The 72,089-nt window shown below is 41.3% G+C and overlaps 1 pseudogene; it reads left to right on the forward strand.

Moving 5' to 3' along the window:
• The first annotated feature begins 32,295 nt into the window (after positions 1-32,295).
• LOC117363051 lies at positions 32,296-33,084 on the forward strand (annotated as a pseudogene).
• Positions 33,085-72,089: the final 39,005 nt, after the last annotated feature.

Below are 72,089 nucleotides of genomic sequence, written 5' to 3' on the forward strand. Positions count from 1 at the left end.
GGTTTAACTGCCTGTTGCCTATACCTGTATCTGTGAGGGGCCCATTGACTGTTGCTGTGCCTGAGCTAACACACTGGGAAAAGCCATTGGCTTTCCCTGGGGTTGAGTATCATGGAATCTTCTATCTTTTAGAACTGTTCCAGGTGCTTGCAACCTGGACTGCCAACTGTTGGAGATAGATTACTGGGCTAAATGAACTCTTGGTCTGGCCCAGTAGGACAACTCTTATGAATGAATTCTTGATATACTGTATATTATAAAAATCTTTAACACATCTTGGCTACTTAATCTCAGAGCATGAGGAATTTTAAGATTAACAGTAATACCAACTCTTTTGCAATCAATCGATGTAAACCAGAAATGACCATATTTCATCAGAGGCAAAAGTAGAAAGGAAAAATAAATTTGCAGGAATAGGTTGAAGGAGAATTGTGGAAGGACTTTTCTCTAGTGTAAACTGTTACACTAGAGAAAAGCTTGCTATCTGTTTTTCCTCTGATGCAGCCATATCGGGCACATGTTACATTAATTTTTTTTTTTTGCTCCACATACTTGTTTGGTTTGCTCTTTGTTCTACCCCTGAATCATCGCACATCATCTGCCTCTCTTATGTCCCTCATCCTGTAAACCAGACCTAAAACACTTAGGGCTCCTTTTACTAAGGTGCGCTAGCGTGCACTGCATTGCCGCGCATGCTAACCCCACGCTACGCGCCAAGAACTAATGCCAGCTCAATGCTGGCGTAAGTGTCTAGCGCACCTGCTAAAACTGCTAGCACAGCTTAGTAAAAGGAGCCCTTAAACTAGGTTCTGACTATAGTTGATGACAAGATGCTTGCTCAATACTGGAGGTGCTCAGCCCCCATAGACCTGGCTCCTATGGATCTATTTGGATAATTGAATTACATGATGTTAGCTTTACTATTGCATTTTATCTGAAATCATTGCCTCAGATTTGGTATAATGAATTTGACACCTAGTTCTTCTTATGCTGTTCAGACAATTGCCAGGATATTTAAAAATGCTTTAGGTTTTAAAGCCAGTCCATTGTTAAAAAAATTAAAAGAGAAAAGACTGAGATAAGGTTAAATTCTTGTTTGATGTGTAAAATGAAAGTCACTAAGTTAAATGTATGACTTCTTAATGTTCAAGCAGTACACTCTAAAGTGGCTTCAATTACCAATTTAATTGCAAAGAATTGTTTGGATAGTTTTTGCCGTTACAGAATCCTGGTTGAATGCTAATGACTGTAGCTTTAGCAGATTTGTGCTCAATACATAGATTATTCAGTTTTCTTCTGTCCCTGTTTGAAAGCAAAGGGGGGGGGGTTAAAATTTTAAATATTAGAGAGAATTTTGTACTGACCAAAGAGTAAATGAATAGTATAAGAATATAAGAATAGCATTACTGGGTCAGACGAATGGTCCGTCAAGACCATGCTACCTAGAATGTCTGCTGCGTGGCACACTAGTGTGCTACAAGAGGTGGCTAGTTGCACCATGAACTGTTGTAGATAAGTATTTTAGAAAAAAGGCTTGGAGAGGGTGCGAGAAAGAGGTGTTGCAAGACTCTAGGGAGCATGTGCAAGAGTGGCAGAGAGAAAAGTGAGATGAGGGTGCAAGAATGAGGGGGGCGAGCATGTGAAAGTCAAAAGGTGAACCAGTGGGCAGGAGTGTGGGGCGGCACGTGCTCCAGCATTGCCACTTGGCTCTGGGTCACCCTTTCTGCTGTGTTGCTGGGCCTAAGAGGGGACCATGCAATGCATGGCAGTCGTGCCCAAGAGCGGGAAGCTGGGCCCTCTTTCTCTCAGTCTCTCTGGGTCAGGGCACCTCACTGGGATGGTCACTCTGTGGTATGCTCTTTGCCTGTTTCCTGACTTTGCGTTTTTCCCAGTCACTGTTTTCTTCTTAGTCCTCTCTGATGGGACACACGTGTTATTTTTTTTCCTTTTTGTGAATGTTTCACTGTGAATGACTGAACTATACTTATGTGAATCAGAGTTTTCTTCTTCACTAACTAAATTAAATGAATTGAAAATGAAATAGCATTTTTGTCTCATATACATCCTAACATTTAGAAAATCACCAAAAAACATCAAGCTCATGTTTCACACAACCACACTTAAGTTATTTAAACAAGGTTATTAATAGCTTTCTGAAGTCTGTTACTTTTATTCATAGTTTAGTTCATATTTGTTTTTAATTTTGTAAACAAGCTTGGGAAATTCTATAAATGACACCTACTGATAGGACTACAGAGAACTACGCAGTGGTGTCCAACCTGTGGCCCCGTGAAGTATTCTGTGTGGCCCCGGTCGAGGGCGATGCAGTGTTTTCTTTTGCTGCCCCCAGGTGTTTACCATCTTGCAGGCTCCCTCCTCTGTCTTGCTGCAGCATTTGTGCGGCCCCAGAATCATTTTTTTCGGCCAATATGGCCCAGGGAAGCAAAAAGGTTAGACACTTCTGAACTATAGGTTGGTAAGTCTGACTTCTATGGTAAACAAATTTAATGGAAACTTTTTTAAACAGAGAATAGTGATGTTTCCAGATTCCGGTGGATTACAGGACCCAAGTAACATGGATTCACTAGAGGCACGTCTTATAAATTTATTTGACTGGATGACCAGAGAATTGGATAGAGGGAGTGTGCTAGATGTGGTGTATTTAGATTTTAGCAAAGTCTTTGACAGTTTTCCGTACAGGTGTCTAATAAACTGAGTGTTCTTGGAATGGGCCCCAAAATGACAAAATGGGTCAGGAACTGGTTGAGTGGAAGGCAAAAGAGGATGGTTGTCAATGGAAATTTCTAAGAGGAAAGAGATGTTACCAGTGGTATACCTCAAGGTTCTGTTCTTGGGCCTGTTCTTTTTAACATTTTTATTAGTGATATTGCTGAAGGGCTGTCAGGTAAGATTTGCCTCTTTGCGGATGATACCAAAATCTGCAATAGAGTAGACATCTTTGATAGTGTGAATAACATGAAGAAAGACCTAGAGAAGCTTGAAGAATGGTCTGAAATTTGGAGCTAAAATTTAATGCTAAGATCATGCATTTGGGCTGCAAAAACCTGAAGGAACGGTACAATTTAGGGGTAAAGAACATTTATGCATGAAAGAAGAGCGGGACTTGGGTATGATTGTATGTGATGACCTTAAGGTGGCCAAACAGGTTGAAAAAGTAACAGCAAAAGGTAGAAGGATGATTGGGTACATAGGGAGGTAAATTGTAAGTAGGAAAAAGGAGGTATTGATGCCCTTGTAAAAGACTCTGGTGATACCTCATTTAGAATACTGTGTACAGTTCTGGAGACCACACTTTCAAAAAGATATAAACAGGATGGATTTGGTCCAGAGGAAGGCAACTAAAACAGTTGATGGTATATGTCATAAGGCATATGTGGACAGACTTAAAGTTCTCAATATGTATACTTTGAAGGAAAGATGGGAGAGGAGAGATATGATAGAGACATTTAAATACCTATGTGATATAAATACACATAAGGCAAATCTCTTTCATTTGAAAGGAAGCTCTGGAATGAGAGGGCATAGGATGAAGTTAAAAGGTGATAGGATCAAAAGTAATCTAAGGAAATGCATTTTTACAGAAAGGGTGGTACAGTAGTTGCATGGAATATTCTTCTGGTAGAGGTGGTGAAGTCAAAGACTGTGTCTAAATTCAAGAAATTGTGAGACAAGAACATGTAATCTCTTAGAGAGAGGAGAAGATAGTGGATGCTGAGGATGGACAAACTGGATGGGTCATTTGATTTTTATCTGACATCATGTTTCTATGTTTATGTAATGCTGGCCAATTAATATCGGGCAAAGGTAGGCCTGCTATTTATGCAACCTGATTTCCTGCTAAACCTAGCTGGTCAGCACTCAATATTGCTGGTTATTGTACAGAAAGGGTGGTAGATACATGGAACAGTCTCCAAGAAGAGGTGGTGGAGACAGAGCTTGTTTCTGAATTCAAAAGGGCCTGAGATAGGCATGTGGGATCTCTCGGAGAGAGAAAGAAATAATGGTTATTGCGGATGGGCAGACTAGATGGGCCATTTGGCCTTTATCTGCCATCATGTTTCTATTCTTAGAGAGAGAAGGAAATAGTGGATGCTATGGATGGGCATATTGGATGGGTCATTTGATTTTTATCTGACATCATGTTTCTATGTTTATGTAATGCTGGCCAATTAATATCGGGCAAAGGTAGGCCTGCTATTTATGCAACCTGATTTTCCTGCTAAACCTAGCTGGTCAGCACTCAATATTGCTGGTTATTGTACAGAAAGGGTGGTAGATACATGGAACAGTCTCCAAGAAGAGGTGGTGGAGACAGCTTGTTTCTGAATTCAAAAGGGCCTGAGATAGGCATGTGGGATCTCTCGGAGAGAGAAAGAAATAATGGTTACTGCGGATGGGCAGACTAGATGGGCCATTTGGCCTTTATCTGCCATCATGTTTCTATTAAATTTTCTGTGCTGTCTGCATATATTTAGCAGAGATAACCAGTTATCTTGTGCTGAATATTTGCAGTTAGGCATCTAAATGCTATTTAACCAGTCAATGGCTATTTCTGACCTGTTAAAAAACTTTGAATATTGGGGGCACAGTGACAACATGGTTATATACAAATATTCAATGCCACTAATTATTAATTATACAGTAAATTCAACCGACCCTTTAGGGACAGTAGCACTGAATATACATATTAAGTAAAGCATAGGCACTAGCATTTAATACCATGGCACTGATGGGTGATAATATACTTCTTTAGCTTCAGATAATAAAGGTCATTTGCTATTATGAAGGGTGAAAGATTTTCCTCTGCTGTTTGCTTGCAAATTCAATGTAATGAGTTAGTAGCAAAAAGCTACCTATGCTGTCTCATTTGACATTCGCTTCATTGTAGTCTAGAAAACCTCTGCAATTCTTAAGCTAGATAAAAAAGTTAAGCCATGTTTTATAGATATCTGTGAAGTTAAAACGTGATACTATTCAAAAGGTGAAATAGCTGCCCTACTCTTTTATTTCAAATGTGGATTCCTCCCATCTTCCCCTGGGCTATCTTTCACTAGGAAGGAGCGTGTGTGTGTGTGTGTATGAGGGGTAGGATCAATACAAACTCTTATTTCTTTGAAAAAAAAAAGAGAGTACCGTATTTTCGCGGATATAACGCGCGCGTTATACGTGATTTTACGTACCGCGCATACCCCTCGCGCGTTATATGCCTGAGCGCGGTATAGAAAAGTTTTTAAACATAGTTCCCACCCCGCCCGACGCCCGATTCACCCCCCCAGCAGGACCGCTCGCGCTCCCACCCCGAACGACCGCTCGCACGCGCTCCCACCCGCACCCGCATCCACGATCGGAGCAAGAGGGAGCCCAAGCCCTCTTGCCCGGCCGACTCCCCGACGTCCGATACATCCCCCCCCCGGCAGGACCACTCGCACCCCCCCCCCGAAGGACCGCCGACTTCCCGACAATATCGGGCCAGGAGGGAGCCCAAACCCTCCTGGCCACGGCGACCCCCTAACCCCACCCCGCACTACATTACGGGCAGGAGGGATCCCAGGCCCTCCTGCCCTCGACGCAAACCCCCCTCCCTCCAACGACCGCCCCCCCCAAGAACCTCCGCCCGTCCCCCAGCCGACCCGCGACCCCCCTGGCCGACCCCCACGACCCCCCCACCCCCCTTCCCCGTACCTTTGGTAGTTGGCCGGACAGACGGGAGCCAAACCCGCCTGTCCGGCAGGCAGCCAACGAAGAAATGAGGCCGGATTGGCCCATCCGTCCTAAAGCTCCGCCTACTGGTGGGGCCTAAGGCGCGTGGGCCAATCAGAATAGGCCCTGGAGCCTTAGGTCCCACCTGGGGGCGCGGCCTGAGACACATGGTCGGGTTTGGCCCATGTGCCTCAGGCCGCGCCCCCAGGTGGGACCTAAGGCTCCAGGGCCTATTCTGATTGGCCCACGCGCCTTAGGCCCCACCAGTAGGCGGAGCTTTAGGACGGATGGGCCAATCCGGCCTCATTTCTTCGTTGGCTGCCTGCCGGACAGGCGGGTTTGGCTCCCGTCTGTCCGGCCAACTTCCAAAGGTACGGGGAAGGGGGGTGGGGGGGTCGTGGGGGTCGGCCAGGGGGGTCGCGGGTCGGCTGGGGGACGGGCGGAGGTTCTTGGGGGGGGCGGTCGTTGGAGGGAGGGGGGTTTGCGTCGAGGGCAGGAGGGCCTGGGATCCCTCCTGCCCGTAATGTAGTGCGGGGTGGGGTTAGGGGGTCGCCGTGGCCAGGAGGGTTTGGGCTCCCTTCTGGCCCAACTACACAAAGGTACGGGGAAGGCGGGTGGGGGTGTCGTGGGGGTCGGCCAGGGGGGTCGCGGGTCGGCTGGGGGACGGGCGGAGGTTCTTGGGGGGGGCGGTCGTTGGAGGGAGGGGGGTTTGCGTCGAGGGCAGGAGGGCCTGGGATCCCTCCTGCCCGTAATGTAGTGCGGGGTGGGGTTAGGGGGTCGCCGTGGCCAGGAGGGTTTGGGCTCCCTCCTGGCCCGATATTGTTGGGGAGTCGGCGGTCCTTCGGGGTGAGGGTGCGAGTGGTCCTGCCGGGGGGGGGGGATGTATCGGACGTCGGGGGGGGGCATCAGGCTTTCAGGATGGGGACAGACCTTCAAGGGGGGACAGGACTTCAAGGGGGGACAGTGCACGGAAAGTCAGGGGGGGTGAACGGAGAGTCGGGACAGCGCACGGAAAGTCAGGGCAGTGCACGGAAGTCAGGGGGGGTGAACGGAGAGTCGGGACAGCGCACGGAAAGTCAGGGCGGGCGAAAGGAGCGTCGGGCATCATGCGCGTTATATGCCTGAGCGCGGTATAGAAAAGTTTTGGTACATATCATCGTGATTTCTGCGCGCTATACCCCTGTGCGCGTTTTACACAGGTGCGCGTTATATCCGCGAAAATACGGTAGTTTGTGAGGTTTCCCTTGCCCTCCATTGAGCTATACTTCAAAGTATTACAAACCATTAATGCCATTTGAGATGGAGAAACCTGCAAGTACTGCACATCTGAGATTAAATCTGAACCATATTGTCTGGTTACTTAAAATTCTGTAGTCCCATTAAGTGCATTTTTTCCCCTGCCAATTCCAGAATAAACACAATATGCCAAATATCTGAATATAAGTGCAGAGTAGAAAAAAACACAAAGCTGTCATGGCTATGTTCTAAACACATCAACAGTTTAATTAGAAAGACATTAAAAAAACAAATGCAAGGTAATAATGCAATATTCATCTTTTAAATTTTTAAAATTCCCATTGAATCAGCTCTACATACAGCTCATAATGAGCTAGCATGCATCCCCCTAAGGGTTGCCCTTGGAATTCTTGTGCCAAGAACTCACTGCTAGTTACTCTGGGCTCAGAGGTCCTAAGGAAAGGATCCTTTCTGCCTCAGGGTGAGTTCAGTTGCTTCATCAGTCACGGTCCATCCCACTTGGACCTTTGGTAATTTCCTTTAATTTTATACTCTTGATCAAAATCAGCATGTAGTCCTACCACTTCTGTAAGGGTATTTCCAAGCATATTGGCTCATATGCAAATGAATGCAAATTAGACCTTTCCCCTTGACTTCCTGGGAAAGCCTATACATATTGTTATTCTTTAAGTCAGGGGTAGGGAACTCCAGTCCTCGAGAGCTGTATTCCAGTTGGGTTTTCAGGATTTCCCCAATGAATATACATGAGATCTATTTGCATGCACTGCTTTCAATGCATATTCATTGGGGAAATCCTGAAAACCCAACTGGAATACGGCTCTCAAGGACCAGAGTTCCCTACCCCTGCTTTAGGCTTATGCTTTCCAGGGGATTATGGGTGTAACGTCTTACAACTATATACAAAGTTCTGGGTTTTTACAAGATTTAGAACAGGGCAAGACTGGCCTCTTGTTTTACTAAGGTGCACTATGCATTTTAGCACGTATTTAGTGTGCACTAAATGTATGAGCTTGCTAAACAGTAACGCGTTCATAAACTAACATGCATGCATTAGCGTTTAGTGCATGATTAACGCATGCTAAAATGCTTAGCACACCTTAGTAAAAGGAGCCCTGAATTTGGAAAACTTCTGCGCCCTGTGCTACAGAAGGGATCTATCTCATAGATCTCTATAAGTGTCTAAACATTAGTAGATGAGTGAGTTTGGGCTATTTGAAGACTTGGGATTTTTATTTATTTATAGTATTTATGCACTGCTTATAGCCTAAGCAGTTTATATTCCAGTACTCAAGTATTTCTCCCTCTCTGTCCTGATGGGCTCACAATCTGACTAATGTACTTGGGGCAATGAAGTGTTAAGTAACTTGCCCAGGTTCACAAGGAGCAATGCAGGGCTTGAACCTACATTCTCAGGGTGCTGAGGCTGCAACCCTTACCACAAGGCCACTCCTCCACTTCATTAGAGAGGACAGACTAGAAAGTTATTTGGCAATGAGTACAAACTTTGGGGATGGCTACTGCTATTGTGGAAAATGGGTACAAAGTGTTGTTCCAATGGTATTACACCCCTGTGAGACTGCAGCATATGCAAAGAGGAGTGACTGTAGATTATTGGAGGGGATATGGAGAATGGGGAACCTATCTTTATTTGTGAGTTGGTGGTTTTGGAAGGGTATATTTAATGTTATGCCAGTCATCCTTGGGAAATGGGTAGAGCCCATGATAGGTGTGGAATTATTGAATATTCCCATTGCAGATTTGGATGAAGGGAAAGGGAATTTGCTATACCGTCTTTTTGTGGTTTTGGCATTCAAAGCTGTGGGCAGTAGAGGACTGAATAACTTGCCTAGGGTCACAAGGAACAGCACTGGGATTTGATCTCACAATCTCAGCTCCTGATTGGAAGTTGGTAATTGAAAAATTGGAAGCTTGGTATGAGATGTATAAGATAAATGCCAAAAATCCCTAAAAAATAGATATAAATAAGAGGGTACCAATTTTTAGGCTTGAAGACCTCAAGGGTTCACAGCTATCTGGGTTTGGAGATATACCTACCCAGATAGCCCAACATGAACTATCACTGGTCTTAATTGCCTTTATTTTGTTTTAAATACTCTTTTTATATTTTTAATTTTTAAACTTTTGTTTTATCAAACTTCACCTAATACCCTACAGTGATGAAAATCAGACAGCTTGCTCACAAGACAGTGCTGTTAGCTATTTATCCAGGCTTACTTATCCAATAAAAGAGTGTTTAAAACAAAATTAAGGCAATTAAGACCAGTGATAGTTCACATTGGGCTTTCTAGGTAGGTATATCTCCAAACCCAATAGCTGTGAACCCTTGAGGTCTTCGAGCCTAAAAATTGGTACCCTCTTATTTATATCTATTTTATAGAGATTTTTGTCATAGACTTGGAATACGGAAGATTAGTAAGATAAATGCCATACAATGTCATTGTATAAGATCATTTAATAGTACATGGTGGCCCTTCCAAGACTGGAGACACTAATGTAACCGCTGGGTGATGGATGTTGTGATCTCCCCATTGTGGCGAGCTAAAAGGGAAGGGTGAGGTAGGAGTAGTACAGTATTTACTATTTTGCTATCTGTTCCATTATGGTGGGCACATGTACTGAAGAAATTCTTGCACTTGCCATGTTGACAATATATTGTTGTGTCTTTGGCATTTTTCTGTTGTTAATTGCTAATATTTTCAATAAAAAAATAAGTTAAAAAATATCTGCGACATAAATGCACATGAGGCAAGTCTCTTTCAATTGACATGAAGCTCTGGAATGAAGGAGCATAGAATGAAGGGAAAGGGGTATATTCAGAAGTAACCTCAGAAAATAATTTTTGGAGACAAAGGGCCTTTTCTATCAAACTGTGCTAGCAGTTTGTAGTGCAGTGAGCCACGCAGAATGGCCTGCGATGCTCCCGATGCTCATAGAGTTCCTATGAGCGTAGAGAGCAGCATGGGCCATTCAGCGCTGCTCTCTGTGCTAAAAACTGCTAGCGCAGTTTGATAGAAAAGACCCTAAGTATGTATCTGAATTTAAGAAAATTTGGAACAAGTTTATTGGACCTCAAAGGGAGAAGGGGGTAGTGGTTGGACAGATTAGATAGGCCATATGGTCTTTGTCTTCATTTTTCTACCTTTCTATGGTTCTATGAAATCATATTTATTTGGTATACATTATTCTCCAAAATAAATTACATGCAAAAAGAAAAAGCATAACATAACAAAATAGTAAGTGAACTGCCTAAGCAAAAATAGAGCTTTTATATCAGTCATTGTACTGAGGGAATTTTTCTGGTTGACTCCTCTTCACAAGCTTTAGTGAGACTCCTTTTCTTCTTCACTACCCAGACTCCTCAAGCCAATTTTTTCAAACAGTTTCACCAAAGAGTTCTCAAAAATCTGCTTGGCACTCTAGATGGATACTGCTATTGTTAGTGCTTTTGGATTCTCATCGGAAAAAATCCCCAAACTGTCTCTTCTGGGAAACATAATATTTAGGAAATGGTGGATTATGGCACCTACAAACCTCTGAGTAAACTTGAGTGGAATCTATTTTGCTTCCATAATTTCCTTTGAGAATGGATTCCTCTACCCTGAAGATGTTTTCATATCTTGTAGCAGACTTTTTCTTATATCATACTTTGAATAATATTCATACTGTACCATATAATATGAACTTCACGCAGACAATTCCATCCAAATGTTACACTTGTCCACAGTCAATGGATTAGGGATCATCTTTCAGAAGGAAAGCTTTAACAAGGTTCATGAGAAGTAGAACTTTAAAACCTGCCTCAGCATCATGGCAAAATAAACAAGGAAGGCTACAGTTGAAATAAGATCTACGAAAATAAACCAGGCTGTAGATTCAGTCAAGCAAGAAAGGAACATACATCACCCCATGCAGGAAAAAAAGAACAGAGGAAGAGCAATTGAAACTGTAAACAGGTACTGCAGTTCACCTAGGGAGACATAAACAGAACTGGGTCAGAAGTGCCCCATGACACTCAGATTTATTCTGCTCCTGCTGAAGATAGAAGAAATCCCCAGAAGGCAAGAATATACAGCATATTAAGCTGAGGAATTTTCTAGCAAATAAATATAATAATGCAGGGGAATAGATGTGTGGCTACTTATCATAAGGCAGTTTAGGAAGTATATTAGAGGCTATATTTTGAGAATTAGTAGGAAAAGTTAGAGATCAAGGGGTTCTTTTAATAACCTGCAGAAGGCACTAATGTGTGTGCTTACCACAGCTTAAAAGGACTTACCATAGGGTGTGCTGAGGCGTCCCGTGGTAAGTTTGAAATGTATGTGTGTTCCCCGAACTCATGGAACATCTCCCAGATTGGCTACATCTAGAATGGAAAATTATATCCCCTATGCAACTATCTCATGTATTAAGTATCAGACTACCTAGGTATGCTAAGGACAATAAAATTATTTTGGATACATGGAAAAAAATTAAATTTATTGATAAACTAACAGATGTTCCTATAATGAAATCTATTTTGCAATCCTTATGGTTAAACTCTAAGATTCAATAGGCGGTGCTGGGATCGCCTGAAAGAATTGGATGCAGGCAGGTATTCGGACATTGGATGATGTTAAATCTAATGAGAAACTGCTTGATTTTTCATGGCTGCAATAATCATTTGGTATTCTAAAGTCTCAACAGTATAGGTGGTTGCAGTTGAAGCAGGCCATTCAGAGTGGGTTTCCTGAATGGAAAAAACGTAAAAACTTGTTACAGCTTGCAGATCCTTTGCTACCAGACAGATTTAGTAGGACATCAGGCTGCCCAGTGGTATAAATTAATTTCTGAATTTTTGAATAAGAAACCCAAAAATAGTCTCAGAGATATTTGGAGCATCGAGATTAAACAGTATATTTCTGTATCTCGTTGGCCACAAATTTAGACTTGGAGGTTGAAATGTACAGCGTATCTATGAGACAAACATGGTTATTTTTACTACATAGGACTTTTTGGATCCCAGTTCATTTGCAAAATTTAGATAGTTCTAAATCTAATAGATGCTGGCATTGTCATGTTGATATAGGGACTTTAGGGCTCCTTTTATCAAGGCACGCTACGGGGGTTATCGCGTCAGACATTTTTTATAAATGACCTTGAAGAGGAAACAACATGCAATATAATCAAGTTTGCAGATGACACAAAAATATGTCGGGGGGTTGGCTCTCCAAGGGACTGCGAGGATCTTCAGATAGATCTGGACCAGCTGGAAAAATGGGCGATAAAGTGGCAAATGAATTTCAATATAGACAAATGCAAGGTGATGCATCTGGGAAAGAAAAATAAAGAACATGAATATAGATTATTGGGTGTGACATTAGCCAAATGCGAACAAGAAAGGGACTTGGGGGTCCTGATAGACAGAACCCTAAAACCATCGGTACAATGTGCGGCGGCAGCAAAGAAAGCAAACAGGATGTTGGGCATGATTAAAAAGGGGATCATGAGTAGGTCGGAGGACGTCATAATGCCACTTTACAGAACGATGGTCAGACCACACTTGGAATACTGTGTCCAACATTGGTCTCCATACCTCAAGAAGGATATAACTCTGCTGGAGAAGGTGCAGAGGCGAGCCACTAAACTAGTCAAAGGTATGGAGAATTTGAGCTACCAAGAACGCCTCCGAAAACTTTCAATGTTCAACCTCGAAAAGAGAAGATTGAGGGGGGATTTGATAGAGACTTTTAAAATATTAAAAGGATTTGACATAATAGAGCAGGAAGAAGCATTACTGACATTTTCAGATGTGACACGGACAAGAGGTCATAGCCTGAAACTGTGTGGCAGCAGGTTCAGGACAAATGTCAGGAAGTTCTGCTTAACACAGCGAGTGGTGAGCGCTTGGAATGCTCTCCAAGAGGAGCTTGTGGCAGAGACTAGTGTTCAGGGTTTCAAGTGCAAGTTGGATGCACACCTTCTTGCAAATCATATCGAGGGATATGGGAGATCCGGGTCTCCAACAGGGAGCACCTAACTGGGCCTCCACGTGTGCGGATCGCTGGACTAGATGGACCTAGGTCTGATCCGGTGAAGGCGTTTCTTATGTTCTTATGTTCATCATATGCTAACCCCTGTGGGAAGCCATAAAACTAATGCCTCATCAATGGAGGTGTTAGCGACTAGTGCAGCAGGTGGTTTAACGCACGGTATTCCACGCATTAAACCCCTACCGCGCCTTGATAAAAGGACCCCTTACATCATCTGTTATTTTTTTGTCCACTGATACTTGGTTTCTGGAAGTCAATTTGGGGACAAATAAATCTTGTTCTAGAATCAGATATTCCCTTGACATATGAAGCCATAATTTGTGATACTATGCTACACATTAAGTCTTTCCTGGATAAATATAAAAGCCGTCTTTTCCTGGTCATGACGGGAATAGCCATTCAATATATCACGCAAAATTGGAAGAGCTATGATAAAATCAACTACACATTTTGGTGGGCAAATGTATGTACCACATACAAATACGAGAGAATGAATGCAGAATATTTGGGGGTCCAGTGATTCATTTAACAGTGTGGAGTCCATTGACTTTATTTGCTTCCTCGCATTGTATTTTGGAAAATTGATATTACTTCTTTATAACAATGTAATCATTAAATGTGTCTTATTATATTAATAATTGAGGGGAGGGTGGATGGGTGAAATTGATGATAGTCTATATTATTTGTATAAAAAGTAGTGCGATTTCTGTATTATTTCATGTTCAATCAAATGCACTGCACTGTTTTCAGTTTGAAAAATAAAATTTTATATATATAAAAAAGAAATGTATGTGTTATCCACATGCTAAAAAATATTTTACATTTTTTGTCTCAGGGGGATGTCTGGGGGCATAGAATTAGTGTATCAGCATTGCTGCATGCTAATTGTTTAGCACAATTAGTGCATGAGCCGTTAGGGAAGAAAATTCTATATACCCCATTTTATATTGTAAATCGCCTAGAATCCAGGATAGGCAATTAATCAAATTTTTATTAAATTTGAAACTTGTAAACATGCAATTCCCTGCCTAACTGAATTCCATGCACAACTTAGGGGTCATTTTACTAAGATGCGGAAGCTGTTTTAGCGTGAGCTAAATGTTAAGGCATGCTAACACATTTTAAGGCGACCATAGGATATAATGGACATGTTAGCATGCATTAGCACACCTTAATATTTAGCACATGCTAAAACAGCTACTGCACCTTAATAAAAGGACTAGTTAATTTTAAAAAACTAATTTAATTGGTATTTTAATTGAAAAAGTCATTAAAACCTAATAGAATAAGCATTAAAGTTTGCACATCAATATCGGCACAGCACCTACAGGTAGCCTACGTCAAGGTGCCTACTGGTGCCTAAAGTTACCCACCTGAAAAGTAGAGTGTTAAGTGTAATTCTATAAAAGTTAAATGTACTGTAAAGAATTATTTTTACTGCCACCTTAGGTGGCACTAGGCATCCTAGCTTTAGCTGCACAATATTTATGTCAGTTTTCTTCACCTACATACATGTGCCTAAGTTAGGCGCCTAACTCAAAACCATGCCCATGATCCACCCCCTAAGCATGCCCACTTTTAGGTAGGTGCTTAGAGTGAGATTCTATAGAGGCACCTAAAGATAGGCACCTAACTTGATTAGTATTTTGACTTCAATTATGATTTTTAATAAGCTCATAATTGAAAAAAAAAAATTATCTTCTTAGGTACAATTCTACATCATAGGTAAATCCTTGGTAAAAAAATCCTTGGTAAAAAAATGCTTTTTCAGCCTTCACATGCTGAGGAAAGTTAGATCCTGCTTCCATCAAAAACATTTTACCCTCCTTGTCTAATCCATCATCCTCTTCAGATTGGACTATTGCAACTCTATCTACTTAAGCCTAACTAAGAAAAACCTCCACAGATTCCAACGGATTCAGAATGCCACGGCCAAGCTCATCTTCGCTAAAAGTAAATTTGACCATGTCTCCCCGCTCCTGGCCAAGCTCCACTGGCTTCCGATAATCGCCAGGGTCCACTATAAATGCGCCTGTTTAACTTTCAAAATCCTATATGGTATTCCCCCCTCCCTTTATCCCTCTTTCTTGGAATTCCTCAAACCCTAATACCACCAGATCCTCCCACAAATTAAAACTATCCTTCCCCTCACTAAAAGGCCTTTCCCACACAGGAAAGCTAGGGACCTCCCTCCACTTCAAAATCACTGAGCTTTGGAACAACCTTACCTCCCCTCTTCGGAACTTGAGCTCTCTCCAAGTTTTCCGCAAACATCTGAAAACCTGGCTTTTCTCAAAAAATGTAAGTCTCCCTCCAACTTAGGAATCCGGAAACTCTTATATCTTGGCATCCCAAGTCCTCTAAATTTTCTTCACACTTCTACCTCTAACCCTCTGTTGTAGTTCCTTCCTATTTCTCCTACTGTAAACCGCGTCGAGCTCTACGAACGTGAAGATGATGCGGTATACAAACCTAAGGATTAGATTAGATTAGATAGACATAAGAACATAAGAATAGCCTTCCTGGGTCAGACCAATGTTCCATCAAGCCCAGTAGCCCGTTCTCATAGTGGCCAATCCAGGTTACTGGTACCTAACCAAAACCCAAAGAGTAGCAACATTCCATGCTACGTTTCAGGGCCAGCAGTGGCTTCCCCATGTCTTTCTCAATAACAGACTATGGACTTTTCCTCCAGGAAATTGTCTAAACTTTTCTTAAAACCAGCTATGGTATCCGCTCTTACCACAATCTCTGCCAATGCGTTCCAGAGCTTAACTATTCTCTGAGTGAAAAAAAAAATTCCTCCTATTGGTTTTAAAACTATTAAAAGTAGTCAAAAGCCTCTGGGAGATATTACAAGTCTGATCTCTGGTGATGTGAGTGCAGGTTGACTAGATGTCTCCTACCATTTGGGCTTAGTTTACATGCTTTAGGACTAGTGCTTAAGAGCAACAAAATAAACCAGACAGCTTTTCTCCAAACACTGGACCGTCAAAAGAATTTATACTTCCTTGGTAATCAGGAGACATCAGATCAAACAAACCCAATTATAACAACAGGAAAATATAGCAGACTCAAACATTCAAGCAAGCAGGACACAACTAGTCATATAGCTGGGCAAAATGATTTTCCTCTTCTTTTTCTCTGCCCTTCTCTTATAGAGATAATGCCTGAAGAATCAGAATAATTTTTTTGTACTATCCATATTGTTCCACTGAAAATTTTGAATGTGGAACCTTATACATTTCAGACTAGATTCAGTAAATTGTGAACAATTTTGGGTGCTGAAAACAAAAAAAATTGCTGAGTGCTATTCTATAAATGTTGCTCCAAGTTGGACAGCTTTTATAGACTAGTGTTTAGTGTTGGGATCAACACCAAATTTCCGGAGCAAGGATTTGTGCTAACTAAAATCCCCTGAATTCCATAATTTTGCAAACATCTTTAGTGAATGCCCCTGACCCACCCATGCCCATCCCAGGACTACACACATTTCATTTACACCTTCATCAGGGTCAAGACTCTATAGCTCTATAGGTACAAATGAAACGTGCATGTGGGGAGAGGCAGTACAAATCAATTAGTATAAAGATAAGTGCAATATTTATTAAGATGCAATATATAAAAATAAAAATGATTCAGTGACGAGATTGGCTCATGCTAGAAACACAATTCAGTGCATGGATACAGAGTCTGCTGAGGATCAGTGTATGTTAGATAGATAGGTTAGATAGATTGTGAGCCTGCTGGGACACAAAGGGAAAAACTGCTTGAGTACCATAATAAATGCATGAAAACCATTCTGAGCTCCCCTGGGAGAACGGTATAGAAAACTGAATAAATAAATAAATAAATAAAATAAATGAGTTATCGTTCGAGGGAGAAACTCCTGGATGATTGTATGAGATATTTAATGCCTTCATGCGAATAGTGGAAAGATATTAGTCCTGCGAAGTAACAAGAATCGGGCTTTGACTTAATAAAGAGTTATTTATTTGTGCATCTTCCACTATTGTGTCTGGCTATTGTTGCATAGACTTAACCCAACCTTTGCTTACACTATTACAGACACCTAAATATTTGTTACTGAAAAGGATGGTGCTTAGTGTGATTCTATAAAATACTTCTGGTTATGTGCAATTTACAGAATTATGCTTAGCGCTGGTACTTTGACTAAAATTTAGGCACACCCATTTAGATCAATGAAAAAACAGGCTGAAATACTTGATTCTAAGTTGCATGCATGCTTTATAACAGTGCGTCTCATTTTTAAGAACATCTATGACCCGTCCATGCTCTATCAACCATTTTAGTAGCCTTCCTCTGGAACAACTCCATACTGTTTATATCTTTTTTGAAGGTGCTGTCTCCATACACTTAAAATGTTATACAATATTCTAGATGAGGTCTCACTTGAGTCTTATACAGGAGCATCATTGCCTTTTTTTCCTATTGCCATTCCTCTCCTTATATATCCAAACATCTTCTATCTTTCACCATCACCTTTTCTACCTATTTGATCACCTTAAAATCATCAGGTATGATCTAGAGAGTTGCGCGGGGACAGAAATCCCACCCGTCCCCGCCAAAGTCCCACCTGTCCCCACCCGTCCCCGTGAGGACTCCCACCCGTCCCCACGAGGAATCCCTCCGCCCCACCCGTCCCCGTGAGGAATCCCCTCCGTCCCCGCCCATCCCCGTGAGGAATCCCCTACGTCCCCGCGAGGAATCCTCTACATCCCCGCCCGTCCCTATAAACTACAGAAATAGTTATTTCATTTAATTATGCTACTGAATTAAAGGCTCTGGTAGAAACCCATTTAAAAATAAGCAAAAAGACTTTATTAATTTGGAAATATTAATTGGGAAGAATACATACTTTGTAAACGGGTTTCTACCAGAGCTTCTAATGTTTATAAATTTTTATCAACACAACTAATATACTACTTTATCCTTAAGCAAAAAAAAAAAAGAAAATAATTTTTTTCCTACCTTTGTTGCCTGGTTTCTGCTTTCTTCATGTTCTCATTCAATTCCTTCCACCCACTGCCTCTCTTCTCTCTGTGTCTTCCATTTGCTCTGTTACTGTGCCTCTCCCTTTCTGCCCCCTCCCAAATTGGTCTGCCACCCATCTTTTTCCCTCCGCTCCCCCCATAGTCTGGCACCTCTGTCTTCTTCCCTGCCAGCGTCTTCTCCCCATTCCCTCTTCCCCATTTCCTTTCAGTGTCCTTCTCCCCCACCATCTTCCCCATGTCCTGTCAGGCAGCATCCTTCTCCCCCCTCTGCCTTCCCCATGTCCTTTCAGCATCCTTCTCCCCCCTCTGTCTTCCCCATGTCCTTTCAGCGGCCTTCTCCCCCCCTGTTTTCTCCATGTCCTTTCAGCGGCCTTCTCCACCCCTATTTTCCCCATGTCCTTTCAGTGGCTTTCTCCACCCCTTTGTCTTCCCCAGTGCTTTCAGGGTCCTTCTCCCCCCTCTGTCTTCCCCATGTGCTTTCAGCATCCTTCCCCCCCTCCTCCCGTTTACCCCATGTCCTTTCAGCGTTCTTCTCCACCCCTTTGTCTTCCCCAGTGCTTTCAGCGGCCTTCTCCCCACTTAAGCGTCTTTTCTTCTCCACTCCACCTTTCCTCCCTCCCTGCCCCTTACCTTTGTGGCGCTTTAGCACCCGACTGACAACAGAACAGGCCCGGTCGGACAAATCTCCCTGTCCTGTAGCCGCGAATCTAAATTACCTTCTTACAGCAGCTGGAGTAGTGAAGCTGCTGTAAGAGGTAATTTAGATTCGCGGCTACAGGGCAGGGAGATTTGTCGGCCGGGCCTGTTGTCGATCGATCGGGGGACCTGACCGGCTGTGCACATTCTCCGGGGTGGACCGCCCCCTCCCCCCTCTTTCGTACGCTATTGCCTTCTTCCTACCTGCCCTGCCGCACACAACCGACCGGAAGTCTTCCTGATATCAGCGCTGACGTCGAAGGAAGGGAGGGCTTTGCTTAAGCCCTCCCTCCGACGTCAGCGCTGACATCGGGAATACTTCCGTTCGGCTGTGTGCTGCGACAGGGCAGGTAAGGAGGAGGAGACTATCCTCGCGGCTCGAGTGCACTGGTATCCAACCCCGCAGGAACCCCGCGACCCTCGGAGGCGTCCCCACGGGATCCCCGCGACCCTAGGGGGCATCCCCACAGGATCCCCGTGACCCTAGGGGGTGTCCCCACAGGATCCCCATGACCCAAAAGGGGAACCCGTGGGATCCCCGCGGGTCCCGCGGGATTCCCGTCATCCCCGTTCCCGTGCAGCTCTCTAGTATAATCATCCCCAAAATCCTGCTCCCATTTTGTACATCTGTACAATACATGCTATGTATGATATATGCATATTTACAGAATAGTGCTTAGGTGGGTTTTGGCATTTATATGCACATGTGCACACAAATGCTTGTGTATGCCATTATTCTAAACATTTGTGCACATTGCCACTGCATAAATATTAGCACTATTTTATATAATTACCCCATCAATGATTTGTGGAAGGATACTATTCAAGTTATTAATAAGAAAAGTCAAGATATGTCACAGTCTGAGTGAGGGTTTGTTTGGGGTTTTTTTTTTTGCTAAGCAGTTGAGAAAAATGTTCCTTTCAACAGTGGCCCAAGGGTTATCTGCTTTTAAACTAGCAAATAAATACTTTGATATCTTTTTCTTATAAAAAGAAATTGTGTCTTTATAACTCGTGTATCTATACAACATATTACTATGATTAATGGATTCATGAATCATTCTTCTCTTAGTAAAGAATCAGCAAGTTAATCTCAAAAGTCCTTCAGTAAGAAGCATGGGTTCAATCAGCTATCCTATGGGTACTATTTCTTGGTTAACTTTTCCAAAACAAAGCTATGCACTAAATAAACAATTTGAAATTAAACAATGATTATTTATTAATTTGATTACATTCAAAATTTGCAAACATTTTTTCTGTGCAACAAAAAAGTTTATGCAAAGTGACAAAGATATTGAAAATAGGGGTCCTTCTACTAAACTTCATTAGGATCATAACAAGTGCCAGATTTACCTATAAGCTAAATAAGCTACAGCTTAGGGTCTTTCAATCTACAGGGGCCTCAAAAATTCATAAAGTTATTCAAATTGCTAATATTTTAAACTGTTTGTATTTTTTCCTATATTGTATGCATTCAACTTGCCAAATCTTAGATGATTTGTATTGCATGTATTACGCTTGATTGCTGTGAACAGCCTAGAACTTCCGGGTATGGCGGTATATAAAAATAAACTATTATTATTATTATTATAATAGATATATATACCCTAGAAACAATGCATAAATTGAATTTTTAAAATAATTTTAGCATACTATAGGTATATTTATTTTAATTTTAAAAATTCTAACCTCTTAAACCTATATCAGACACACAAACATTTCTGATAATAACGTAATCCAACTAATATTCATCACTACCATTAATATGATCTCACCATTTAAGTTTCTTCAAGCACAAATACCTTCAATATCTTCTTAATTCTCTGAACATCAGAGAGTAATCAAATAATCTTTTCAAATTATTTAATAGAATAATGACACCTGATTCAGCTAACATTCATCATTACTAGCAAAATAATCCAATCATTTAAAAGCTTCTATAAAACAGAGTTGTTTTCAGCACCTTCTTGAATCTCTTGATAATATATATACAGTGTGAGGTACATAATCAAAACAGAAATATGTCTAAAAACCCACCCAAATCGGCACTTGGACAACTTGTCTTTTAGGTTGTCCAAGTGCCGATAATCAAAATGGATTTTTAGACATATCTAAAGGCATTTTAGGCCTCTGATTGCAGCTTTGTGTCCAGAGCAAAAAGGGGCATTTTTTTGAGAAGTAGTTAGGGCAGGAGATAGATGGGATGTGGGCCGACCAAACTTAGTCGTCCTGCAGCGATAATCGAAAGCTTGACAAGACTGCTTAAACAGAAGTTATATGGTATGACTTAGGCGATCTAAAAACAGGTATAAGTGCCCAAAAGGTATCCAAAGTGACCAGATAACTACTGTAGACACAAAGTACACATTCCCAAGGGGGGGGGGGGGTAAGGTTAGTGAACCATAGAGAGGAGGACCCAGGCCCATATGCCACTCTAACCATTGCATTCATGGTGGAAAATATGAGCCCCCCCCAAACATCCCCCAACCCTATTGTACTATCATATAGGTGGCACCTGCAACCATAAGTGCTATTGGGATTGAAGACAGGTGGGTATAGTAGGTTTTGGGGGTGTTTTGGGGGGATCACTATGACCTGCAAGGGAGTTAGGGTGAGATGTTTATGTGGCACCCTTTTTGTGAAGTTCACAGTAGTGCCCCGTAAGGTGCTCCACTACTCTGTTGCCATGTCTGGATGGCTAGTCCATAACTTTGCTGGACACTTCCATGTCCAAAAGGTCTTTTTCTAGGTGTTTGGGACTTAGATGATTTTTTTGGATGAGAATGGGGTATTAAGATAGACGACTTGGCAGTCTCTGGATGATCAAATGGCTGGACATTGAAGTAGACAATTCTGAAAAAAAATATTTTGGACATATTTTTTGAGAATGGACTATAGACGCTGCCAACTTTGGGTGACTAGCACCCTAGGCCCAAAATGGACTTAGACATTTTATTTTATTATGCCCCTCTACACACACAAACACAACACATATATGTGTATGTATATATATATATATATATATATATATATATGCTAAAATTATTTTAAAAATTCAGTTTTACATGAAATAGATAATTTGAGTATAGCCGCTGAGGTCATTATTGAAGGATATTATGAAATCTGCAAGATCTGAATAAGTAACAAAGTTTTTTTATTGAAGTGCATTTGAATTTCTAAACAAACTTGAAAAAAGACTTTGTAGAATTTATTGAGGGAGTGTTGCCATTCTTTTGAACTGAGTTATTTGCTTCACTCATAAATCGTCAAATTGATACACTGCGTTTTAATATTTGGAGAACACATACATAAGCATGGATTAATAAGAGAAAGCCAAAATGGATTTAGTCAAGGGAGATCTTGCCTCACCAATCTACTGCATTTCTTTGAATAGGTGAACAAACATATGGATAAAGGTAATCCTGTTGATATAGTATACTGTATTTGGATTTTCAAAAGGCATTTGACAAAGTACCTCATAAAGGACTTCTGAAGAAATTAGAAAGTCATGGGATAGGAGGTTATGTCCTATTATGGATTAAGAATTGGTTGAAGGACAGAAAAATTTCGCCAGAAGGCTGCTTTAGGGATAGGGTGGGATGACTTTTAATGTCGGCAAGGTAGTGAGCAGGTTTTCAGCTACAGTAAGGAAGCTTACATTCAAAGCAGTGGGCATTGAAGGATTAAGTGACTTGCCCACAAAGAGCAACAGTGAGATTTAATCTTACAACCTCAGGGTGCAGAGGTAAAAGCTCTACCAGTGATCCACACCTTCCCCTATAGTGGCAAAGTAATGCTCAGAATTTAGAAAGTTGGTTGGGTGAGCTGAGAACTTTTCAGCAACCCCTCGTAAAATCTCTTTACAGTGGGAGATACTACACAGAAAATTCTTAAAGTTAACAAAGAAGAATACATCACTGGAATCATAAAAGTTTTCTCTCAAGCAGGTTTTGTATATTCTGTGGCTTTTGCCAGTCTTGCTGTTTATGCCAAGAAAACATCTTCTAAATCAGAGCCTTCAGCCCTAAACCAAGAGAGAGATGCTTTATTGCAGACCTTTCTTAGATGAAGAGTAATTATAGGAGGAGGAGGAAGGATAGTTTTCAGATTTATGTTCTTAAAGAATGAGGTTTCAGGGAAGGTATCCCCCGAGGAGCTCAGATTTATACAGTGAACACTAGTTTATAGAGTTAAAATAATTATATAGCTAAATCTATAAAACAAAAGTTAAAATTTACTAAAAGAACTTGAAATAGCAGTGTCCAATTCAATACAAACCTGATTCATCCAAATTCTGGGCCTTTAAAAATTTATGGTCAACTCTATTCAAAGATTGATGAATAAAAATGATTGTATACTATATTTTAAAAATGTATCACAGAGACCCTGCATATTCCAGAAACATTGTACAAACTGCATTTACAGTTTGATTAGTATGATAAAATCATCAACTTTGTTTTAATATTATGAAGCCTTAACATCACAAGCAACAAAACATTATTTAAGTAAACACGTGGAGGAGCATAATTAAAAAAAGTCTAAGTCCCCTTTTGGCCTAGGACCTAAACGTTGAAAGTAGAAGCAGGGAAAATGTCCATTCTAAAAAAAAAAAACGTCCAAAATGAGTTTTTTTTTGAGAATGGCCTACCTCTACATTCAGCTGTTTAAATGCCCAGACCACCACTACATCTACACTTACAACACATAATCAACCCCAAAACAACCTAAGTCCCAAACGCCCAAAACCAGACCTTTTGAGCAAAGGAGGGGCCAGTCCTTCACCTAAAAGCTATATTCTGTAACCGGTGTCTGTCAAAAACAACACCGGATACAGAATCCACCCCCCCTCCCCAGAATCTACCCCCTCTAACAATCGCGGCAGGAGAGCTAAATTCTGTAACCGGTGTCTGTCAAAAACAACACCGGTTACAGAATCCACCCCCCTCCCCAGAATCTACCCCCCTAACAATCGCGGCAGGAGAGATGGCTCATCTCCCCTGCCGTGATGGTGATCGGCCCACCTCCAAACTGCCATGACCTGCTGCAGGAGAGATGCACAATCTTACCTGTCACGGTTTGTGGCAGTTCGGGTAGAGGGGTGATTGCTATCGTGGCAGGAGAGATAGCCAATGTCTCCTGCCGTGATCCACCCCACCCCCCCCCGAATCGATACCCCTCTACCCGAACTGCCCGTATTGGTTCAGGAGGGGGTGGATCTCTCCTGCCATGATTGCATCCCCTACCCCCCGAACTGTGGCACTTTGGGATGAGGATTGTGGCAGGGGAGATGCTTCATCTCTCCTGCTGCGATCCTCACCCCAAAGTGCCGGGTTTCAGGGGGTGGGTGATCACCATTGCAGCAGGGGAGATGAGCAATGTCTCCTGCCGCGATCTTTGTAGTGGGGGGTGGGCAGGTTGCCGGGGTCGCTGAGCTGATCACGGCAGCCACGATCAGCTCAGTGGCTCCTATTCGGCACTTATACCTGTTTTGACTTGTTCTAAGTCAAAACGTATAAATCCCGACTAGGCAACCTGTCAAAAGTTTCGGTTATACCTACTGTGCGTCTAAGGGTAGGCCAGCCTACCTCTCGCCCACCTCTCACCTACCACCCTTTCCCCTCCTCTAAAAATGCCTCTTTTCACTCTATGCGTTTAGAGGCAGGGGAAATGCCTAAGCTAATTTTAGAAACGTCTAAAACCAGCTTTGATTATCGGTACTTGGATGATCTGGATTTTCGATTGTCTAAGTACCAATTTAGGCCACTTTTTAAGCATTTTTTTTTTTTTTTATGAGCCCCATATCAAATAGTTTTATTAAGAATTTTCTGAGGAGCACATTCATATCTATTGTAAACTATACTCTAAACATTTTCTGGGACTCTACAGACAACTGTGTCATTTTTTGACAGGAAGAACCAGTGGGTTAGTAAGAGGGGGAGGGGTGGTCCACCCTGGGCACTGTTTTGGTGAGGGCGCAGTCTTCCTCTCTATACCCCCTCCACTTCCACATGTGCCCACCACTTCCCTGCCCCCGTACCTCTGTAACATTCCTGGCATGAGCAGAAACACCCAACCTGCTGTTGTGCCAGCATTGGATCTTCCTCTGACATCACTTCCTGGACCCGTACCTAAGAAGTGACATCAGAGGAAGAGCTAACGTTGGTACGACAGCAGCTTGGGGGTTGCTGCTCATGCCAGGAACGTTACAGAGGTATGGGGAAGGGAAGCTGTGTGTGTGCAGCAGGAGGGGAAGGGAAAGAAGCATGTGTAGGTAGGGGGCAGGGGAGGGGCATCACCACCCCAGGTGCCTCTTGCCCTCACTACACCATTGGGAAGAGCCATTGTGTTTCCATTTACCACATGGTTGATGTAAAAATTACAATACAATTAGAACAAAGACTGCAGTAAATACATGGATTCTGGTTGCCATCAGCCCTGCACTTACCCCTCAGGGCAGCAAGTTATCCCAGAAGCACTACGTTATATATAATGACTGATAGAATGGGAACACTTCTGCTGTCAAGCAACATATGTAATGTGGTGCCAGCCCAGATGATAAATAACGCTGGCACAAGCAGTAGCAGAACACCCTACCTTCTGCAACACATTCTTCCTCTTTCTTATATAGCACCTTGTAATAGTTTTCCATTGAAATAGGCCATTTAAATTGATTTCTACTAAATCTTTCTGTTTGTGTAAAGGCAGTCTTTAAGTTCTCATACTTCAACATAAGATTAGTAAAAAAAAATAAATCACTGGAGGTTAGAGATTAGCTTAAAGATTCTTCACTTGATGTTACCCTAGCCATCAAAACATGGTTAACTGCTCAGAAAGGTCTTCTTTCAGAGATATTACGCCTCTTTAATTACATTTTTGAACATTTATTATTATTGGAAAATAGGGAAAGGGAGACTGGCAGTGATTTATATGAAAACTATTTCTTTTTTATTTGTGTGCTACACTTCCTTCAAGGGAAGGGATTGCTTATTAGTTGGCTTTGAAAGCTCGTCTGATTTGGGTTTTCTGATTATTTATTGTCCTTGAAGGGGTACTTTGTCAGATTTAGATGGGTTAATTAACTTACCCCTCCCCCCCCCTTTTACAAAGCCACACTAGTGGTTGCTTCTGTGGTAACTGCCCCAAATCCCATAGGGATTTATTTATTTATTTATTCATTCATTCAATTTTCTATAGTATAATCCCAGGGAAGCTCAGAACAGTTTACATGGATTTGTTCAGGCATTTTTCCCTGTTTGTTCCAGCAGGCTCACAATTGATCTGGGGCAATGGGGGGGATTAGGTAACTTGCCCAAGCATGGATTGAACCCGCAATCTCAGGGTGCTCAGGGTCACAAGGAAAAGCATGACTTTGAACCCACAACCTCAGGGTGCTCAGGGTCAAAAGGAAGAGCATGACTTTGAACCCACAACCTCAGAGTGCTCAGGGTCACAAGGAAAAGCATGATTTTGAACCCACAACCTCAGGGTGCTCAGGGTCACAAGGAAGAGCATGACTTTGAACCCACAACCTCAGGGTGCTGAGGCTGCAGCTTTAACCACTGTGTCTCGCTTTGGGGCTTTTGTTGTTGGCAGCCACTAGTGTGGCTTTGTAAAAGAGGGGGTTGTTTTGCTCAGGTCATAATTGGGGATTTTAACAACCATTTTGTAGATAGACAGCTTTTTTCTTACCTGCTCTTATTCTCTTGGGTTGGAACAGTTAAAATTTGCATCTTCCCATGCAGTAGGTTACTTTTTAAACCTCTTATACAGTATATTCATTTCATTCTGATGATTTATTTATTAAAAAATATTTATAGCCCACATTATCCCACTGTTCTAAGTGGGGCACAAATTATTAATACATACAAAATAAAACAACACACAAGACAAAACATACACAAATTATCCAAAAATTACATACTGCTTTAAATTGCTAATACAACCATAACTGACATGTAGCAGTGCAATAATGATGGGGTCCTCTTACTAAGGCACACTAGCCGATTTAGCACATGCTAAATGCTAATGCATCCACTATATTGACTATTATATTGACTAAGAGTTTCATTTCATTTCTATAACCTTGTTAAGGTTTATTGTTTATTCCCTCCCTATTGTTTTTTTTTACCATAATTGTCTTCTTTTCTATCAGCAATTTGTATTTATCTATCCATCCTTTCCTCTCGTTTTTACATGTTTGTAATATTAGTCTTTAACTCGTTACTTATGTTTAGATTTTGCTTGTTTTGCTCCCCCTTAATTGTATGTAATTTTAATGATATGTTCATCGCTTAGAAATTTGAGTAAACGATTAATCAAATATACAATAAACTTGAAACTTGCATTTAGCATGCGCTAAATTGGCTAGCACGTCTTAGTAAATGAGAACATGATTAGAAGCATAAAATGACCAGACAATAAAAGCAAAAAGCAAAAATGTTTCAGTTTAGTGATTTGAATATGTTGATTTCTAGAATTTACACCTGCTATATTTGGGCTCCTTTTATGAAACCTCGGGCTGGTAAGGTAAATGAGCATTGTAGCATTTATCTTGCAGGCTCATGGTAGAAGCCTCTACCACAGCTTTGTAAAAGCCAGCTTTCATATTTTGCACAGAGGTAATTGTAGCTCCTGATTTTCCTGTGTTGTACTGCTTGCAGATTGTGGTTTCTTGGGGTTCCGTTTATTTTTTTTTGTATATATAATTCTATTTTTAATTTGTAGTCACTTGTTCTGTAATCTATGAGGGTCTGTCTATGTGTTAGGTGTGTTATTATGTTAGCATAGAGATGCTTTATAGGGATGTCTAATAGACTTACTTGTTTAATTTTCCCAGTAGGTGTATTGGGTTCTTCTTTGAAATGAAGTCACTAACTCCTAGTAGCAGTCTTGCAGTTCTATCTGTTGAGGGTTCAAGCAGTATATAAAGGCTTTTAAAATTTTTTATATGGCAGCTTGAAACCTCTAGGAAACAGAAACAGTCTACTCTGCGCAAATCCAAGGAGTCCAAACAGAAGAAGCCTAGTCATCAAACAAACCACACTTTAATAACAACCAGTATGGCACAGTGGTTAGAGCTACAGCCTCAGCACCCTGAGTTTGTGGGTTTAAACCCCACACTGCTCCTTGTGACCCTGGGCAAGTCACTTAATCCCCCATTGCCCCAGGTACATTAGATAGAGTGGGAGTCCACCAGAACAGATAGGGAAAAATGCTTGAGTACCTGAATATAAAAACCACTTAGTCTATAAGTGATATATAAATATTTAACAAATAAATATACTGAAATCATGCATGATTTCAACAATTATGCCTGCATCAACAGTCCAGGTATGAGTCAATTGGGATTACTCAACGCCCATGGATATTGTAGCAAAACATACATAATAATTTCTGAAGATAAAGCAGACTTCAATCCAAAAGTAAAAGTCCCATGCATGATTTATGTATATAATACACTGGTTGCTATTAAAGTGTGGTTTATTTGAATGACCCAGGGACAAATTTGTTCCCATCCCCACGAGTTTTGTTGCTGTCCCTGTCCCATTCCTGTAAGCTCTGTCTTAACTGTACAAGCCTCAAACACATGATATTAAAGTGTTTTCTGTTATGGGCCCACAATGGTGGAACTCTCTGCCACAACATATTAAAAATGAAAAAGATCTTCTTTCTTTTAAAAAATCCTTAAAAACGCACCTTTTTAAAGATGCTTTTAATACTCAATATTAATATTTTTACTTTTTAATTTTTTATCCACCCCCGTTTCCTTCTGTTTTTTCCATATATGTTTTTCTCGATATAACAGATGTAACCTTTGCCCTTCTTCCCTCCCCAGTTCAAGTCTGTCTTGTCATAAAGTTGATGTTAACGAATTTTAATTTGTATCTTTATAATCTTATCCTTCTTTTACTTGTGTACATCGCTTTGTAAACAGATTCAGTGATACATCAAATATTAATAAACCTTGAACCTTGCAATTGAGGACAGAGCTTGCAGGAATGGGGCAGGGACAGGAAAAGAACTCGCGGGGACGGGACAAGAAAATGAGTCCCTGCAAAGACAAGGAAACATGTGTCCCCTTGTCATTCTCTAGTTTGGACAGCTTGAAACTTCTAATAGCACAATTTTGAGGAAAAGGCAGTCAGTACAGGAGTGAGCGAGGATCGACTGTGCCTCCATCACTCCCAGAATCCTTTGGGTAAGTTGGGGTAATAGAAGCATGCTGGTTGGCTAGAAGTTGTTAGTGCTATTGCTGAAGCAAGAGTTGACTCAGGATACTAAAATCCCTTGATATGGCCCTGGGTTTTGAAAATGTTAATATCATTATAGTTAATCACAAAAGACCAATTCAGACTATAGAATGATCTGTTTCTTCCAGATAACAGAGCTATATGAATTGGAAAAAGTAACCCCCTCTTTTACAAAGGTGCGCTATGCTTTTTAGCACGCGGTAAATATCGCACACTAAATACGCACTAAACGCTAACGTATGCATGTTATCCTATGGATGCATTAGCAGTTAGTGCACTAAATCCATGCTAAAACGCTTAGCGCGCCTTTGTAAAAGAGGCCCTAAATTTGAGTGATCTACTGTACATGAACTAGAAAAAGTGAATTGGAATGATCCAGTAAGTCTATCTGATCTCTTTTTAGCACATAGATACCATCTTTGCAGGGAGCATAAGTCATCAAAGAAATTTTGAACCAGACTTCATCTTATTAGGCAGTCACAATATAATTATTGACTTCACTATAAATGTAAAGCAAAACAACTGAATTTAAGCATGCTGCCTATTGGAATGCAGCTTACAACTGTCTCGGGGCTGCTGTAACTTGTGCACTCTGTTCATTCAATTTAATAACCCCTTTTCAATAGTAAATAAGAAATGTGGCGATAACCTTTAGAATGAATTCTGAGAAGGGTGCTGCATTTTCTAGACTGATAACTCAGAAAATCAACTGTGAGCTACAAAATGTGTGTAGCCCATGTGTCAGCATATTAATCAGGATTGTTCGTACGTACAGTAATTGCTCAGAACATTCTTGTAAACAGGTCCACAAATTTATGGAGACAAGAGGCATGCATGGTTTAATTTACTACTATTGTCTTCTTTATTCCTTTCTACAATCTACTGTTATTTATTTAAATAAATATGAACTCCTAATTCTATTACATACACAAAGGCTGTTAAACAGTAATTTTTTCCCATCAAAATACAGGAAAAAGTTCTGCTGTTTTTCTATTGTAGAATCTTATATGGCAATTGTGTAGTTGCAAAGTTGTATTAAAATTTCATTAAGAAGAATAATCCATACAGTTACTGTATAATACAATGACTTTTTTCTCTTCCATTTGTTCCCAGACTCACTTATGTCTGTGTGGACAAAGACATTTATTATAATCTAGAAATTTATATTCCACTAATCCATAGATCATGCCCATACCAGCTTCAGTAACAAGACAGCGTAGAATACAGTACTAATCATATTGAACAAATCAAGCAACAAATCCAATTAAACAGCTCACCAACAAAAGGGCTAAAGCAATTTGATAAAACACTATTGCGGATACTGAGAGATGGTATTATGAAGAATAATAATACATATTGTGAACGGTGTTGAAAATCGTAGTGAGAATACGCAGTGTGGATTCTTCATGAAGCAAAAGCTGTTCTATTATGAACACCTACCCCTAGCTCATTTCTATACTTATAGTCTTAATTTATTGTCAATTATTCTAATTAGAACAACAGGAGAACTCTTTACATGTCATTACCTGTAAAGAATCAGACAATAGCATATAATATAACCCTATGTCTTTCTAAGAAACAAACACTAAATAAAGCATATTATAAAATCCCAAGGCTCTCTATACTAGTCTAATATATTCCTAGTAGCTTAATAAGGCTAATAATTAATTAGCTCAGTAACAAGATGCAAACAGTTGTCCAGCAGCAAGAGGGTTGCTATCCAGTCTTTTGCACTGAGGGCCTCTTCTATCTAACTGCGCTAGCAGTTTTTAGCACAGAGAGCTTTGCTGAATGGCCCATGCTGTTCCCAATGCTCATATGAACTCTATGAGTGTTGGGAGTAGCACGGGCCATTCAGCGTGGCTCTCTGTGCTAAAAACTGCTAGCACAGTTTGATAGAAGAGGCCATGTCACATTGTCACATGCATGATTTTCTCCTGGTTGGCAATAAGTTGTGTGTGTGTGCTCGCTGCAAAGAGCTCCTAGCTCTCAGAGAAGGTGTACATTCCCTTGAAGCTAGAGTAGCAGACTTGGAGGAGCTGAGGGAGACAGAGAAGTACATAGAGGAAACCTACAGGGATCTTGTAGAGAAGTCCCACCTCCAGCATGGTAGCCCCTGTGCTGCCTTGGAGGAGAGAGGTCTCCTAGAAGGAGAGCAACACCCTTATGAAGTAGGAAGTAATCCTGTAGCTAGGACCTGCCCATCAGGGGATGTAATATCCTCTCACACTGAGGATGTGTCTCCAGAGGCTTCTGCCCAGGAAGGAAAATTTAGGAGAGCAGTTGTAGTTGGTGATTCAATCATTAGGCATGTAGATAGCTGGGTGGCTGGTGAGCATGAGGATTGCCTGGTCACTTGCCTGCCTAGTGAGAAGGTGGCGGACCTCATGTGTCACATAGATAGGATTTTAGATAGTGCTGGGGAGGAGCCAGCTGCCTTTGTACAGGTATATACCAATGACATAGGAAAATATGAGAGGGAGGTTCTGGAAACCAAAATTAGGCTTTTGGGTAGAAAACTGAAATCCAGATCTTCTAGGGTAGCATTTTCAGAAATGCTCCCAGTTCCATGTGTAGGACCCAAGAAGCAGGTAGAGCTCCAAAGTCTCAATGCATGGTTGAGACAATGGTGCACAGATGAGGGATTTAGATTTGTTAAGAATTGGGCAACCTTCTGGGAAAAGAGGAGCTTGTTCTGAAAGGAAGGACACATTAACCGGGATGGAACCAGACTGCTGGCGTTAACATTTAAAAAGGAGATAGAGCAGCTTTTAAACTGAGATATGGGGGAAAGCTGAAAGTCACCCAGGAGCAGATGGTTCAGTGTGAGTTATTCTTGGAGGATACTATTGAAACAGGATATTTAGAAAGTCCAAGTAGAGAGGTTCCAATAATGGTGAAAGAAAGCCAGGAGGCAGAGTAAAGACTCAAATTTTCCCTGTCTTATCAGCAGCCTGTAGTTGCAAAGAAAACCCACAATTTGAAGTGTCTGTACAGTATACAAATGCTAGATGCCTAAAAAATAAAATAGGAGAGTTAGAATATATAGCACTGAATGATGAGATAGATATAATAGGCATCTCAGAGACCTGGTGGAAGGAGGACAATCAATGGGACAATGTGCTACCTGGTTACAAATTATATTACAAGGATAGAGTAGATCAAATTGGAGGGGGTGGGAGTGCATGATATGTTAAAGAGAAAATTGAATCAAATAAAATAAACATTCTGCATGACATAGATAGCAGTGTGGAATCCATATGGATAGAAATTCCATGTGTGCTCTTTTACCCTATCAGCACCAAGATGGTGGTTGGTAAGAATAAGAGGTTGACCAAAGGAGGCAAGAAAGGCACCAAGAAGAAAGTGGTTGACCTTTGCTAAAAAAGATTGATATGTCAAGGCACCAGCAATGTTTAACATTCAAAATCTTGGAAAGACCTTGTCACTAGAACTCAGGGCACAAAAATTGCCTCAGATGGTCTCAAGGGTCGTGTGTTTGAGGTGAGTCTGGCTGATTTGCAGAATGATGATGTTGCCTTCCAGAAATTCGAGCTCATTATCGAGTATGTACAAGGCAAGAACTGTCTGACAAACTTCCATGGAATGGAACTCACCTGGAACAAAATGTGCTCAATAGTCAAGAAATGGCAGACCATGAGTGAAGCTCATGTAGATGTGAAGACTACTGATGGTTACTTGCTCTGTCTCTTCTGTGTTGGGTTCACCAAGAAGCGCAACAACCAGATCCGCAAGACCTCCTATGCTCAGCACCAGAAAGTCCGTCAGATATGCAAGAAAATGATGGAAATCATGACATGAGAAGTACAGACAAATGACTTGAAAGAAGTAGTGAATAAGCTGATTCCAGACAGCATTGGCAAGGATATTGAGATGGCCTGCTAGTCCATATATCCTCTTTATGATGTGTTTGTGCACAAGGTGAAGATGTTGAAGAAGCTCAAGATTGAACTGGGAAAACTGATGGAATTGCATGGAGAAGGTGGAGGTACCAGAAAACCCACTGGAGAGGATACTGGTGTTAAGGTGGAACGTGCTGATGGATGCGAACCTCCAGTACAAGAACCTGTCTAATGTCAAATCCTGTCCATACAATATCTAGCTCAGAAATAAATAGAAAAAAAAAAGAAATTTCATGTGTGAAGGTAAGGAATATAAAGGTAGGATTATACTACTATCCCCCTGGGACAAAATGTTTTCAGAGATTAGGAAATCTGGAGAATTGTGTGACAGTATAATAATGGGGGATTTCAATTACACAAAATTAACTAAGGAAAGGACACATAAACAATCACACTGAGCTAAAACTATGTCCTATAAGAAAACCTTAGAGGGATCCCTTTTAATACTGTAAGGCCAACCACACCACACATTCACACACGCTGTTACACACAACTCACAAAAAAAGTAAATAAAAAGCCTCAGTTAAGCATCATATGGCAAAAAACTCCACTTAGCAAAGAAAAAGAGATGAAAACACTTTCAAAGATATGGCTGATTTCAACAGTGGAACAGCCCTTAAGGCAGGGGTGTCCAATGTCGGTCCTCGAAGGCCGCAGTCCAGTCGGGTTTTCAAGATTTCCCCAATGAATATTCATGAGATCTATTTGCATGCACTGCTTTCATTGTATGCTAATAGATCTCATGCATATTCATTGGGGAAATCCTGAAAACCCAACTGGATTGCGGCCCTCGAGGACCGACATTGGACACCCCTGCCTTAAGGGAATTATCCTTATCCAAAAAAAGAAGAAATTAGCATGCCAAAAAAATAAAGAAATGTATGTGTAAATAACTGCTCATTGGTCAACCAGCCTATATACCGAGACCCTCCAAAGTCCCAGCAAATCCCACAACAACTTCTCTCAGCCACACACAGAATGGATACAAGCACACCCAAACTCATCCTTGCTATACTACTACTATCCCTCTTCATAGACAAATGGAAAACAGCAGGATACCACACACAGCCAATCCCAATCATTACAGTACCACACAAATCCGTTCTACAAACCAGGAAACTCCAAACCCCTAGAACCTTGATCCTCTGCTCACCATCCAACCAAGCAAGCATACCCACAATCTGGGGAAAAAGACATACAACAATAGCCAAGATAAGCTCTCAAAGACCTCAGACATCACAAAAAATACAATCAAATATAGCTCCTACCCCCTTCCCACTCACAAAAATCTCACAAATAGCATGTTCATACTTAAATATATGATCGGTAGGTCCAAAAACAGAACTAATCAAAGACTGGCTAATCAAAGACAACCTAGGATGCCTCTTCCTTACTGAAACCTGGCTCATATCCGACACAGACCCTCACATTACTGAAATCTGTCCCAAAGGATACAAAATTGAACTAGTATGCCGAGCTAACAGAAGAGGAGGAGGGCTAGCAATTATAGCAAAAAACAACTTCAACATCAAAGTCCTAGCCAAGCACTCCACCCCCCATTTAGACCTTCGAGCCTGCCAACTCTCTTGACACCACCCTTACAGGAAATCTAAACTGCCTTCTATGCTACATCACCCCAGGAAAATGAAACAACACTAAACACGAGCTAGAAGAGTTCATCCTCCAGAACTCTCTTTCCTCTACAAACAATCTGATCCTTGGTGATTTAAACCTCCATCTAGAAGACCACACCTCCAAACAAGTAGTAGATATTATATCATACCTCAGTACCCTATCGTACCAGATCCTCAACCCGGAACCAACACATGAAAAAGGTCATCAACTCGATATTGCAGCATACTCATCCCCAAACCTCAACTCACAAAACATCCAAATCACCAACGGCACCTGGCAACCCACCCTATGGTCGGACCATTATAAATACAACTTCACTATCAACTGGGAACATAACAAAAATAAACCCACTCCCCTCAAAACAAGCTCTATGACCAGACAGAAAATCGAACCGAACACATTCTGGAACGCAGTGGACCCAGAAATAGACTCCAGCAACCCTAGTGAATTCATAAACACCTGGCGTTCTCTCAGCGAATCGACCTTGAACAAACTAGCACCACTAAAAGAAAAAAACAAAATACACAGACAATCAGATAAATGGTTTGACACTGAACTCCTACAACTAAAAAGGAAATGTAGACAACTAGAAAGGGCATGGATAAAACAAAAACAAGAAATTACTAAAACAGAATGGAAAACCCAAATCAAACAATACAAAATCAAATTGAAGGAAAAACGCAAAGACTATTACTCCAACCTCATAGGCACCGACAAACCAGACACAAAAAAACTGTTCAACCTAGTAAGAAACCTTACCGACACTAAACCATGTCTAGCCACCCAGGAAAACCTAACACCTACAGCCTCTCAGTTAGCAGACCACTTCAAAAATAAAATCATCTCAATTAGAACAACATTCAACAACTCACAAAACAACACAGACATGATTCTAATAAAACCCACATCAGATGAAGCTATATCAGCTGACAGGTTCTGGACCGACTTCCCTACAACCCAGTGGACTGAACTGGACAGGCTATACAAAAAATATTGCAAATCATCATGTGATCTGAATAACTGCCCACCATACCTACTAGCAACAGCTTCCACCAACTTCAAAGCAAGCTACACATTATGGCTTCAAACCACACTCAGGGAAGGCCAGTTCCCACCAGAGCTCGGAGAAATTATAATCACGCCTATACTGAAGGATCCCAAAGGTCTAACAAATAACCCATCAAATTACAGACCAATCGCTTCTATCCCAACATACGTCAAAATAATAGAAGGACTAGTTGCACAACAAATGTCCACTTACCTTGAAGCCCACAATATCTTACATCCATCCCAATCCGGATTCAGAACCAACTACAGTACAGAAACTCTCCTGGTATCTCTACTAGACATAGCTCGAAGTCACCTCAGCCAAGGAAACAGACTGCTAATCATCCAATTTGATCTCTCAGCTACATTCGATCTAGTGGACCACTCCATTCTTCTCCAAAAACTAGACGCAATAGGAATTTCAGGTAAAGTTCATAACTGGTTCCAAGGCTTCCTTAAAACTAGAACATACAGAGTCAAATCTAAAGACATTCTATCTGAACCATGGTCCAATCCATGTGGAGTACCACAAGGCTCTCCCCTCTCTCCCACACTTTTCAACCTATTCATATCCTCCCTAGGCACCACCCTAGACACCCAAAATATTACTTCTTTCAGCTACGCAGACGACATAACCATCCTCCTTCCATTCGACATACACAACCCAATCTCCACAGAACGCCTGAAAACTACATTAGAAACAGTGGATAAATGGATGACAGAACACAAGTTGAAGCTGAACCCTGACAAAACCAAATTCTTATTACTAGAGAAGGACAAAAAACCATCCCTAACAGAACTGGAAGTAAACTCAATCAAGTACCCTATACAGAACTCCTTCAAAATCCTAGGAATACATTTAGACAGATGCTGCACAATGCAAACACAAATCCTAAAGGTCACCCAAAAAGCATTCTTCACAATGCGAAATTTAAGAAAAATCAGGAAATTCTTTAACAAAGACCAATTCAGGATCATTGTCCAATCCCTTGTGCTAAGTATTGTCGACTATTGCAACAGCCTCTACCTACCTTGCCCGACCAACACAATAAAAAAACTACAGACCATCCAGAACACAGCCCTCAGACTCATATACTCACTCAGCAAATACGACCACATTACCAATGCATACCTAGAATCTCACTGGCTACCAATAAAAGCAAGAACACAATTCAAACTCTACTGTCTCATTTTCAAAGTAACCCATGGCACGGCACCCAGTTACCTAATTAATCGTTTTCATCACTACCACCCACCAAGAAGAAGGAGAACACAGAACCTTTTCACCTATCCACCACTCAACGGAACTTGTCGTAAGAAACTCTATGACAACCTCCTGGGGACACAGGCAGCTAAAATAGACTCTGACATCTCAAAATTACTGACCAAAACAACAGACATAAAAGAGTTCCGCAAAGAAATAAAAACACTACTGTTCAAAAAATATCTCCCATCACTCTAACCACCACCCAATGAGTTCCCAACCAACGACTTCGGAAACACCCATCTATACTATCTCTTTGTCTGTGACCTAAAATGTACTGTAACTCTTCTACTTTACACCCGATTTAAACGATCGAGTTGCCATGTATTACCTCTGCAAAATGCATTATCTTCTGTTATATGTAATAACATCTGTGATAAGTATTATCTTCTGTGAACTTGAAGAATCATAACTCTTTACTGTTACTGTAATATACTCCTATCCTGAAATGTAATTCTACTGGAACTGCCCAGATATCTTCCATAATGTAATCCGCCTAGAACCGCAAGGCACAGGCGGAATAGAAATCCCTAATGTAATGTAATATTCGAAAATGTAGAGACAGGAATGTAGAGAGAGGAATTTATTCAGGAAAATGTTAAAAACACAACTATTTGTAGGTGCATTTCTTTGAGCAATTGTCCTTATGTAAAGATTGAATCTGTTTGTTTTGTTCCTATCTTGTTCTGATTTTTATAATATTTTATGTATGTAACTTTTTGTAAACCATTTTGGAAAAAAACAGTATAGAAATTTTAAAAATAAATCTATGAAGTCTCAAGCAATTAAAAAAAAAATGTGAGCAGAGAAATGAAACATCAAACTTAGCTGCACACCACTGCTAGAATTACCCCAACATTGACTGATTAAATGTTACATCGGGGAGTGCTAGGGAGGTAAAATTCCTAGATGTTATAAATGACTGCTTCTTGGAGCAACTGGTCCAGCAACTGACAAGAGGAAGAGTTATTTTAGATTTGGTCCTTATTGGAATGCAAGGCATAGTACAGGAGTTAACTGTGTTGGGTCCACTGGGAAACAGTGATCATAACATGATCAAATTTGAGCTGATACCGGGAGTGACATCACAAAAGAGATCTACTGTAGAGGTGTTTGATTTTCAAAAGGGTGACTATGATAAAATGAGGAAAATGGTTAAAAAGAAGCTAAAAGGATCAGTTGCAAAGGTTAGGACTGTAAATCAAGTATGGATGCTATTTAAAAATGCCATTGTGGAAGCCCAGACTAGATGTATTCCACGTATCAGCAAAGGTGGAAAGAAGAGTAAATGAGAGCTGGCGTGGTAAAAGGTGAAATAAAAGAGGCTATTAAAGCCCAAAAAAATCCTTTAAAGAATGGAAAAAGGATCCAAATGAAGAAACACAAGCACTGGCAAGTTAGATGCAAAGCAGTAATAAAGACAGCTAAGAAATAATATGAAAAGAAACTTGCAAAATAGGCAAAAACTCAACATTTTTTAAAAAAGAAATTGACCTAAAACCAAAGCTTCAAAATTTATAATTTAATTTAATAGTTACCTTTTAAATTACTCAACTTAGCTATTTATTGTTACTAGAAAGTTTTTTCCTTTTAATTCTTTTAATGACCTAAACAACATCAAACTCCAATCAATTATTATATTACCAATCAATAATAAATATTATATAATTTTTAATAGTTTATAAATATTTTCAATTTGTGAACCTCTCTTCCATCTACTAACTCACACACCATTCACACACATGCATTCACTCAAACAACCAATAGCAGCATTATGTGTAGCCACAATTATTGTCGTATATTATCCAATAAAGGATTTTAGTTAAACGGACATCAATTCAAAAAGAGGGGTATCAGTCAGAAAGTTTCTAAAACCAGCTTAGGCCTTTTCAGTACTGCCATACGCCCAGAGTGAAAAGGGGCATTTTTGAAGGAATGGTTAGGGCGGGAGGTAGGTGGGGTATGGGCCGAGTTAGACTTAGGGCCTTGTCTATCAAACTGCGCTAGCAGTTTGTAGCGTGGTGAGCCACGCTGAATGGCCCATGCTGCTCCAGACGCTCAGAGAGGTCCTATGAGCATTGGTAGCAGCGCGGGCCATTCAGCACGGCTCTCTGTGCTAAAAACTGCTAGCGCAGTTTGATAGAAGAGGAACTTAGTCGTACTGCAAGTATAACCAAAGGTTTAACGAGATTGCCTAGACAGAACTTATACGTAGTGACTCAGGTAATCTAAAAACAGGTCTAAAAGCCCCAAAGGTATCTAAAGTGACCAGATAAGCACTGCAGATACAAAGTACAGACCCCCACACACTCCCTCAGTGATCAATGACCCCTCCACACTGCCATAAAAATCAGAATAAAAACGTACATACCTGCTTGCAGAACATCAGCACCTGGCATAGAAAAGCTTAAGTAGTCTGGGAGGTGGGCTAGTGAACCATAGAGAGGAGGACCCAGGCCCATAAGCCACTCTAACCACTGCATTCATGGTGAAACATGTGCACCCATCAAAAACTCCCACAACCCTATTGTACTGCCATATAGGTGCCACCTGCAGCCATAAAGGCTATTGGGGTGGTAGACAGATGGGTATAGTAGGTTTTTGGGGTGTTTGGGGGGCTTACCATGACCTATAAAGATGTTTATGTGGCACCCTTTTTGTGAAGTTCGCAGCAGTGCCCTCTAAGATGCCCCACTACTCTGTTGTCATGTCTGGGTGGCCAGTCTATCACTTTGCTGGCCCTTCTCACATCGAAAAGGTCTTGTTCTAGGTGTTTTGGACTTGGACAAATTTTTGGATGAGAATGGGGCATAAAGATAGTCGACTTAGCAGTCTGGACAATCAAACAGCTGGACGTTTAGGTAGACAATTCTCCAAAAACAAATATTTTGGACGTATTTTTTAAGAATGGACTTTGGACATTTCTGACTTTGGATGATTAGCGACTTAGGCCCAAAATGGACTTAGATGTATTTTTTGATTATCCCCCCCCCCACACACACACACTTTTAATTAAGCATTAAAAATTTATTTACTTTAAACAGCACCGGAGTACACATGCTTTACATGGTAAATGCATGCCTATTTTGGAGATATTTTAGTTATTTATGCAAAGATGTGGCTGCATATAGATATGAATGACTTCTAAACACTGAATGGTACAAAAATATGCATTTTGAAATGACAGCATGAGGTACATCAAGTCTAATAAGAAAGGGAGATGGAATGACCAAAAAGCCTTGTTACAAAGAATGAAATGACTGTGAGGGAATATGTAGAACTAAAAGAGCACTGAAACAGAGAAAATGTCCAGGCATGATGATCCTACAACATTTTAAACTCAATGTTCTTATATGACAGAAAGCCAATATGACTGTGTAGACAAGGGAGTAATTTAGTCATAGCTGCTGACAAGATAAATAATTTGCGTAGCCATATTCTGAAGGATCTGAAGTGTTTCATGTGGGTAGGCCATTATACAGATTATTACAATAATCAATCCTACACGTCCAGTGAGCACATGAGTAGTTCTGCATTTGCAGAGTCCAAAAGAGATCTAATTAAATACATCTTTCATAATTTATAACATTTGATTAAATAAGAAGTTAGAGAATTAAATGTGAAATATCAATCCATCTTCACACCTAACATTATTTGATTGACACTCATAGCTAAGGGATGTTTAGGATTGAAGGGGATAGGGCAGACAATAGTAGTTTGTGAGTAAACCAAATGCCCTGATTTTGGTAACATTTAACATGCCACTGTGCTACTTGCTCCAAACATGAGTTAAAGGACTCCAGATTAAGATGAGAGAGATCATAATAGGCCCGAATTTGAATAGTATCAGCATAGCAAAAGCAGCTATAGCCCAAACTTTAGACGCTTAATAGAGGTGCTGTGATGACATTGAACAATGTTCAAGTCTTGAACAGAAAATAGAATGTTCACTTACATGTCCTTTATACGCACAATTTCCCCCATCTCGGCTGTCTGCATACAAGACCAAATACAAAAGTCTGCCCTCTTTAAACCAATGTTCTAATGAAATATCCAAGTACTTTCTCATTGAAATTTATTAGTGCAGAGCAAAACTAGTGAAAAGTGTACAGGTTAAAAGTGCTTGTATGCATTGTGATGGTTACACATAAGCACATAAGCAATGCCTCTGCCGGGTCAGACCCGAGGTCCATCGTGCCCAGCAGTCCGCTCACGCGGCGGCCCAACAGGTCCAGAACCTGCGCAATAATCCTCTATCTATACCCCTCTATCCCCTTTTCCAACAGGAAATTGTCCAATCCTTTCTTAAACCCCAGTACCGTACCCTGCCCTATTACATCCTCTGGAAGCGCATTCCAGGTGTCCACCACCCGCTGAGTAAAGAAAAACTTCCTAGCATTTGTTTTGAATCTATCCCCTTCTAATTTTTCCGAGTGCCCTCTTGTTCTTTTATGTTTTGAAAGTTTGAAGAATCTGTCTCTCTCCACTTTCTCTATGCCCTTCATGATCTTGTAGGTCTCTATCATGTCTCCTCTGAGTCTCCGCTTTTCCAGGGAGAAGAGCTCCAGCTTCTCCAATCTTTCAGTGTATGAAAGGTTTTCCATGCCCTTAATCATTCGTGTCAATTACAATTACACCAGTGCACTTTGAAAGTGAAGAGAGTACCTATTTTTAGTCAATTTTACAGATGCATGGGCACCTATATGTTTGTAACACTATGCTTTTTTTAAGGGACAGTCTCTGGGTGAAACATGACAAAAATGAAAGAAAATTAAGCTGAATATTTGAAATATTTTTGGAATTAAATAAGTAGGTATTTATAAACAGACCAGTGATGAGGGTAGAACATAAGTCTCATTGGCTATGAACAATTGGGCTTTGAGTGGCACCGATGAGGTCTTCTAGAATAATACACAAAACAGTTAATAGGAGAACTCATTGGTTCTGATTTACCCCCTCTTTTACTAAGGTGTGCTAATTGATTAGTGCGCGCTAATCAAATTAGTGTGCACTAAACGCTAACACATACATGTTATTCTAAGGACGCATTAGTATTTACCACACGCTAATTCAATTAGCACATGCTAATCGGTTAACGTACCTTAGTAAAAGAGGGCCTTAGACATACAGTATAGGCCCATATTCTACAAACGGTGCCAGAAGGTACCTTACGAGCGCCTACCTTAATTGGACAAAAGCCATAAATTTATAAATAATTATAATTAATAGTGTTATTTTTTTAAATATAGGCACCTAAAAAATTGTGCCTGTCTGTGACTATGGAGGTGCCTTATAATGCCTAATGTCACTGTAGGCATGACTAATGTCAGAAGTGGCATTATTATTTATTTAATTTTCTATACCATTCTCCCAGGGGAGCTCAGAATGGTTTACATTAATTTATTCAGGTACTTAAGCATTTTTCCCTGTCTGTCCCAGCGGGTTCACAATCTACCTAATGTACCTGGAAAATGGGGGGATTAAGTGACTTGCCCAGGGTCACAAAGAGCAGCGTGAATTTGAACCCACAACCCCAGGATGCTGAGGCTATAGAGAAAGGTAGGGGAGGGTCATTAAGGTGGGCAGACTAGATGGGCCGTGGCCCTTATCTGCCGTCTATTTCTATGTTTCTATGTTTCTAACCACTGCGCCACACCTCCTTGTCAAAAAGTGCCTCCATAGCTGCGATTCACATGAAAGGTAAATGCCGGGAATGTAGGCCCTTTTTTAAACCTTAGCCTACATTTTTGGCGTCTACCTTTCACAAATCTGCAATTCTATAAAGGGTGCTGTCGAATGATTGACTTGTGATCAACTGCCATTTTTTTAGGTGGCTACCGCTGATGGCTCCATTTATCAAATCCAGCCTATATTGATTAGAGGGATCCAGAGAGATATATAATTAACCTGTAGTAGACAGTTTGTATAAAATAGTAACACAAATCATTCAAGAAATTCTGAATGTGTGCCTTGATTGATGGTTTGGACATCACACCTGATCATGAGAAGTAGTAAATGGTAGTATGCAAATAAACTCACACATCTATTGTATATTGTATAATACATATACAGTATATAAAATGTGACTTCACCTATACTCTGCCCAGAATCTTCCCTGAGCAAGACTTCTCTACAAGTATGTCCCAACTTGCTCCGTTCATTCGTTTACACATGACAATTTTGTGAAGCCTTTCACATGCACAGACTATTTGGATATGTCTCGAAAATGATTAAGAAATAAAGGAAGAGAAAAATTTTTTTTTCTAGCAACTGAAAACCACAAATTACAGAAAAGACAATCAAAAACACAGTTCAGCAATCTGGTGATGTTCAATAATGTCTCCAGCGAAACTTTATTTCTTGGCAGATGACAGCATGCTACATCTTTTATTGCTATAGATGCTGTTTCTTCTATCCAATCTCCCCACCCCCAACACACATTACATAGAATTTTTTTTCTCAGTCTTTTATGGGAAGTCTTTTTTTCCACTGTCTGCTTTGGCCAATTTGCACAGTAGAGGAAGAAATGCACTTATATTTCTAATTTTATTTCTTTTTCATTGTGGCTCTGCATGAAGATTCTGATCTCTTGGGGTTTCTATTTCTATTTTGTGGTCATGCATTCTACAGTATATTTGTTAAGAGTCCTCCTGAATCCTACATGTGAGTCTGAAATGAAGTATTCTTTTAGCATGTGGCTTCTGTGTAGAGACCAAGAGTAATGCAGTTTGTTGTGTCCTCAATCTGTTCTCCCCAGCAGGTATTTTTATGTTTTATGGCTCACTGAATTTGCAGTTCTGCCTTTCAGAAGCTTGTTTTTTGATGTTTAAATATTAGGAATTTACTTCTGTTTGGATTTGACAGGTTTGCTACACAGGTGTTGAGTACATATTTGCATCACAAAGTATGTGGTAGCCGAAGGCTTTTGCTTCACTGCTCCTGAATTGAAACCAGAATTTGGAATTCTTGTTTGCATGATAAGTAGAAGGGGAAAATAGGAAGGAAAAAGAGGAATCTATGTCAAACTTTTCATCATTAGACACAGGACATTTTGAGCCCCAATTTATAGAGAATGACATGGGGTCAAAATTTTCCCCGTCTCCACAGGAACTCATTTTCCAGTCTCATCCCACCAATTTATTTTCCTGTCCCTGCCTCATTCCTGCAAGCTCCGTCCTCATCTACACAAGCCTCAAACAGTTTAAAATCATAAGTGTTCGAGGTTTGTGTGGTTAATGAAGAGCTTACAGGAATGGGGCAGGGTCAGGGGCAGCGACAAAACTAGCGGGAACGGAACAGGGAAATTGAGTTCCTGCGGGGATGGGGAAAAATGTGTCCCCATATCATTCTCTAATGTGCAATTCTGGATGTGCTCAGTTTCAGTGCTTTTTAGAAAAGGCTCTGCATTAGCAGAAGAATGAGCATGTATTTGTTGGTACTGTAGTGGAATAATCCATTGTACTTGTATAAATATACTTACACATTGAAAAAAAAATGAATGATATGAGTCTGGCAGTTTTATATATAGATATGTTATGCCATATTTTATAGAGCTCCATTGGTTTCCAGTTGAGACTCAAGCATTGCTCAAATTCTGGACTGTTTGTTATAAGGCCCTGTATGGCCAGGCTTCTGGTTATCTGGTGGATCAATTTACCCTCTTTGCTCCAGAACGTCCATTATGACATACATCACTATTTGTGTTTCCTTCTGTATATGGCTGCATCTACAAAAGATTCTTCCAATAGTTTGCATATCAAGCTGCCGATTGGGATGCCGAGCTTCGTAAATTGTTCTCCCTTTCTTCATCATACATGCATTTCAGAAAATGACTGAAATCAAGTTTATTTGCTAGATTTTTGGGAATCTGATTGTTGTTTTTATTATTTGAAACTCTGTAGATCACTGATGTTGTTTCAGTCTCTTTATTCATTGTGAACTGAATAGAATTACGAGGTTTTGCGATTTAGAAATGAAAATGTTATGTTATATAACGATGATCCCAGTAGATAAAGTTCAGAATATATTGGAGGGTATCTTTCAAACTAAAACATGGATGTCGAGACTTACTCCAGAGTTTTTGTTAACACTCACTACTACAGTATTAAAGAAAACTATTTTATGTTTGAGGAAGAATATTTCCTACAAATACATGGGATCGCCCCATCTGTGGCAAATATATATGTAGCCGACGTTGAAGAAAGTTATATCTATCCAAATCCTTTATTTCAACATGTTAAATTGTGGAAAAGATTTCTAGATGATATTATCTTTATATGGTCAGCTACAAAAGAACTATTAATGTTTGTTGTGTGGTTAAATATTATTGATCCATGTCTTCAATTTACAGTTACTATGAATCAAAATGTAATGAACTGTTTGGACATTCACATTATAAAAACTAATAATATTTTTCAGACATCTCTATATCGAAAGAACACGGATCGAGCAAGTTTTTTGTGTTATCAAAGTTTTCACCGCCAGGAGTTAAGATCGAATCTCCCGATTATTCAATTTTTAAGGATTTGTTGCCTCTGTTCTCTAAAGGAGAATTATAAGATCCAAGCAAAGATATTTGGGCATCAATTTGCACAGAAAGGCTATCCTAAAACAGTCATAAAAAATGCATATCTAAGAGCTAAATATGCCAATCGTGATCTTCTTTTACAAGCAGAAAAACAATCTCCTGAGTTTGAATTTGTATATGTACAGAAATATACAATATTATCTAAGAAAATAAAGTATTTAATTCTTAAACATTAGCATGTAATACAATTATTAAAGGATATGCCTGAGCGCCCACTATTTGCGTATCAGAGACACCGTAATATAGGTGAAATTATTCATAGCCCCTATCCTTCTTTTCAACTAGGATGTCATGAAGCATGTAAGCACTGTCAATGGTGTTCCCTCACTATGTCGGGTGAAACATGGATTCATCCACAGACGGGAGAATAAATCTATGCAAAAGGGATTACCAACTGTGCAACAATGAATGTAATTTACATTATCCAATGCCCATGTGCCAAGGTGTACGTGGGGAGAACTTATAGATCTGTAAAAATACGGCTTAATGAGCATAAGTCTAGAGTTAATACTGAATCAGACACAGCTCCAATAGTAAATCTTTGGAAACTTAAGAACCATACTTGGCAAGATATAAAATGGCGTATTATTGACACTGTACAAGTAGGGAGGGAGGGTGAAAATTACAAAAAAGCTTTGAACACTAAGGAACAAAAATGGATTTATTCTTTAAATACTTTGGTCCCCAATGGGTTAAATGAAGAAATTGATTGGATGTCTTTAGTTTAAATGAAAGTCTGTTAATATCTTTAATATTGGTGAGGTTTTCTGTTTAAGATTACTACCTGTGGTCAGTTTTCGTCTGTTCTTCAGGAGAGTTGCGCTCCTATCATAGAGCCAGTTTTGGTTTGAAATGTTGTTTTAAACCGGAACTGACGACAGACGCCATCAGAACATGATATCTTATGGAGAGGAGCGGTTTCTTTAAAGCACATTAGTAAGTAACTATAATATAAGCTATAAACAAATGAGACGTCCTGGTTAGTATAACATATAAATTTTTATATAAATTAAACTATTAGTATATAAATTAAACTATTCTCTTGGGTTAAAGACCGTATATTTTTGCATTTGTTTTTAGATTAAATAAGGGAGCCTCAACCCTGATGAAAAGCATTCTTGAAACATGTATGTGTTGGTAGAGGCACTCCCAAATATCGACTGCCAACATTAAGTTAAGTATGCTATAGTTTAAAAGTTTAAAAAAGTTTAAAAAGTACATAAAAATATAAATATAAAAAAGGTGAAAAAATTGATCCCATGATGATCGGGTTTCTTGTGACTTGGTTCACATAAACCACAAGGGTTCTTTAGCCCTCTGAGGATTGAAATAAAGAAGACTGTAATATATGTGTATTGGAGATATAATATACATGAGCATAAGTTGGTAGATCAAACGTTCCCCTTCTTTCCTGATGATTTCAGTGAGTTTTTTGATAGGAAGGTGCAGAACATTAATGATTCTATTCCTGTGATTTCTTGACTTGAGTTGGATAGTGTTGAGCATTGAGATGATTTCCGATAGAGGTGAAGTTGGTTGTTAAGCAGTGCAATCCTACAATGTCATTGGGCAATGTATATCATCCCTCATTGTTGTGTGAGATGGATAAGATTGTTGTTTCCTCTCTAACTGTGAATTTGATCTGTGAATTTGATGTTGAGTAGAAGGACATTGGCCCTGTGATGAACTCTTTGTTAGGAGTAAATGAGATTACTAATTTTTGATCTATTTCTGCCTTGCTGGTGTTGACAAAGATCATAAGCAAGTGGTGTAGGTGCAGTTGGATGGATTTTTAGTCAGTAATTCAGTGTTGAATTCTTTCTATTATGGATTATTCAAGGCTTACAGCACTGAGTTGTTTCTTGTGGCAATGTTAGATGAGATGGGAAGTGATCATAATGAATGATACCTTATGGTGTTTTTCAATATTTATACTGCTTTTGATACCCTGGATCATTCAATTTTTTGAGATATTTACATGCTTGTAGTCTTGCAGAAACTGTATTGGTATAGTTTGGTATAGTGGAAAAATAATATAGTATGAGGTATGAGTGAGGAAGGCATAAAAGAACTGAAGAAAACAGTTGGAGATGGCAGTATGGGTGAGGTCTGCATTAATTTCTAGCACTAACTGAAAAGAGTCAGTGGCAAACAATGGCGAGGGAGGCTGTGACCTTAAGGTAGACTTCCACTGGGTTTTTCCCGTGTATTATGACCTGAGGGTTGGGTTATAATGGTAACCAAGGTACTGTATGGCAGCCCTATCAAAGCAGTATCTAGTAAATCATTCCTGGTTAATGAGGTCCAGGAAGTGAGCCCTAGGCCTAAATATTATCAGATAAGGGTATCTCATCTGGGGCCTCCCCTCCTGATTCTCATCCACATCCAGGAAAGCAGGAGCCACACTAGCATTCATTGCATCCATAGTTGATGTGCAGATATCCCACCACTACAGGTGCAACTCACTAACTTCAGGAACACCACTGTACACACCTCCACCTACTGCACCTAGTAAGACCCTATATTAGCATCAGAAAACAGTCCTCACACACATACAACATTAGCAAACAATACAGTGAGAAACTGGGATGGCACAAATCAAGGAACAAGAGAGTACAAGCCAATAGCAGGTTAGAATGGGAGGTATGTGAGTTTGGAGACAGTAAGAGCTGGTGGGGACCAGATGCAAGGGATGGGTAGGGTTGCCAGATTTTACTATAGTAAAATCCGGATCCCCCCTAGCCCTCCCCCCAGGCCCTCCCAGTTCCACCCATCCCTGCCCCATTATGCCTCAGTCTGCCACCCCCCCCCCCCCCCACTGCCTGTTCTCATCAGGCAGGAGAAATTCTGCACAAGTATGGATTTCCTCCTGCATGAAACGATTTAGAGGAGGCTTTTCAGAACCCAGACAAAATCATCCAGACCCCTGGACATATCCTCAAAAGGAGGCCATGACTGGGGAAATCCGGACATCAGGTAACCCTAGGAATGGGTATGACTGAGGGACTAGAAGGTGTGGGCATGGACTTTAGGAGGTCAAACACAGAGAAAGCAATACAGGAAATGTAATGGTGAAAAGGTTCAGAGTGAGGGTAACAAACCACACAGCAGCTCTCCACCATTTCTCACAAATGATTACTTCCACCTCTCCACTTTTCAACTCAGCAAGTTCACAAATGGATCTAAAGACAGGTTTGGCCTTGACCTAGATGCTTTTAAAGCAGGTCTAAATCACAACATTTTTCTTTCTGGCCCCTTGAAGTGGTTGTGTGTGTGTGTGTATTTTAACATGATTTTTGTTCCTGGGCAGTAAATAATTTCCTAATTGTTCATGCCTAAAAAGTATAGAAAATGTCTGTTATGTCCATAAAACATTGCTTTTGTGACCAGAATAGTCAATTTTTGCAATTTATCTATTTAAAATATGAAAACACCAAATTTTCATTCTTATAAAGTCATAAAAAGCAAACATATAAATCACAAGTAATATGTATTTATAGTGAAGTTATACAAAGATGACCACAGAAGATTTAGAAGTGAGTAGTTTTTCGAGATTTGTGATTATATTGTAAGTCACTTTCACAAATCAGCCCCCAGATGTAATCTCCCATCATGTTCTCATTATATTGTGCTTGGCAGTGGCATTCAAAGTCAAAGTATATCCTGATAGAATCACTTACATTGCTCCTCTGTGTATGTTCTCCTTGAATGTCTCAAGATGAGCATCAAGGACTTGGACTTTGAGATACATCCTACAGCCCATTTTACTGTAATTCTTCAGCAGATTCTCAAACAACTCCACATAGCTTTTGGCCTTGTGATTGCCCAAGAAGCCTCGAACCATTGTGACAAAGCTGTTCTAAGCTGCGTTCTCTTTCCTACTTAGCTTCTTGGGAAATTTCTTGCACTCCAGGATCTTCCTTATCTGTGGTCTGATGAAGACTCCAGCTTTGACCTTTGCTACAGACAGATTAGGGAAGATGTCTTGAAGGTAATTGAAGGCTTCCAACTCCTTGATTAGAGCTCTTACAAATTATTTCATTGGGCCCAATGTGATGATCAGTGGTATATCAGCACCTTCAGGGAAGTCCATCAGTGGTTCACGTTTGACGTTGTTTCTTCCCACAGATAATTTGGTCCATAGTGGCCAGACTCACCTTTGGTAGTATGCCTTGGTGTCTCTGCAGTCGCAAAGATAGCAGGGCAAGTTCATAGATGTTTATTTCTTATTTTAGAAGAAGCCAAACATCTGTGTCAAATATCATTATTGGGAGCTACACTTGTTAATAAGCATGTTTAGGAGTTGATAAACAGCGGCTATTGAGCAGCACTCCATTGTAGATATTAGAGGAGGCTGTACCCTTAACTCCCTAGTGATTTTTGTTCCCCTCCCACACTGCCCAAAAATGCCAAACTAGCAAAGGAAACTGGTCACTGTGACAGCAACAGGGGGATATCCAGTTTTGTTTATAAAGATAACCAGTTATGTGCTGACTTTGAACCCATCGTGTATTTTCTTAAATGGGCGATTATGCTACGTGCACTTGGCACATAAGTATCAATTTCTCTTGTATTCTAGAACAGCCTGTATTTGGCAGATTGTGTTCTAAAATACTGGGGAAACTTGAGAAGTACTGACGTGCACACCTCAATAACTACTTCTACAATCTATCTAAAGTTTTTTGATTGGGCATTATAAACACAGTAAGCATAGACATCGTGTAGGAGATAGTCAATGACTGAGATTAGCTACTAATACTACTTAGGCAGCTTGCACCTTCATATACTCTTTGGCACAATTTTGTACATTTTGTTCTTTTGTGAATCTGAATTTGTCCTAATTTATTAAATTGAGTGTCCCGGTGTTTCAGCTTGTTTATGCTATTGGTTTTATAAAGGCAAGATACACTTATATTCACTGTTACATAATAGGGTCCTAAATTAAGCTCCTATAGTATAGAAATGATCTTGCACAAGGTTATATGTGTTTCAGTGTGTAAATACATGTCTAGCTCAAAACTCTTCTGTAAGTGCTGCCCCCGAGATCATATTCCTCGTAAAAATATACCTATTCTTGTCAGCACTAGTACTTATATATGGATATGTACTTGCACACTTTTATAAGGCTAATTTCCTGGATGTAAAACACGCTTTACAAATAAGAAATGCTTTAGAAAAATACCCCCTATGTAAATAGTTTACAGCTCATGCTCCCAGATAAGAACCAAGATTTTCCATGTACCATTTACATCTAAATTTACCATTCTGTAATGTTAACATGTGCTGATACAATTACTTTAATCCACAGGAAAGAGTTGGAAAATCTCAAAGCAAGCTATAGCAACTCTCTTCTGCAACAGGGGGTAAGTAGGCTGGCTTCTATTAATAACACTAAAGTGGAGAAATAAAGACCTCAAAAACATACAGGAGCGTCACCAAACAGCTTTTTCTGTATCAACATAAGCTCACTGTTTCATCATGGGCCAAAAAAACCTCCACTTTGTGTGTGAATCTTTTATCATATATAAAATCCAGGGATTAGTACTTAAGAATGCACCCCATTTATTAGTATAGAAACATCTAACCCCCCTCTTTTACTAAGGTGTGCTCACTGATTAGCGCACACTAAATGCTAACACATCTAAAGACTTACCGTATTTTCACGCATATAACGCGCGGATTATACACAATTTTACAAACCGAGTATAACCATGCGCGTTATATGTGTGAGTGCGTTATACAAATTTTTTTTTCAGTGCGATCCGGCATCCCCCCTGCGAACCGGCATCCTCTCCCCCGCTTGTGTCACCCCCCTCTCCCGTGATCCTACATCCCCCCAGCACCGCAAATACATCGGTCACTTACCCGATTGGGCACCGGCACCAGCACCAATGCACAGGACGTGCCAGTGCCCGAAGATCCTCCCTCGTTGGGCTGGGCTGGGCTGGGCTGGGCGGTGCGAGGGAGAACCTCCCTCTTCCCTGTGCCGGGCTGGACTGGGCTTTGAGCATTTGCGCATGCTCAAAGCCTTCTGGTCTCACTCTCTCCGAGATTCTCAGATTCAGAATCCAGGATGTCCCTCGCACCGCCCAGCCCAGCTCAGCCCAACGAGGGAGGATCTTCAGGCACTGGCACTGGCACGTCCTGTGCATTGGTGCTGGTGCCGGTGCCCAATCGGGTAAGCAACCGATGTCTTTGCGGTGCTGGGGGGGATGTAGGATCACGGGGGAGGGGGAGTGACATGAGCGGGGGGAGGATGCCGGTTCGCAGGCCAGAAGAGGGAGTAAGCGGGAGTGGCGGGAGGAGGTTATAGCAGCATGCGCGGTATACGCGTGTGCGGGCTATATAAAAATTTTTTTTACACAAATGGTTTGGAACCGCGCGCTATACGCGTATGCGTGTTATACACGTATGCGCGTTATATGCGTGAAAATACGGTACATGCATGTGTTAGCGTTTAGCGCACACTAATTCGATTAGCGTTTGCTAATCGTTTAGTGCACCTTAGTAAAAGAGGGCCTAAGTTTCCTAGATAAATGAATCCCAAAGGGGAAGTCCAAATTTTAAATGAAGGGATGGTTTGCAAGGAAAAGCCTTAGTCTACATGTCAACTTCTCACAAAGCTTACCAGCAAGGTGCAGGTTGAGAATGAGCAGGCAGAGTAATCCCTTTCTATTTTCAGGCTAAAATTTAAATGTGGCTTCCAACATCCTGTTTTTAGTTCCTAGCTTTTATCAATAAAGTACTGATACCTAGTACTTCTATAGATAGTAATTGCCCATCCACCTTCACTGCTATCCAGCATTTCCTGTAATTTACCTTATTAGGGATACCTCCTTTCAATACACATTACCAACCTGTACTCTCTTGTATTAAGGAGCAAAACAGCTCCTTTGACACAATGAGGATATAGAGTTACGGCATGTTTGGTACATCTTATAAAAATTCCTACCTTTATGAAAGTGTAAGGTCTATTTACATAATATACTACACTATCTTATAGTTAAAATGCAATAATAAAATTAACAGATTTTGTTACTACCAATATTACCAACAGCATTTTTTGACAGTCAAACATTAGAAAAATGGCATCAGATCTATTTGTAGAAAACTACTATATACAAAAGCACACATTAGTCTGGGCAACAATGTCTTTTATTGCCAGATATTCTTTGTGCAATATTTTCTCTCAGCATGAATTTATAGTCAACCTCAAGGAAGGACCAGCACCCATTGTCGCTGCTAAGTGACAGCCTCAACACAGTGAAAACACATTATGGATTTTTCAGAAAATCAATAGTGGTTTTACAAGTTTGCAGCAGAATATAAATAAATGAAAACTGGACTATATTAAATAATGATAATCGTTATATTGTACTAGATCTTAAAAATGATATATGGCAAAGAAAAATTATATTGATTTGCTAGTAACACCCTTCCTGTTTTGGTTCTAAATAAGCTGCTTGAAACAATATTGATCTTAAAACAGTGAACATTTTATCTGTAAATAAGTTATTCCATTTTTTTCAGTATCTTTTAACCAGGGAGTTGAAGAAAAAGCATGATAAGACAGCAAATGCATCATCTTAGTTTGATTACAATGAAAAGAGAATCTGATTGCTACTAAAGGTATACATATCAAAGATAGGAATAAAATATTGGTATATTTTTATGTCTTAAGCATTTGAATTTATTTAACCATTACCATACAATATCATGATCTTTGGAATATATTTTAGCGGTCTATTGTGCTACTTTATAGGCTCCTTTTACAAAGGCGCGCTAGCAGTTTTAGCGCATGCTTAGCGCATGCTAAAATGCCATATGCGCTAGCCACTACTGCCTCCTTTTAAGCAGGCGGTAATTTTTCAGCTAGCGTGCGCTATAGTGCACGCTAATCTTGTGCATGTGCTAAAAACGCTAGCACACCTTAGTAAAAGGAGCCCTATATTAACACTAAGGCCTGGATTCTAAAAGTGACAATGTAATCGGCAGGCGCCTGAAAACAATGTCACTGGTCACGTGTCTCTCAGATTCCTCATTGAATTTCTTACAAACTAGCCATCCTAACATTTAGGGCTCCTTTTACAAAGCCACGTTAGCGGCTTTATCGCACGCACATTTTTACTGCGCGCTAACCTCCGCGCTAGCCGCAAAACTACCGCTTGCTCAAGAGGAGGCGGTAGCGGCTAGCGAGGCCAGCAAATTAGTGTGCGCTATTCTGTGCATTAAACTAATGCGGCTTTGTAAAAAGAGCCCTTAAAATTCAACAGACAAAATTACTGGTATTTTTAGACAAGCTTCTTATTCCACATGCTACTCCAAGGACTCTAAGATCTATAAATCAGCAACTCCTTACAATCCTTTCTTTAAAGGTTGTAAATATGAGATGAACCAAAATCTTCCCAGTTACAGCTCCCCAGCAATGGAATTGCTTACCAATTCATTTTAGAGAAGAAACAGTACTAGAAATATTTAAAAGTTCCCTCAAAAGCTTCCTTTATACTGATAAATAATCAAGATCATTATTCTGTGACGTTTAGCCTTTTTAGGCAATCCCTTACCCCTCCCTTTAATGTTTTTTCCCCTTATTTGTTTCTTATATGTTTCGATATGCCTATTTTATTAATGTAAATTGCTTTGAAATTTTTGATAAGCGTTTTATCAAATTTTAAATACAAACTTAGAAACTTACATGACGATGCTGTTTTCAGAATTGCAGACTGTGTCAGAGGTAGGTGCCCGAAATAAAGGCCAGAATTTTAAAGATCTACATTTCGGGCTCCTACCTTTGAAGTGGAATCATGCTTAGTAATGCTGAATGTCAACCCCGCCCATAACCATGCCTCTTTTGATGTTCAGCGCCTTTAGGCGCCTGTGTAGATGTGATTCTAGCACTGTGTTTTATAGGCATCTACCAGCACCTTCCTAACGGCTCCATTTTTAGAACATAAGAATAGCCTTACTAGGTCAGACCAATGGTTCATCAAGCCCAGAAGCCTGTTTTCTTAGTGGCCAATCCAGGGCCTAAGAGATTTTCCTTTATTGATAAACAGTGCATATGTTGTGCACTAAGGTGGCAGTTCAGTGAGTAGGTGCCTCATTGTAGCCATGATGTTGCATAGTAAGTGCCTATTTTGTAATATTATCAGGGTGCCCAGATGCCATTAAAGAATACTCACTTAGCATGATACTGATGTATTTTATAGTTACCACTAAAAAAAGAGATAATTCATATGACCCTCAGGTGGTGCATAGCAGAGTATTAAGTATCAGTAACACTTATCACCTCCAATCTTCATTGGCCCAAACTTTTTTTGTGAAATTATAATAAATTCATTTATGAAAGTCCCAAATTATCCAATAATCCTGTGAATTCATATTAATATTGAAAGAATCTTTGAAAAATGCCAATATGTAGATCAGTGGTCTTTGCAAATTTTTATGTGAGTGCCATTTTGGGTCCAAAAGAGCTGAAAGAGAGATGACAAACATCTTGTTACTTGGGGCCATGATGCCAATAGCGTTTCTTAACATGAATTCCTATCAGAACACCTGGCCTTGATCACATAATACTGGAAACAGATGAAACCTATGCCAATACAGGACCATAAACCAAAAGTCCTAATATACACAACTGAAACTCTGCATGCAGTATACCACCAGAGAAATAGAAAGAAATGCATTTTCTTCCTGAACAGTGCAACATATAGACAGCAGATGTAAATTCTCAAAACTGACATATTTCAGTCACAAAATTGAAAATAAAATCATTTTTCCTACCTTTGTTGTCTGGTGATTTTATTTTTCTAATCATCTTTTCCCAGGCTCTGGCTCTACTTTCTTCTGTCTGTGCTCTTAACTCTGGGCTCCTTTTAGGAAGGTGCACTAAGCGTTTTAGCGCACGTACCGGATTAGAGTGTGCTAGCTGAAAATCTACTGCCATGCTCAAAAGGAGGGTAGTAGCTAGCGCACATGGCAATTTAGGGCACACTATTCCACACGTTAAAGCCCTAACGCACCTTTGTAAAAGGAGCCCTGTGTTTCCAGGACCTTCTTATTCATTTGCTGTTTTTATCTCCTTCACTTTCTTCCCTACATCCATCTTTTAAGATTCAGCTTTCTTCTATTTCTCTGCTTCCTTCTCAGTCTGTCCACTTTTTCATGTCTTCCCCTTCTCTACATCCATGTGCACATCTCCTCTTTCTCTTTGCCTTTCCCCTTTCCTTCCCATCTTTCTTCCCACAGAGGTCTGGCATCTTCTTACCATTTTCCTTCCCCCTTCCCCCTCACTGGGATCTGGTACTTTTTGCTTCCAGCTCTCCTTGTGACTCTGGACAAGTCACTTAATCCTTCATTGCCCCAGTTATGTTAGACAGATTGTGAGCCCACTAGGACAGAGAGGGAAAAATGCTTGAGTACCTGAATGTAAACCACTTAGACAATCTCCATTGCAAGACAGTATATAAATAAAATAAATACAGGTTTCTTTGGTGTGCTTGTTGATAGGCAGAGTAGTGTATGGGGAGTGTTAATGTCATAAATCCATCTGTTCTTTCTTCCTAACATTTGTATTCACACTCTGTCACATGCAACTGAAAGCTTCACACTATCAACCAATAATTACATAACTCAATTTTATTGGAATAAATATTTGGCTGCAGCTTTATTATCTATCTTAATATTACCTCCACTTACAATACAATCTGTGTTGAAAACCAACAAACCCCCAGTATATATTTCACACATCCCAAGGAAGTTATTTGGTATCAAAACTAGCTCTCATTAAGCTATAACATACCCCAAAACATGACCCATAGTGACGACAAGCCATGTTTTCTCTTGCAGCAGTGTCACCTACGAGTGTTACATTTATTTATTAACTGCTGAAATCCCAGCTCCAACTGGATCAATACACAATTTTTAACACTTCCCAAAGCTGCGACTGCCTCCCCTAACCTCAAACGTTCAATCAAACCTACCCAAATCCACATAAAACCTGTTACCCCCCTCTCCCCCCCCCCCACACACACTGATGCAAAACATACCACCAGCAGGGAGGGATATTTCTTTCCATGAAGAGACTACTCTTTCCCTTTCCTCATAGAGCTCCCTCCAACCTGCCACAAATAGCCAACTAATCCTGCAACTGTTCCACCCCATCTCCTAAAAAAATTTCCCAATCCCTTTCTTTCTTACAAGTTCTGTCTATTAACCCTTTCTTAACTCCTCTTCTATCATCATCAATCCTTATTCTACATACCCTTGACATCATCTAACATATTCCCCTTACACCATCCAATATTACCAACAGGTATCCTCAGCTCACCAAATGTTATATCACACTAAATGAATCTGGTGTTTTTTTTATACTGATGAGTGCTAGAAGTACTATTTTCTGAAACCCAAGATTTAAGACAAAACAAAAGAAACTGCAGACGAGATGTACAAGATGCAGGCTAAGTTTATTATAACAAATATCAAAACGGTTAGATATTACCACCCTTCAAACAAACCTAAGGACCCGACACGGTCCGTGTTTCGGTAAACACGCCTTCTTCAGGGGTCCAGGGTTGTTAAGGTTTGACTTAAAACCACAAATATAAAAATGAAAATGATGGTAAACATAAGCCTGTGTAAACTCTAGAATGAATATCTAACCGCTTTGATATTTGATATAATAAACTTAGCCTGCATCTTGTACATCTCGTTTGCAGTTCCTTTTGTTTTGTGTTTGGTTACTCATTTTCACTGCAGCTTTTGTTGGATTTTTCTTTGTTTCCTGTACCCAAGATTTAAGAACATAAGATTTGCTGCTGCTGGGTCAGACCAGTGGTCCATCGTGCCCAGCAGTCCACTTACGCAGCGACCCTTAGGTCAAAGACCAGTGCCCTATATGAGTCTAGCCTTACTTGCATATGTTCTGTTCTAGTAGGAACTTATCCAACCTTGTCTTGAATCCCTGAAGGGTACTTTCCCCTATAACAGCCTCCAGGAGAGCGTTCCAGATCTCCACCACTCTCTGGGTGAAGAAGAACTTCCTTACGTTTGTAAGGAATCTTTTCCCTTCTAACTTTAGCGAGTGCCCTTTCGTTCTCTTCACCTTAGAGAGGGTGAACAATCTCTCTGTCTCTACTAAGTCAATTCCCTTCAATATCTTGAATGTTTCTATCATGTCCCCTCTCAGTCTTCTCTTTTCAAGTGAGAAGAGGCCCAGTTTCTCTAGCCTCTCGTTGTTGATATTAATGCTTTGAGTATGCTATCATATCATCCTATAAAATACTGCACAACACCTGTCAATGTGCTGAGTTTCCTTTAGACAACATAAGCATATTAACATTCTTGTGCTGCATTACATTAGGTTTATAATTCCTAATTTTTTCCCAATTTTTTTTCAATGTGCACATCAAAATCTATTCCAGATGAGCCAATACGGTTCAAACGATTTTAAAAATTCTGTACCAGGTTAACAAGTATGCTCAAAAAGAACAAGAAATTGCGGTTATATGACCTGAACCTTTTTATCATTAGTAGTGTCAAATAGTTTTAAGAAAGTTTAAATGCTTTTCTGGATGAGATTAGGGGTCAGAGAAGTATTCTGCATTCTAAGTTACACATTTTGCTGTCTTCAAACATGATATACAGCCGTAACAGCACAGAGAATGCATGCGGGCTGGCTGGATTAATTCTGGCTGTACTTTGTTCTTTATCAGCACTCTAAGAAGGTGTCATCCTCTGCGTATATGGGAATCATTCACAGGCTTTTACTGTGCTAAGGCCAGTAGGTTCAATGTACTCAATAAATCAAATGGGTGCCCCTGTAGTTTTTACCACATACTGTTGGATAAGCAATAAGTAAGCAATTGAACAAACCAGATAGTTATAATCTTTCCAGAAATCTTTCAAATTAGTTAAAGGGACTATGCTAATGATAATAGTAGTAAAACCCTTTTATCCATTATCTATAGATATGAAGCTTTAAATACTTAACATAGGAGATTGCTAGAGAATCCAGTACTTAAAAGAAAACAAGTTGAATTTCTTTCATTCATTGGACTACTGGACCCTAAACTTTATTAACAGCTAGTGTGCACTCTCTGCTTCAGTACCCATAGGAAAGGAAGAAAACGAGATCTGTGGTATATGGTGTGCGCTAACAGTGTTAGTGCATGAAAACCAGAAGCACATGATTAGCATAGAGTTCTTAGAAGTTTATCTACCAATCTGCAATAATTTAGTGGCACACATTAAGGGTCATATTCAATAAATGGTGCCCAAAGTTAGGCACCATTAAGATCTGTGCTAAGCACCAATTTTATAAAGGTTGTTTAGCACTATACAATCTCTATAGGATGCAGCATGGATTTTCGTGCCAGAGGACTTATGCCTGCAAAAAGCTGGTATAAATGCTGGCACACAGCTAATAGCAGTTCAGTGTGGAAGTGACCCTATTCTATAACACTGCATCTAAATTTTGGGAACACCCCTAATCTACCCATGCCATGCTACATTTTTAATTGATGCACAAGACAATTTAGCAAGCACTGTTATAAAATAATGCATTTGCAGATCCAGTTAAAAGTCCTAATTAGTGCCAATTAATGTAAGTAATTGTTAATGGTTCTGTGAGAGAGCTTTGTATCCTATTGCATTTATTATATTTGATATACCGCATGTATATGAATATTAGGCAGTTTATATAACTATACTATATACATTAGGCACTTTGGACGTCACTCTCTATCCCGAATGGGCTCACAATCTAAACTAAAGCGCCTTAGTCTGTAAGTCTGTCAGTTTAACCTATTATATTTAATAATTAATTAGTATATGCTTACACTTTTTAAAATTTGTAATTCGCTTAGTAAATTAAATAAGCGATTCATCAAACCAAAATAAAAACTTGAAACTTGAAAATTAAGAGAAAAAGAACATCATTCATATATTCAAAGATAGAAAGAAGATGAGAAGGAAGAAGGAGCCCCAGAGAGATGTAGAGAAACAGGGAAAATGAAGCAGAGTGGTTACATTATAGAGAAAAAGATAGAATAGTAAATCTAACAAGATAAATATAAATTACTATATCAGGCAGGAGAAAAGAAATAGAAAAATAAGAAAAACCCAACAAAGTAAAAACAAAATAAGGTATGAATAGTTGGAGGGAGAAATTGCAGTTAGTGGGAGATACTCATTTGCGGATTATGGAGAGTATTGCATAGAGTTCTATAATGTTGATGAAATAGAATTGATTTCAATAGTTTTCAGAAGGAAAAGTAGGATGTTTCCTTGAGAAAGCCGTGAAGCATGGAGTTTCAAAGGTTAGGACCTGCATATAAGAAAACTTTCTTTTTTTTTTAAACTTATGTTTATTGAAAGTGAAAAAGGTTACAACCAGACTCAGGCAGAATACAAAACTGAAATAGAAATACAGCCAAAGGGCCCAGAAAGGCAATCAGAACAATAAACACAACAGCAACATCCCCGGTCACAGCCCCCCCCCCCCCAAATACACAGCAGAAACGAGAATGCTCTATGGGGCAGGGCACCGTAGACCCAGGGACGGCTCAGCCAATCAGGAAAATACAAAAATAGAAAGATCCAGCGTCACAACCTTCCACTATTTTATGTAGATGTCCCCAACCGGGACCAATCCCTACACACACTCACCCACTCACACCTACAGTCAAACCATATCTCAGAACAGGCTCCCACACATAACAACCCCCTCCAACCCACCCCCAGGGCACCACCAGAAGCAAGATCATACAGACCACCGAAAAGAATAGAAAGCAAGCAAAGGGGAGGAAGAGAGAGAAGAGGGACGAAAAGAAGAAGAAATGAGTAAAAGGAAGAAAAGGAAAGAGAGAAGAAAAGAAAAGAAGACAAGAAGAAGAGAGCAGAAAGTGCGGGCATGTCAGTACTCCCCCTCGCCTCAAGCACCCCTCAAGCCGCTACCAACTCCTGCAGTTGCTCCCACAAGCGAACATACTGTCTCGTATCCCGATACGGAGATCTAGCATAAGACCGTATCTCAAAGCGGGCCATCTCCAGAAGTCTACTCCGCCACCGATTCGCCGGAGGCGAATCCTCCGACATCCAATAAGTCAAGATCAACTTTTTAACAAGAAGGATAACATTATAAAAGAAACGACACTGAGGGACATGAAACCCCTGATCCCGGAGGGAATGCTGCAGCCCCAGAAGGAGGAACCCATAGTCCCACTCCACAGTGCGGCCCACTACGCGCTCCAGAAGAGGGAGTGCTTCCCCCCAAATACGCAGCTTGGGACACTCCAAGAAGGAATGAAGGTAAGTTCCAGCCTGAGTGTGACACTTTACGCATAGGGCACTATCCCAAAGCCCCAAACGGGCCCCCCGCTGCTTGGTAAAGTATGCCCGGTGAAGGATCTTAAACTGAAGCTCCTGAAAGTCAGCGGACTTAGTGTAGGTGTAAAGAGTCTTGAAACAGGTCAAAAAATGCGGCTCAGGAAGACTCAACCCCAACTCCTGCTCCCAACGAGAGCGTAACGGGGCAAGCACAGTCAAGGAAATGGACGATTTCAACAAACGATACCAGTAAGCCAGAGTGTTAGCAGTCTCAGGGGTCCCCGCAAAAAGGGTGTCCAGGCTCCCCCTAACCCAAGCCCCCTCCCGGCCTCTCCGTTCCGCTTCCCAATAATGTCGAAGTTGTAAGTAAGAGAAGAAATATCGGGAGGGGAGATCCCACCGCTCCCTAAGCTGTTGAAAGGAAGGGAATCCCTCAGGACTCAACTCTAACAGTTGGTCCATACTCACACAACCCCGGGCCGTCCAACCACGAAACACCGATCGACCCCAACCGGGCAGAAATTGAGAATTGCCCTCAAAACGCACAAAGGGGGAGATCTCCCCAGGCAAACCCTGTCTACGACGCCACCACCGCCACGCCATCCTGAACGGACGAAGAAAGCTAAGACTTGTCTGGGACCGCCGCGCCAGGTCCGGTTGGGAATGAAGGAGATTGATAAAGTGAAAAGGAGAACACCAGCCCTCCATCCACTCCCCCGGGGAGTATCGAGTGTGCCCGGTATACCCTTCATGAATCCACCTAAAAAGCGCAGCCACATTATACATCCGAAGATCTGGGAGGCTAAGACCGCCTAAACATTTATCCAGGGTGAGTTTAAGCATCCCTATCCGCGGAGCCCTAGCTCTCCATATAAACCGCGAGATAGCTGCTTTAAACGAGAACTCGTCCCGGCGGTGGAGCCAGAGCGGCATAGTCTGCAAAGGGTATAAGATTTTTGGTAGCATAACCATCTTAACCAGAGCCACCCGCCCCAAAATGCCCAGCGGCAAGTCCTGCCAGGACCGACATAACTTCCCGATGGCCTCCAAGGGTCGCTGGACATTGACTTTATAAAGCGTAGCTAAGTCCGTGCTAAGAAAAATGCCCAGATAACGCATAGGCTTAGTGGTAGGGGGGATAGGTAACAAGGCGTGCCATGATACCGGGGGGCCCCCGCCCAGCAACAAGAGCTCCGACTTGCTACAGTTGACTTGCAGACCGGACAAGGCTCCAAATGCCCGAACGACATCTAGAGCTCTAGACAAATGGGGGGTGACCTGGTCGAAATACAGCAGGATGTCATCAGCGAAAAGGCTAATTTTACATTCCTGACCCCCTATCTGAATCCCCCGAATCCCCCCATCTTGCCGTATTTTAGCAGCCAACGGTTCAATAGCCAGGAGAAAAAGGAGCGGGGACAGAGGACAACCCTGACGGGTACCCCGCTGCAACCCAAAATCCTCGGTGAGTCCCCCATTAATCAGAAGGCGCGCCCTAGGATTAGTATATAAAGCAGACACCCAGGCCAAAAACCACCCCTGGAAACCCCCCCGTCCCATAACCCAAAAAAGATAGTCCCAGGAGATACTGTCAAATGCCTTTTCCATGTCCAGACCCGCCACTGCCTCTAACCCTCCCTTCCCTGACCGGGCATAGATGGCCCCCAAGACTTTCATCAAATTCATAGAGGCATAGCGTCCCGGGACAAAACCAACTTGGTCCGCGTGAATCAGGGCCGGAAGATAACGATTCAACCGGTGCGCCAATATCATAGCCAAAAGTTTAATGTCCTGGTCCAAGAGGGAGATAGGCCGAAAGGAACCCACCAGATCCGGATCCTTGCCAGGCTTGGGGATCAGGACCACATGGGCCATGTTATCCGGGAATGCGCCTCCCGCCGCTGCCACTGTATTATACATCTCGCACAGGGGCTGCGCAATCAGATCAGGCAGAATCCTATAGTATTCCGGCCCAAACCCATCCGGCCCCGGCGCCTTGGTGAGTGTGAGAGTTTTAACGGCGGCCCTCACCTCCTCCATAGTGATCGGCTGACTAAGAGAAGTGGCCTGGGCATCATCCAACCGAGGAACCTGAAGGCCCCGAAAGAAAGCCTCCAAGGCATCCCTATCCAGCGGCCGGCGCCCATAGAGAGCTTCGTAATACTGGACAAACTGAGCAGCGATCTGCGTCTCCCCCTCATGCCGAGTCCCCTGGACATCTCGAATAGCCGTGATAATTTGCCGTTTTTTGAAGGGCCGCACCAAATTAGCAAGAAGTTTCCCCGCCTTACCGCCCCATCGATAGAGATTATACCTTTGGTAGAAGAGAGATTGTTCTGCGCGTTGAACAAGCAGGGCCTCTATCTTCTTCCTCACCCCCTGATAGGCTAGACGGTCCGCCTCAGATAAAGTGGCTATATGCGCCCTACGGAACCCATGTAGTTGCTGAGTAAGAGTCAAAAGCTCCCCCTCTCGTTCTCGTCGCTTAGCAGCCGTGTAGGCTATAATGTGGCCCCTCATAACCGCCTTGGAAGCATACCAATAGGACACCGGCCCCACCTCCGGAGTAGCATTAGTAGCCTGATAATCTACCCATCTGGCCCGTAGGAAAGTGCGAAACTCGGGATCACAGTACAAGTGCGGGGACAATTTCCAGGAGGACGCTTGTCGACCCCTTGATAGAGTCAGGGTGAGTCTCACCATCGCGTGGTCAGAAAGCGTGCTCTCAAGAATCTCAGCTTTATGAACCCAGGAGAACAAGCGTTTATCAAGGAGGAGATAATCCAACCTGGCATAAACCTGGTGAACATGGGAGTAAAAAGTGAATTCAGAGTCAAAAGGGTGTAAGGCACGCCACACATCAATAAGAGCTAAATTGTGCATCAGAAAACCCACACCCTTGTCGTCATGATCCCCCAGTCGAGCCCTCGGAGGCTTGCAGTCCACCCCCGGCGCCGCCGTGATATTGAAATCGCCCCCCAGGATCACTTGGTACTCAGGATATGTGGACACTAAAGATAGGATTTTAGAAAAAAATTTGTGGCAGTAAACATTCGGAGCATATATATTACAAAGGATCACTTTCAGGCCCCAGACCTCCCCCAGAACTATGATGTATCGCCCATCCCGATCAATGATTTGTTTATGCAGCGTAAATGGCAACCTCTTGTGCAGCAGAATCGCCACCCCACGCTGCCTCCCACTAAACGCGGAGGAGTAGACTTCCCCAACCCAGTTTTTCCTCAATTTGGCATGTTCGCTCTGAGTGAGATGGGTCTCCTGCAGATAAACTATGTCCGCCCCTGCCTTTCGCAGGCCAGTCAGGATACGAGACCTCTTAATGGGGGAGTGGATACCATTCACATTAAACGAGACCACTGTCAAGTCCGCCATAGAGAAAGAAGACAGAAGGAAACCAAAGCAGAAAGACACTGGAGAAAGAGAAAAAGGAGAGAAAAAGCAAGAAACAAAGGAGGGATTCTCCAGCTCCCTCCCCCCCTCAGCAAAGAGTGTGGCTCATCCCGGGTCATCAGGCCGCTCAGGTGACAACTCAGCAGATTCAGAAAGTAGGGGAGCAAGCCTAGCCTCCCAGCCGAGCTCTGCCGCTCCCAGAAGGTAGTGTCGCAGTCTCTTCTCCCGATGAGCCCTCCCCCTCCCCCCTGCAGTACCCCCAAACATCCCCCATACACACATACACACCCATTCGCAATCTCCTCGCATCCAGCCCACCAACCCACCACCCCTCTCCCCAACCTCCCAAAGCAAGCGCACCCCTACGGCACACAAACCCAAAATCAGATCCCCCCCAGCCTACTCAGAGACCTCCCGCCCCCTCCCCCCATCCACTCCCGTTCCCCCCCAGTCAGCAAGTCCGGACAAATCAGCGGAAGAGTGGAGAAGGTTCAAATAGAAGCAGGTGTAAGTTCAAGTCCAGGGACCAAAGCAGAGATGGCAGATCTCAGAATTCAAGCGGGTCCCACCGGAACAAGAATCCTAGGTCTCTCCAGATACCAGTCACGAGGAGAAACAGTCAGGCAGACTCAACCGGTGCTTGCAAGGCGAAGTGACGTTCCCACACCACCAAGGCCCGCAGAAGGCACACCATGGCACCCAGAACTCAAGCAGACCCCAGAGGAACCCCTCCGAAGCATGAGAGGAAATCAGAATCAAACGGCCCTCTTGGTCAACTCAGGCGGGCAGTCGCGCCAACAGTGCCCGGGCTTCCTCAACTGTAGACGCGGTGTGGGTTACTCCAGCATGCCATACTCTCAACTTTGCCGGAAACACCAATGAGAATCGCATCCCTCGATTGTGTAGATCTGAGCAGAATGGTGACAGAAGCTTGCGTTGAGCTGCAACCCGCACGGAGTAGTCGTTGAAGACCAGCACCCTGGAGCCCTCATAGTCCAGAGCCCCCTTCTTACGGTAGGCCTGTAGGATCAGCTCTTTCTCCCTCCAGTTGTTATAGCGGGCAATGGCAGAGCGTACTCTCCTCCCGTCTGTGGGCTTGGCTCCAATGCGGTGGGCTCTTTCACAGCCATAACGTGTCGCCTCCGCGGGCAGACCCAAGGTAGCAGGGAGCCAGACAGAAAAGATGTTGTACAAGTCCTGATCCCCCACCGTCTCCGGGAGCCCAACGAGCCGCAGGTTATTACGGCGGCTGCGATTCTCCTGTTCCTCCAGTTTGTCTTCCAGTGCCTGGGTGGTCTTCCGGAGCTCCGCCATTTGTGCAGCCAGGCCCGTGCACGTGTCCTCCTGATCGGACACTCGCTGCTCCACCTCTAGCAGACGTCGGCTGTGGGAATCAAATTTCTCATTTACCTCGTCCACAGCCGACTGCAGTTTGTTCAGCCGGTCCGCTAGCGCTGCCGAGACGGACTTAGTGATGTCCGCTATCCAGTCCCCGGCCGGGATCGTAAAGGCAGCATGCTCTGTCGCCATCTTGGGAGCCGCAGGCAGACGCTTGTCCCGAACTCTTCGGGCCGCTCTAATGGGCATACCCGGCTCAACCGTCACCCCCCGAGGGTATCCCCGCGGCGCAGGGAGGTTACCCGACCAGCTGGAGCAGGAGCCGCATCGAAGGGAGCGGGAAATAGCGGACGTAATCGCCGATTTCGGGCAGTGGAGCGGGAGCTCTCCGTCCCTGCGTCCAACTAGGTAGGCTGCATCACGTGACCCCCCCATAAGAAAACTTTCTTTTCAGTTGTTTGTAGTTTTATTAATCTTGGTTCAAATTGATCGTAGTGTGATGATCTTAGAGTTCTATTAGGTTGTTATCTAGCCAGTTTCTTGTATAATCAGGAAGCTGAAGATGACAATTCTCACATGCAAAATATCCAAAATGGATTGTAAAGACAACTTGATCGTTACAATATTTTATATGCCCCCTAACAAATGGAATCTAGCAAAAGATGACTTCTATGAATTCCTCCTTACAAACTCGGTAGCCGGCACCCATAATCTTTTAGCCGGTAATGTTAACTTACACCTCGAACAGGAAGAGAATTCCAAAGTAGCTGACCTACTTCCTTCCTAACTTCGCTAGGTTTCTCCAAGCCTCCCCCGACTACAACCCACAGGAAAGGTCACCAACTCGACCTGATTACTTTTATCTCCAATGTCCCTATTACCCCCAGTATATGTCTCATAGGGGAAACCTGGGCTAATACCCCTTGGGCGGACCACCTTCTTTGTAATTTTGAATTAAGTTAGATCAAAAAACAACCTGAAAGGAAAACTAGGACCAATCCTAAAAAGAAGATGTTTTGGACAAGAGGACAATTAAACCCAATAGAATTCTGGTCGCACTACAGCCTAATTTCCAACCCCGGCCTAGAACCTAATTTCGTCCTTGATTGGAATAATTTCAGCGATCAGGTTCTAAACAAAATCGCACCACTGAAACTTTGCAAGAAAACACTTCATCCCTCAGACAGCTGGTTTGATGCTGACCTTTTAACTTTAAAATGAGAAGTACGTAAATTGGAAAGAACATGGCATAAATCAGAGACAGACAACGACAGACTCAACTGGTGACTAAAAGTCAAATAATATAAAAGAATAATTAAAGAAAAGTGCTGTAAACATTATTCCCAAATAATCAATTCTCCCTCGCTGAATAGTAAAGAACTTTTCAGAATAGTTAACTCTCTGTTCAATATTGATTTACTCAAACGCTCCAACTCTGACCTCCCACCCTCCACCACAATCCTAGATGACCATTTTGCCAGTAAAATTCACAATCTTAAATCATCTCTCATAGTTTCCAGCACAGAACCAACAATCAACTAACCTGCCACAGGAAAAGAAAGTTCAATAGCAGACATGACCTGGAATCACTTCGAAAGCCTAGACTGGAGCCTATACCTCAAGCTCTATGCTAAATATGCAAAATTCAACTGCCTACTAGACAGCTGTCCTCCCTCTATCATGAAATCCGCCCCCCCCCCCTCCATTTAAAGCTGAACTCTTCAACTGAGTTTCCCTATGCTTGTCCACCGGCCACTTTCCAACAGAACTCGGCTATATCCTTGTATCTCCTATTATTAAAAACCCCAAGGAACCAACCTCTTCGACTACCAACTACAGACCCATTGCCAATATACCACTCTTCCAAAAAAATTATGGAAGGTCTAGTTAATCATGACCTCATGAATTACCTAGAGAAGTTCAACATTCTTCCCAATCTGGCTTCCGCACAAATCATAGTACAGAAACCGTCTTAGCATCTCTAACTAATTACATCTTCCACTTATTTTCACTGGGAAAAAGCACCATGATACTCCAGTTCGACTTGAGCAGTGCCTTTGACCTGGTTGACCATGACATTTTACTCAGATGCCTTGACTCCATTGTCATCACCGGAGAGGTACTAAGCTGGTTCACAGGCTTCTTAAAAAACTGCACTTACCAGGTTCACTGTAACGGAACCTTCTCCCAATCCTGGCGCAATCCCAGCGGAGTTCCTCAGGGCTCTCCTCTATTCCCCTCTCTATTCAACGTCTACATGGCTTCGTTGGGTCATATGTTATCTGACCTAAAACTGAAATCGTATATATAGCAGATGACATCACTATTATCATTCCCATAACCTCTCTTACACAAGAGACCGAACAATTCACCTCTTCCATCCTCACCAAGATAGAACAATGGACCACATTATTCAAATTAAAACTGAACTCAGAAAAAAACAAAATTTTCCTGGCTAGTCCCACCAACAAGCTAACAAATACCTCCTAGAAATTAAACAGATTAGACTACCCAATTAACCCCACTATCAAAATCCTTGGAGTCATCCTGGACCGATGCCTGACTTTTGCAGTCCATACTAATGCTTAGGTTAAAAAATGTTTTAGTACCCTCTGGAAACTTTGCACCATCAAACACTATTTTGACTTCCTCTCCTTCTGACTGCTGGTCCAATCACTAATCTTAAGAATACTAGATTACTGCAATATTATATACCTGGGAACCTTTAAAAAAAACATCAAACGCCTATGAATCGTTCAGAATGCTGCCGTTCGCCTCATTTATGATCTCAAAAAATCAGATCATGTAAGCCCTTATTACAAAAAAACTGCACTGGCTGCCGATGGAGGCAAGGATCATCTTCAAATTTGCTTGCCTCTGCTTCAAAACCTTAACAGGCTCATCTCCAATCTACCTGTCGGATCACTTTGAACGTTCAGGCCCCACCCGCACACGTAATGCCCACCTGTTTGCCTTCACGTCCCTAAAGGGCTGTGTCTACAAGAGATTCCTTGATAGATCTCTGGCATTCCAAGCAGGCAAATGGAATAAATGTCTAACCACTCTCATTTCTAACTCACCCTCCTACCAAACTTTCAGGAAATCAATCAAAACCTATCTCTTTGATAAATTTCTCTGACTCCCTCCCTGCCTTGTAACCCTGCCTTGTATCTCCAATATGCCTCCGGATATCCTGACTACTCCCAACTTGCTAAGTTAAGCTGATTGTCTTGTTTGTAACATCGCTGTCTATGTACAGTCTCTTACTCTGTTAACCGCTCTGAACTGTTATGGTATTGCGGTATACAAAAATAAAGTTGTTATTATTATTATTGAATACACAAAGTAGCTTGAATTCATTCATTTAACTATTGGCAGCAAGTGCAGATCAAATAGAATCAGCGTAATGTGGTCATTAATGGGCGCACCTGTTAAGAGTCTAGCTGCAGTGTTTTGGACTGTATGTAGGATTAACTGTAGATTGGGACTAACTGTAGGTTGACTAAACTTAACCCTAGGATTAATGTACTACCACTCCCCCTGCTGGATACTCCCTGATAATATCAGAACCACCTTAACAAAAGTAGCTCCTCCTTAGGGGAAGTGACACAGGAGGAGTCGGGGAAGCAGCTACTGGGAAGTATTCTAGGGGGGTGCTGAAAAGTTCTCAGCCCAACCAACCAACTTTCTAAATTCTGAGCGTTATTTTGCCATTGCAGTTGAAAAGTGTTATCTTATTTCATTAAGTACCAATTTGCAGAATAAATATTTTAAGTGGTTTTATGACTTTATTATATATACAAGTGAAAATAAGAGTGTGAAACCTCAGTGTAGGGGGTTCCCTAACAAGCTATAGTCAAGCTAACAATAGGACCTCAAAATCCAAAGGATAGCCTCCCGAAGTATTGAGACTTAGAACAAGGGAGGCTATCATTTGGATTTTGAAGTCCTATTGTTAGTTTGACTATAGCTTGTTGGGGAACCCCCTACACTGAGGTTTCACACTCTTATTTTCACTTGTAATTACTAACCCCCTCTTCTATACTGCTATAGTGGTTTTTAGCGCGGTGAGCCGCACTAAATGGCCCTCGCTGCTCCCGATGCTCATAGAGTTCCTATAAGTGTCGAGAGCACTGCGGGCCATTCATCACGGCTCTCTGGGCTACAAACTGCTAGTGCAGTTTAATAGAAGAGGGGGTAAGTTTGAGTGTCTTTGCTCCAATTTTTTTTTATTTACATTTCATTATATATACTCCACCTTTAAGTTTGAGTTTTAATAGTTTGTAAAATTAAATGTTTCCTGTTAGGTTCATTTGTACTTATTGAGAATTTGACAGTGACAATGCAATATTTATTTCTTTATTTATATTCACTTATAATTTGATATTTCAAATGGTATAATTCTCCATACATGAAATTGAAACTGCATACAGTAATACAGAAACATAACATCACTATAATAAAACTATAGAATTTCATAACTATTGCAAAACCCTGTAATACAGGAATAATCAAAATCAACTTAAAATATATTTCAGCAGGAAGTTATAGACTTGCAAAATACGATTTCTCAGTAAAACCCTAACCCCCTCTTTTGCTAAGGTGCGCTAGTGCTTTTAGTGCGCGTTGCCCATACGCTATGCGTAAAAACTAATGCCAGCTCAATGGTGGTGTTAGTGTCTAGCGCGCGCTAAAACCGCTAGTTCAGCTTAGTAAAAGGAGCCCTAAGCAACCAGCTGGAAAAGTCAGATTTTAAATATCAATAAAAAGACACTAGATTATTTTTTTCTTCAGGCTACTAATGGGATTGGATTCCACAATTAATAAATGAACATAGTGAAGATAAGGGTGAAATTTGTCTTCATTGCCTGAGCATAAAATTCAAAAGACAGCAGAATGCTGTATACAATGAAAAGGATAAGGGAAACTACAGTAATACATGTAGATGCCTAAATGTTATAATTAAAAATCTTAAACTTTGAAAAAAGGCAAAGAGAGAGCTTATGAAGTGATTAAAAAAAGAGGTATTTTTTATAGTTTCAATTTTGTCTTCATACCAGTCATGTGGCAGTGTTTCGCAGAGCCATCTGTGACCTAAATAGGTTACTTTATGAAAAGCCAAGTAGAGGAAATTATAAAAAGCTACTCCAGCCAAAGCACAGGCATGCAGATCTGTTTTAAAATGGTTAACATCTAAAAAAAGACGAATTAGCTACATGAGGTACAATTTCCAAGTGCTTACTTTTTTTTCAATCTGTGGCTGAATAGAAATCACACCAAGGCTGGACAATTATTTTCTTTAAAGGAACAAAGGGCTCCTTTTACTAAAGTGCGCTAGCGTTTTTAGCACGCGCAAACCATGCATGAAAAATACCAACGCAAGCTCTATGGAGGCATTAGCATTTAGCGCACGCAGCATTATAGTACGTGCTATGCGAGCGCTAAAACCACTAGCGCACCTTAGTAAAAGGAGCCCATAGTTAAACTCAAATTAATGATAGGGGATTCTTTAATCTTCTAATTCAATCATAAACATTGGGTTTTCTCATACTTTTAGGATTCACACATCACATAGTTTATTAAATTATACCCAGCTTGCTATAGATAGGCCAAGGCCTATGCAAATTAGAGAGGGTCTTGCACAAAATGGTGACCACATTGAGCAACTGAACAAAGAAGGAGAAGTTTTAAAGGGGGGAAGAGGAGGGAAAGGGTAGGTTGGGATAGTGGAAGGGGGGGGGGGGCTAGAGAGGGTCAAATGAGACTGCTAGGGCTAATCCTAAGAACAACAGAAAGGGGAGGAACAGATTTAAAAATTTACAAGATACCCTGAGGTGCGCTGGAGATGGTTGAAACCTTGCTCACCTGGTCACTCTACTGAACTCTTCAGGCTGTCCTCACACTGCATGGACATTGTCAGAACATCTGGAGGAAGCAGTCGATGTGGGGGATTGGAAGTATTAGTGTGACATTCCCAGAAGAATCACTGCCTTTGATCACAGTGTGTTTGGAAACCCAACCATTGGGGGCCTTGCTATGAGATTGATGAATGCCATGGTGTTCCATAGGGCCCACCCCATGTGCTATGCTGTTGCCAGCTGCTAGGGACAGGTCAGGTAGCATCTCACATTGGCTCAGCTCACGTCAGTGTGGCTATTTCGTCCCCTGCTTAAAGCATGGCCATATGAGCAGTCCAGTACAGCTTTTCATTATCTGGTGCTGCTTGAGGTATGGAACAGATGACGGGTGCATGAGAAGACCTTTTCAGCCCCCCTCCCCCATGGCCTGTGAGAGCTTCCGACATGAGTAAACCATGATCTTTTTTCGGTGGATGCATTAGCAAGACTGCTCCTCCAATGGGAAGGGTTGGTGAGTAAGGAATCATTTGCATTGCTCAGTACCAAGGTAAGCAGCACCCCACCTCTTTTCCTTTATACACTAGAAAGTTTGATTTTGCAGTCACAGTAGAGCAGCCATTTTGCTCATGAGAGGGGACATCTCATTCTATACTACTGCACTCTGCCACATTCAAAATGTCAGCTTCCCCGTCTCATGAGCAAAATGGCTG

Source organism: Geotrypetes seraphini, chromosome 6, assembly GCF_902459505.1.
Source record: "Geotrypetes seraphini chromosome 6, aGeoSer1.1, whole genome shotgun sequence".
Classification (NCBI taxonomy): domain Eukaryota; kingdom Metazoa; phylum Chordata; class Amphibia; order Gymnophiona; family Dermophiidae; genus Geotrypetes; species Geotrypetes seraphini.